This window comes from Parambassis ranga, chromosome 15, assembly GCF_900634625.1.
Source record: "Parambassis ranga chromosome 15, fParRan2.1, whole genome shotgun sequence".
Classification (NCBI taxonomy): Eukaryota; Metazoa; Chordata; class Actinopteri; family Ambassidae; genus Parambassis; species Parambassis ranga.
The window spans coordinates 22,182,673-22,254,761 of record NC_041035.1 but is presented as its reverse complement, the minus strand read 5'-3'; the positions used below and the strand labels follow the sequence as shown (position 1 = coordinate 22,254,761).

Genomic DNA, 72,089 nt, shown 5'->3' with positions numbered 1-72,089 from the left:
TGGCAAAATCGCCGCAGCTCGTAGGGGAGCGGGGCAGGGAAGGGACGGCGTGACGGGGAGGGGGCGGTTGCGCGGAGTGCGAGGGCCCGATCATCGCTGCTTGCAGCTTTAATTATTCTTATTATTTGCCTGCCTGTTTAACTGCATTTTTCACCCCTTTGCCATGCACGAAAACTCACGAAACTTTGCACACTCATCAGGGGTGGCGAAAAATTTGATATTTTGTGGTCGCTGCAAAGGGGCGGGGCAAAATGGCTCTACAGCGCCCCCTTGAAATTTTCAAAACACCCCTCGCATTTGGCTTAGTTTGGAGTAGGTGCACGAAAATCGGTACACATGTTTATCATACCAAGACGCACCAAAAAGTCTCTTGACACCATGACCTTAACCCAACAGGAAGTCCGCCATCTTGGATGGAAAATGGCGATTTTGGCGATTTACACCATTGGTATGTGAGCGAACTCCTCCTAGAGCTGTAGCCCGATTGACCTGAAATTTGCTGGAGGTCACCTAAAGGACCTGCTGATCAAAAGTTATCAAAAGCTTTTCTCTAACTTACAGGGCGTGGCCTCTGTGGCTCGCCAAAGTCTGGCGACGATTCATGATTTCGCCATGTAACTTTGAACGGCTCTCACGCCTGCATACTTTATCCAAACGTCTTCAAACTTTATGAGCATGACGAGGGCTCCGCCCTGAACACCTCCATATGTTGAAACCCTTACTTACTCGTGGCGCCCCCTGCTGGTAACAGGAAATGGCCTCTTTTTACTCTGACGTGTACTGCTCCTACATAGTTGACAGCATCAACTTCATTTCACCTCTAGAACCTTCCCAGCTAGTTGGTGAAGCTACACTATGAAGGCAGTGAAGCTGCGTGCAATGGTGTCCGTGTGGCGGGCGCCAACTGTCGATCCTTCGCCGTGAGATTACGTTTGAGTATTTAATGACCTTAACGACCTTCTATGATCATGAAAATTCATACACACATTCTCGGGGGCATGTACTAGCAACTGATGGGGGTCTCGAAAGTGGGCGGGGCAAAATGGCTCAATGGCGCCCCCTTGAATTTTTAAAATACTCCTCTCCATAGGGGTTTTTTTGGAGTAGGAAGACAAAAATCGACACACACACAGAACACGTCCAGGCGCACGTAAAAGTCTCTTGCACCATTGATCTAGACCACACAGGAAGTCAGCCATTTTGATTTAGGCGGTCAAATTTCAGCGATTTCCACCGTTTGGTATGCGGACGAACTCCTCCTAGGGATTTCGACCGATTGACTTCATATTCGGTCGCTGTCACCTAGAGACCATGCTGATCAAAAGTTATCAAAAGCTTTTCTCTAAGTTAAAGGGCGTGGCCGCTGTGGCGTCACTTCGCCATTCATACACGAACAGCTCTCTCTCCTACATACTTGCTCCAAACGGCTTCAAACTTTCTGCACGTGGTCAGAGCCCCTCCCTGAACGTCTCTATGTCATCATGATCTATGGCGCTCCCTTGTGGTGGAAACAGTAAGTGCCATGTTCTTCACTGACATGCACTCTGTTAAATCCTTCCCTGTCATTACACAGCCAAATGAGGATCACAGATTTGAAGTCCCACTGAGACAACTGTGTGGATTCCTGTATCATGCTGCCCATGGCGGTGGCGACTGTTGAACCTTCGCCATGAAACATCAACTGCTTATAACTTCGCCGTGCATCGTCCTAGCGTCCTCAAATTTTTTTCATGTCCTAACGGTCCGTCCCCCCACACGTCTGCATGCTCATGAGTCACCTGCACAGCGCCACCTACAGGAAACCGGAAGTAACTGCTTCTGGACATTTTTCATGTATGAATCAAATGTTTTTTGAGGTTTGATGCACAGACAGGTCTCCACTATTCTCACGGTGTCAGGCTCCACCCAGTGGACACATAAGGTACTGCAGCTGTTACAACTCCACCACGGATGCTCCTAAAATCCTCAAATCTTTTACATGTGATACAGACCCGACCCCGACCATGTGCGGACATCTGTGAACAGCGCCACCTACTGTAAACAGGAGGTTACTGCGTATTAAAATTTTTTTACATATATTGACAGATTTGTTCCTCTGACATGTCTCTGCCTCTGTCTGCCGCTTTTTTCCCACCGCTGGCAAAATCGCCGCAGCTCGTAGGGGAGCGGGGCAGGGAAGGGACGGCGTGACGGGGAGGGGGCGGTTGCGCGGAGTGCGAGGGCCCGATCATCGCTGCTTGCAGCTTTAATTATTCTTATTATTTGCCTGCCTGTTTAACTGCATTTTTCACCCCTTTGCCATGCACGAAAACTCACGAAACTTTGCACACTCATCAGGGGTGGCGAAAAATTTGATATTTTGTGGTCGCTGCAAAGGGGCGGGGCAAAATGGCTCTACAGCGCCCCCTTGAAATTTTCAAAACACCCCTCGCATTTGGCTTAGTTTGGAGTAGGTGCACGAAAATCGGTACACATGTTTATCATACCAAGACGCACCAAAAAGTCTCTTGACACCATGACCTTAACCCAACAGGAAGTCCGCCATCTTGGATGGAAAATGGCGATTTTGGCGATTTACACCATTGGTATGTGAGCGAACTCCTCCTAGAGCTGTAGCCCGATTGACCTGAAATTTGCTGGAGGTCACCTAAAGGACCTGCTGATCAAAAGTTATCAAAAGCTTTTCTCTAACTTACAGGGCGTGGCCTCTGTGGCTCGCCAAAGTCTGGCGACGATTCATGATTTCGCCATGTAACTTTGAACGGCTCTCACGCCTGCATACTTTATCCAAACGTCTTCAAACTTTATGAGCATGACGAGGGCTCCGCCCTGAACACCTCCATATGTTGAAACCCTTACTTACTCGTGGCGCCCCCTGCTGGTAACAGGAAATGGCCTCTTTTTACTCTGACGTGTACTGCTCCTACATAGTTGACAGCATCAACTTCATTTCACCTCTAGAACCTTCCCAGCTAGTTGGTGAAGCTACACTATGAAGGCAGTGAAGCTGCGTGCAATGGTGTCCGTGTGGCGGGCGCCAACTGTCGATCCTTCGCCGTGAGATTACGTTTGAGTATTTAATGACCTTAACGACCTTCTATGATCATGAAAATTCATACACACATTCTCGGGGGCATGTACTAGCAACTGATGGGGGTCTCGAAAGTGGGCGGGGCAAAATGGCTCAATGGCGCCCCCTTGAATTTTTAAAATACTCCTCTCCATAGGGGTTTTTTTGGAGTAGGAAGACAAAAATCGACACACACACAGAACACGTCCAGGCGCACGTAAAAGTCTCTTGCACCATTGATCTAGACCACACAGGAAGTCAGCCATTTTGATTTAGGCGGTCAAATTTCAGCGATTTCCACCTTTGGTATGCGGACGAACTCCTCCTAGGGATTTCGACCGATTGACTTCATATTCGGTCGCTGTCACCTAGAGACCATGCTGATCAAAAGTTATCAAAAGCTTTTCTCTAAGTTAAAGGGCGTGGCCGCTGTGGCGTCACTTCGCCATTCATACACGAACAGCTCTCTCTCCTACATACTTGCTCCAAACGGCTTCAAACTTTCTGCACGTGGTCAGAGCCCCTCCCTGAACGTCTCTATGTCATCATGATCTATGGCGCTCCCTTGTGGTGGAAACAGTAAGTGCCATGTTCTTCACTGACATGCACTCTGTTAAATCCTTCCCTGTCATTACACAGCCAAATGAGGATCACAGATTTGAAGTCCCACTGAGACAACTGTGTGGATTCCTGTATCATGCTGCCCATGGCGGTGGCGACTGTTGAACCTTCGCCATGAAACATCAACTGCTTATAACTTCGCCGTGCATCGTCCTAGCGTCCTCAAATTTTTTTCATGTCCTAACGGTCCGTCCCCCCACACGTCTGCATGCTCATGAGTCACCTGCACAGCGCCACCTACAGGAAACCGGAAGTAACTGCTTCTGGACATTTTTCATGTATGAATCAAATGTTTTTTGAGGTTTGATGCACAGACAGGTCTCCACTATTCTCACGGTGTCAGGCTCCACCCAGTGGACACATAAGGTACTGCAGCTGTTACAACTCCACCACGGATGCTCCTAAAATCCTCAAATCTTTTACATGTGATACAGACCCGACCCCGACCATGTGCGGACATCTGTGAACAGCGCCACCTACTGTAAACAGGAGGTTACTGCGTATTAAAATTTTTTTACATATATTGACAGATTTGTTCCTCTGACATGTCTCTGCCTCTGTCTGCCGCTTTTTTCCCACCGCTGGCAAAATCGCCGCAGCTCGTAGGGGAGCGGGGCAGGGAAGGGACGGCGTGACGGGGAGGGGGCGGTTGCGCGGAGTGCGAGGGCCCGATCATCGCTGCTTGCAGCTTTAATTATTCTTATTATTTGCCTGCCTGTTTAACTGCATTTTTCACCCCTTTGCCATGCACGAAAACTCACGAAACTTTGCACACTCATCAGGGGTGGCGAAAAATTTGATATTTTGTGGTCGCTGCAAAGGGGCGGGGCAAAATGGCTCTACAGCGCCCCCTTGAAATTTTCAAAACACCCCTCGCATTTGGCTTAGTTTGGAGTAGGTGCACGAAAATCGGTACACATGTTTATCATACCAAGACGCACCAAAAAGTCTCTTGACACCATGACCTTAACCCAACAGGAAGTCCGCCATCTTGGATGGAAAATGGCGATTTTGGCGATTTACACCATTGGTATGTGAGCGAACTCCTCCTAGAGCTGTAGCCCGATTGACCTGAAATTTGCTGGAGGTCACCTAAAGGACCTGCTGATCAAAAGTTATCAAAAGCTTTTCTCTAACTTACAGGGCGTGGCCTCTGTGGCTCGCCAAAGTCTGGCGACGATTCATGATTTCGCCATGTAACTTTGAACGGCTCTCACGCCTGCATACTTTATCCAAACGTCTTCAAACTTTATGAGCATGACGAGGGCTCCGCCCTGAACACCTCCATATGTTGAAACCCTTACTTACTCGTGGCGCCCCCTGCTGGTAACAGGAAATGGCCTCTTTTTACTCTGACGTGTACTGCTCCTACATAGTTGACAGCATCAACTTCATTTCACCTCTAGAACCTTCCCAACTAGTTGGTGAAGCTACACTATGAAGGCCGTGAAGCTGCGTGCAATGGTGTCCGTGTGGCGGGCGCCAACTGTCGATCCTTCGCCGTGAGATTACGTTTGAGTATTTAATGACCTTAACGACCTTCTATGATCATGTAAATTCATACACACATTCTCGGGGGCATGTACTAGCAACTGATGGGGGTCTCGAAAGTGGGCGGGGCAAAATGGCTCAATGGCGCCCCCTTGAATTTTTAAAATACTCCTCTCCATAGGGGTTTTTTTGGAGTAGGAAGACAAAAATCGACACACACACAGAACACGTCCAGGCGCACGTAAAAGTCTCTTGCACCATTGATCTAGACCACACAGGAAGTCAGCCATTTTGATTTAGGCGGTCAAATTTCAGCGATTTCCACCGTTTGGTATGCGGACGAACTCCTCCTAGGGATTTCGACCGATTGACTTCATATTCGGTCGCTGTCACCTAGAGACCATGCTGATCAAAAGTTATCAAAAGCTTTTCTCTAAGTTAAAGGGCGTGGCCGCTGTGGCGTCACTTCGCCATTCATACACGAACAGCTCTCTCTCCTACATACTTGCTCCAAACGGCTTCAAACTTTCTGCACGTGGTCAGAGCCCCTCCCTGAACGTCTCTATGTCATCATGATCTATGGCGCTCCCTTGTGGTGGAAACAGTAAGTGCCATGTTCTTCACTGACATGCACTCTGTTAAATCCTTCCCTGTCATTACACAGCCAAATGAGGATCACAGATTTGAAGTCCCACTGAGACAACTGTGTGGATTCCTGTATCATGCTGCCCATGGCGGTGGCGACTGTTGAACCTTCGCCATGAAACATCAACTGCTTATAACTTCGCCGTGCATCGTCCTAGCGTCCTCAAATTTTTTTCATGTCCTAACGGTCCGTCCCCCCACACGTCTGCATGCTCATGAGTCACCTGCACAGCGCCACCTACAGGAAACCGGAAGTAACTGCTTCTGGACATTTTTCATGTATGAATCAAATGTTTTTTGAGGTTTGATGCACAGACAGGTCTCCACTATTCTCACGGTGTCAGGCTCCACCCAGTGGACACATAAGGTACTGCAGCTGTTACAACTCCACCACGGATGCTCCTAAAATCCTCAAATCTTTTACATGTGATACAGACCCGACCCCGACCATGTGCGGACATCTGTGAACAGCGCCACCTACTGTAAACAGGAGGTTACTGCGTATTAAAATTTTTTTACATATATTGACAGATTTGTTCCTCTGACATGTCTCTGCCTCTGTCTGCCGCTTTTTTCCCACCGCTGGCAAAATCGCCGCAGCTCGTAGGGGAGCGGGGCAGGGAAGGGACGGCGTGACGGGGAGGGGGCGGTTGCGCGGAGTGCGAGGGCCCGATCATCGCTGCTTGCAGCTTTAATTATTCTTATTATTTGCCTGCCTGTTTAACTGCATTTTTCACCCCTTTGCCATGCACGAAAACTCACGAAACTTTGCACACTCATCAGGGGTGGCGAAAAATTTGATATTTTGTGGTCGCTGCAAAGGGGCGGGGCAAAATGGCTCTACAGCGCCCCCTTGAAATTTTCAAAACACCCCTCGCATTTGGCTTAGTTTGGAGTAGGTGCACGAAAATCGGTACACATGTTTATCATACCAAGACGCACCAAAAAGTCTCTTGACACCATGACCTTAACCCAACAGGAAGTCCGCCATCTTGGATGGAAAATGGCGATTTTGGCGATTTACACCATTGGTATGTGAGCGAACTCCTCCTAGAGCTGTAGCCCGATTGACCTGAAATTTGCTGGAGGTCACCTAAAGGACCTGCTGATCAAAAGTTATCAAAAGCTTTTCTCTAACTTACAGGGCGTGGCCTCTGTGGCTCGCCAAAGTCTGGCGACGATTCATGATTTCGCCATGTAACTTTGAACGGCTCTCACGCCTGCATACTTTATCCAAACGTCTTCAAACTTTATGAGCATGACGAGGGCTCCGCCCTGAACACCTCCATATGTTGAAACCCTTACTTACTCGTGGCGCCCCCTGCTGGTAACAGGAAATGGCCTCTTTTTACTCTGACGTGTACTGCTCCTACATAGTTGACAGCATCAACTTCATTTCACCTCTAGAACCTTCCCAAGCTAGTTGGTGAAGCTACACTATGAAGGCCGTGAAGCTGCGTGCAATGGTGTCCGTGTGGCGGGCGCCAACTGTCGATCCTTCGCCGTGAGATTACGTTTGAGTATTTAATGACCTTAACGACCTTCTATGATCATGTAAATTCATACACACATTCTCGGGGGCATGTACTAGCAACTGATGGGGGTCTCGAAAGTGGGCGGGGCAAAATGGCTCAATGGCGCCCCCTTGAATTTTTAAAATACTCCTCTCCATAGGGGTTTTTTTGGAGTAGGAAGACAAAAATCGACACACACACAGAACACGTCCAGGCGCACGTAAAAGTCTCTTGCACCATTGATCTAGACCACACAGGAAGTCAGCCATTTTGATTTAGGCGGTCAAATTTCAGCGATTTCCACCTTTGGTATGCGGACGAACTCCTCCTAGGGATTTCGACCGATTGACTTCATATTCGGTCGCTGTCACCTAGAGACCATGCTGATCAAAAGTTATCAAAAGCTTTTCTCTAAGTTAAAGGGCGTGGCCGCTGTGGCGTCACTTCGCCATTCATACACGAACAGCTCTCTCTCCTACATACTTGCTCCAAACGGCTTCAAACTTTCTGCACGTGGTCAGAGCCCCTCCCTGAACGTCTCTATGTCATCATGATCTATGGCGCTCCCTTGTGGTGGAAACAGTAAGTGCCATGTTCTTCACTGACATGCACTCTGTTAAATCCTTCCCTGTCATTACACAGCCAAATGAGGATCACAGATTTGAACTCCCACAGAGACAACTGTGTGGATTCCTGTATCATGCTGCCCGTGGCGGTGGCGACTGTTGAACCTTCGCCATGAAACATCAACTGCTTATAACTTCGCCGTGCATCGTCCTAGCGTCCTCAAATTTTTTTCATGTCCTAACGGTCCGTCCCCCCACACGTCTGCATGCTCATGAGTCACCTGCACAGCGCCACCTACAGGAAACCGGAAGTAACTGCTTCTGGACATTTTTCATGTATGAATCAAATGTTTTTTGAGGTTTGATGCACAGACGGGTCTCCACTATTCTCATGGTGTCTGGCTCCACCCAGTGGACACATACGGTACTTCAACTGATATAACTCCACCACGGATGCTCCTAAAATCCTCTAATTTTTTACATGTGATACAGACCCGACCCCGACTGGACATCTGTGGACAGCGCCACCTACTGTAAAGAGGAGGTTACTGCACACTAACAATTTTTACATATATTGAGAGATTTGTTGTACTGACACATCTCTGCTTCTGTCTGCTGGCTTTTTCCCACCAGCTCGTGGGGGGAGCAGAGGAGGGAAGGGACGGCGTGACGGGGAGGGGGCGGTCGCGCGGAGTGCAAGGGCCCGATCATCGCTGCTTGCAGCTTTAATTATTATTATACTTGACTCTGGTTCCGGCACCGGTATCGCGATTTTGACCCCTGAACGTGCTCAAAAACTCACCAAATTTGGCACAAAATTGTCCCCTGACGAAAATCGCAACTTGACACTGTTGTCATTGGGGGGCGTGGCCGCATGACTCTGCAGCGCCCCCTAAAGTGTGAAAATATTCACCGCAAGTGCTACAGACTTCAGACTCGGTACACTGATGTATCACCTCGTGACAAAAAAAAAAGCCTCTTGGACGAAAATTCCACGATGTACAGGAAGTCCGCCATTTTGAAAAAACCACGCCATTTTCCAATTTGCACACCCCGCAGTTTTGCGAACTCCTCCTACTGGAATTGCTTGATACAGCTGAAAATTGGTGCACTCGCCCTTAAGGGGTCAGGGACCAAAAGTTATCAAAAACGCAGCACTTCCTCACACGGTCTGGCCGTGGCGCCACCACGAAGTTGACCCTTCGCCAACGCACACGAAATGGATGTGTTTGTGGCTGTGTCTTCCACATGCTTCATCCTATGTGGATAAAAAAATCAGGCATGCAGAGCCTGTCATTCTAAACAGATTGATATGCTAATGACCAGAAACTCTCATAGCGCCACCTACTGGTGGTATGGATTGTGTTCAGGCTGATTATCCATTTTCCACACATCGTAGTTGAATGAACTCCTCCTAGGGAAATACTCTGACGGACCTGAGATTTTGTCACCTGGTTCTGAAGACATGGCTGAGCAAAAGTTATCAAAAATGCAGCTCGATGTTACACCGTGTGGGCGGGGCATCGCCACAAAGGTGACCCTTTGCCACCATAGAGAAAGCTTCTGTGTTTCTTGCTTTGTTCATCCTACCTGCCATTTACTCTATCATGACATCAGCCCCTGTGCACCTTTTCACATCACCTCATCGTCATATGTGGGTGTGGCCACATGGCTCAGCAGCACCCCCTGGAATGAGATCTGCTTCCCCGTTTCACCTACAGACATGAAAATTGGTATGCATATGTATCACCTCTAGACAAGAAAAAAAGTCTCTTGGAGGGATACTCTAACACGCACAGGAAGTCTGCCATTTTGAAAAAACTGCACCATTTTCCAGTTTTCACTCCCCGCACTTTGCTGCAAAACTTTTCACGCCTCGCATACTTCATCGGATTGAGCTGAAAGTCACCGTGTCCACTCAGGACACCATAGGGAATAGACGCATTCCAAAACTCTTACAAAAGTCTGACGGTGTGGCCGGGGCGTGGCCTCAAAGTTTGACCATTTCAGAGGAAACAGGAAGTCACTATAACTTTTCTGTCCGATCTGTACGAAATGTCACATGTATGATCAGAGTCTGACCCTAAACACATCTATACAACAATGTTGAGGCTTTGACAGAGTGCCACCTACTGGCTACACAAAATGTTGTGTGTTCATAGGTTTTTCTGCCTGCCCCTGTGGCCTGTTTTGGGGAGGCTCATGAAAATTGGCACACATGTCTATCACCCCAAGATGCACAAAAAAGTCTCTTGGACCCCCCCCTCCAAACCCAACAGGAAGTCTGCCATTTTGAAATTTCTGTTAATTTGTGGCAATTTGTGACCCTGCTACAAAACTTTTCATGCCTCGCATACTTCATCCAATCAAGCTGAAACTCACTGTGTCCACTCAGGACACCATAGGGAATAGACGCATTCCAAAACTCTTACAAAAGTCTGACGGTGTGGCCGGGGCGTGGCCTCAAAGTTGACCATTCGCCATTACAAAGGAACTCCCTGTATTTTTTGCCCTAACGCGTAGCCCCGCTGGCCAGTTTGACACAGGATCATGAAAATTAGCACACATGTGTATCACCCCAAGACGCACAAAAATGTCTCTTGGACCCCCCCCCTCCACACCCAACAGGAAGTCCACCATTTTGATTTTTTTTGTAATTTTTGGCGATTTCTGACCCTGCTATAAAACTTTTCACGCCTCGCATACTTAATGCAATTGAGCTGAAATTGACTGTGTCCACTCAGGACACTATAGGGAATAGACGCATTCCAACACTCTTTCAAAAGTATTACCATGTGGCAGGGGCGTGGCCTCAAAGTTGACCATTCGCCATTACAAAGGAACTCGCTGTGTTTAATGCAGTACTACCCATATACTTTATGCGATGTGGACAAAATCTTACAGCACTGCTATGGACCCGAGTCTGAACAGATATATATGCTAATAGGATGATACGGTCATAGCGCCACCTACTGGTAGCAGGAAAGTATGGTTGTAAACATGTGTTTGTTGTACATCTCTGCAAATGAGAGGAGAGGAGAGCATAGGACAGGAGAGTATAGGAAACAAGAGCATAGGAGAGAAGACAGCGATACCCCCGCGGATCGCAAGGTGCGCGAGGGCCCGCAATGCTGCTTGCAGCTTTAATTTTTATTTGGCTTCATCAGTGCCCTCTGGTGGCCGCGTGTTGGTATTGTCAAATAGCTGCAAGTATCAGAATCAGGATTCCTTTATTTATCCCCGAGGGGAAATTCTTTTTTTGTTACAGACAAAGACATCAAGTATGAGATAGAAATATATAATAAATATCTAAATACCTAGATAGCATTTAAATCCCTGAGTTGTATCTAAAGAAGAAGACACATATTTACTACTGTATAAAAACCTTTACATAGTGAAGAGCCTGACATGAATGTACCAGTATGAATGTACAGTGTCTGAGTGACTGTCACAGTTCAGAGTTCAGTAGTTTGATAGAGACGGGCAGGAATGACTTCCTGTGTCTCTCAGTGGTGCATCGTGGGAGTCGGAGTCTGTTGCTGAACGAGCTCCTGTAGCTGGTCAGCACAGTGTGGAGCGGGTGAGAGGGACAGTCCAGTATAGTCTTTATTTTGGACAACGTCCTCCTCTGGCACACCTGTCGGAGAGTCCAGGACCTCTCCTACAACATGGCCTTATGTGATGGACGTGTGTGCCGCGTCTCCTTGGAGACTCTGAGACCAGTTTAATGTTTACAGACAATGAGGAAGTGAACTCTGATCGCAGGTGTTTGCAGTGTCGGTCCTCTGAGGGTCAGACGGAGGGACCTGAACGGACCGTGGTCTGCTGCCTGTGGAGATGAAGGTGGAGGAGAAGCTGGAGGTGAAGGTGGAGCTGCTGAAGTTCTGCTTGGCAGTCTTTAACACCGTGTTTCTGGTGAGTCCATCTTCACATCCTTCAATAAGCTCAGAGGCCTTTTTCATCCAGGAAGTCTGAGAAAAGATTCCTCTGGATTAATCAGTCAGAGTCCTTCTGATCATCACTGATACATTTTCAATGTGTTCTTTTTCAGTTTCTTTTCATTTGTTTTGAATTGCTGATGTCAGCTGGTTTATTTAGTAGTTTCCTCTTTGAAGCCAACAGTAGGAATAGGTGTTCACTTTAACAGTAAAGCACAGTCTGAACAGTGATGATGCTCAGAGCCTTTTCTTGACCTTTGACCTTTGACTTCTGTAGGTTGTGGGTCTGAGTACGGCCGGCTGTGCGATCTGGATGCTGTTCGACAGAGGAAGCTTCCTTAACTCCCTCCCCTCCGGTAAAGACTGCAGCTTTAAAGGATCAGCCCAACATTTACAAAGAGGACGCTGCTTTAGCCTAGCTTAGCACAAAGACTGTAAACAAGGGGGAACTGTTAGCATAGCTCAATGACACTGTGTGTGTCTGTCTGTCTCTGTGTGTGTGTGTGTGTGTGTCTCTGTGTGTGTGTGTGTGTCTCTGTGTCTCTGTGTGTGTGTCTGTCTGTCTCTGTGTGTCTGTGTGTGTCTCTGTGTGTGTCTCTGTGTGTGCAGAGGAGCTGCAGGTGGTGTCCGTGGGCCTGCTGGTGATCGGTGGTGGTGGCGGTCAGCGTGGCTGGATGTGTGGCAGCGACCTGTGAGATCAGGTTCCTGCTGCTGACGGTGAGTCAGCGTAACGTCTGATGCTGCATTCAGGTCACGTGGGAAAATGCTGCGACCACATCCAGGGCTCAGTCAGCTGTTTTTTACCCGTGTCCCTCGGCTGATGTGTGGTGGGTTTCTTGAAAGAACACTGTGAGAAATAAAATCCAGTTTTGTTTCTTAGTGCTGCCCCCTGCTGGTACCCTGTGCTATTATTTATTGTAACATTTACACACTGACCTGACTCCTCCTCCTCCTCCTCCTCAGTACCTTGGCTTCCTGGCCGTCCTGGGTCACACTGCTGCTGCTCATAAACAGACAGAGGGTGAGCGTTCACCCTCAATTGGCTGCAGCTTTGATGGGTGAGGCGTTCATCAGTGTGACCTGCAGGTGTGTGTGTGTGCAGATCAAACAGAGCCTGAGTGCAGCCATGGATCAGGTCATCAGTCAGTATGAAGGCAGCCGCTACCGCAGACTGATGGACAACGAGCAGCAGGCTGTGAGTCCCAGCTACTCACCGAGGACACACACAAATAGACACACACAGACACACATAGACACACAGACACACACACACTAGCACACACACAGACACACACACACTTACACAAACTAGCACACACACAGACACACACACTCTGACAGACACACACTGACACACACCCACACAGACACACACACACACTGACACACATACTGACTCACACTAATACACACACACTAACACATACTGACACACACTGACACACACACACGCACAGTAGAGGCTGTCTCATACAGTGAGTCTGGATGGTAACCTTATGTTACTCTAGCTCCATCACACTGAGTGTTTCCGCCTCTCTGCAGGTGGCGCTGTTCGTCACGGCGGTGTATGTGTACCGTGCCTTTGGAGAAGCCCGCGCTCTGAAACGGACCAATATGCTGGCTGGCAGAGACCACGCTCCCACCGATGACCTCGGGGAGCTGAACTACGCCTACAATGACCAGGTTGGAGCTTACATAGATCCCCATCACCTGCTACAAACATTATAGGCTCAGGTTCTGGTTCTGGAAACATGAGCCAGCAACCAGCCTGCGGTCTTATACCCTCTGTTATCTAGCAGACACAGCTTCTCAGAATACACACACACATCTTAGAGCAGGCACAAGCATAATCATATTTCACAGTAACATATCATGGATGAGATCATAGGAGTGACATCACATATATGTCCATAGTACGACATATGGACAGACTGTCTCCACAAAGTCCAGCGGGCCATGCTGCTGACACAGGTTCTTTCCAGAATTCTTCCAACACAACCTGTGTTCAGAGACGGAAACCAGAGTAAGATTTCTGGTCACCATTATTTATTTAAACATTAAACAATATATCATAAGATTACATGAGGTTTATCCAAAAGAAACCCTTGTGATTCTAGACACAATGTTCATCAGCATCATAAGAGGGAAAGTGATAAACATACTGCAGGAAAAGTGAGTCAATGAAAGGAAATGATACAAGATATTAAAAATATCCTCCCCTCAGCAGATCTCCTGGACATGAGTTACTGGCACTGAAATCTATAAACACACAGCTAACACTACACGACCAACACAACACAACTGGGGAGATGACGCACACAGGCAGGCTAAGCCTAAAGCTGAAGCTTGAAATTTGTAGGAGGAGATAAATTTAGCAGATGACCCTGGTTGAAGGGCTCTCTCATAGACTCCCATGTTAAAAATGACACAGAAACTGCTTAATATGTGAAAAACTATACTCTTTTGAAAAAATAACATTAATTAAGCTTAATGAGGCAGGCAGAGCTGTTACCATATTTGGTAACCATATGGCATTTGGCTGTATTTGGCAGCCATATTTGTAGTCTTTATCAGACTTTAAGCATTATATTTGTCGTATTGATCATCCTTCAGCTGTATAGTATTCGGCTGCTTCTTTATCAATCGTTACGCATGATATCTGCCATATTCATTGCTATGGAGCTGTTTGCTACATGTCCACATCGCATATACTGTGTTGTAGAGCAACATCTTGTGATTCTGGCTGTGTCCATACTTTTTGTCTGAAGGCTTCGGTTTGGACAAAAGCAGCAGTTGTTTAGAGGGTGTTTTTACATTGGAAATGCATTAGGAGGGGGTCAGAGAGAGCTGCAGCTAGGGGCAGTTGAGAAACATTCAGGTTGCCATGGATACAGGCAGGCAGGGCTGTTACCATGGTGACAGGCACACATCCCGTGTGTGTGTGTAAGTGTGTCTGTGTCTGCGTGTATTGTTGCGAACTCCATTCCGCGTGATAGAGAGACCAGAGAAGTGTAAACCCAGGAACTGTAGAGACGGTAGAGCTCCTGGAGACGTTAAACCAAACTGTTTTGCCTGTAGAGCCAGCTGTTCGGGAAGAGTGCCGGTCTTTTCCTCATTCATGGTGAAGTGACTGGACCAGAGCAAACATATTTTCTAACTCGCTGCCATTTCCACATCTTTTACAGGATCAACATGAAATTGCAGACATTTGTAGAGCAAACACTTGTGATGGTCACGGTTTTTAAATTGTTTGTCTGAGTGTTTTGGTTTGGACACACCAAGCAGCTGTTCAGACGGTGCAACCCCTATTAAAATACATGGGATCTGCCCTAAGTAACAGGAGGCTGAAGCTGGATCCATACTCCGCGAGACAAAGACATTTTTCCCCCCTGCAGACGTTACGCCCACAAAATGACGTCATTTTTTGTCTCTGACCGCCCGCTGATCCGCACTCCTGTGCACAGGGTCCGGGCCGAACTTTGTCTTTCAAGGCTGTGCGGCAACCATGCTGTGATTGGTCGGAATTTATTGTGGGCGTGATGAAAGTGGAGAAGCGCAAGAGCCTCTCCAGGTATATAGGTAGGTGTATAAACAGCACTGATTCAACAGATTTAGATAAGACCATACCGGTTTTGCATGATGAGCAATAAAAGAAAGAAAGAAAGGCAAGTCAGGGTGATTTGTCACCAATAACTCCAGACAGCCATTCACACATACCAGATGGTGACTGTTATTACCATTCTATATACTCCTACATACCCGGGCATAATAGGCTCGTTAACAATGTCTGTATATCTTTGCTATTGTTACTTTTAATGTCGCATCTTCACAGCTCATCACCGGACAGTTTGAAGTATCGCAGGCGCATTGGAACACAGTAGATGTGCAAATGTGGTCATAAAGGCACAAACACTGAATCTTTGCTATTGTTACTTTTAATGTCGCATTTTCACAACTCATCGCCAGACATCTCACGCTGTTGCAGGCACCCTCTCTGTATAATGCCCTCTTGCCATGGCACACGTCCTTGTGGTGTGTTAAAAAACTCAGTAAAGTCTTTCCTTATAGTTTAGTGGGCGGGCCGTATGAGGAGTTCTGCACACACGCGTCTCGCGGAGTATGGTACCTCAGTGCGGAAAAGACCTTTTTTTTGTATCTCTTACCACCCGTGGAGCGCGTTCTCCGCTCTTTGTCTCGCGGAGTATGGATCCAGCTTGACACACCTCAACATTAATTAATTCAGCTGCTTTTATGACTGATTCAGCTTGTGTTCAGAGTAATTCAGCCCTTGTTCTGCCATTCAGCTTCTATTCATATGCATTTAGATGTGTTTTTTCATACTTTTAGAGTTGTTCAGATAAGCTTTCAAAGCAATGCTTCAGGTTCTGCAATCAAACTTGCATTTCCTTCAGGAGCCTTTTACAGCAGCGTATCTTCAGCATACATTGACCGATTTTAGCCATTCAGCTATGAAAATGTTCATCTCACAGAGGACATTCCGGGTCAACTTTGTGCTCAACGTTTTTTTCAAAAAACTAGAAAAGTGCATTTCCTGAAGAAAATGCACGTTTGATTGCTGCAGCTGAAGCATGCTTGCTTTGCTTTGCTGGAGAATCATAGCAATTCAGAGCTTTGTATGCCTCTGTGTGTCAGCCTGTCACCATGGTAACCGCTCTGCCTGCCTAATTAAGCCTAATTAATGTTGGAGAGAGAGGTGTGTCAGCCTCCTGTTACTCCTCTCAGGGCAGATCCCATGTATTTTAATAGGGGTTGCACCCTCTGAACAACTGCTTGGTGTGTAGTTTTTTGGCGCAGCGTATCTTCAGCATACATTGACCGATTTCAGCCATTCAACTGTCTCTGTCCCCTTCCTAATGCATTTCCAATGTTTCCCATCCAGGGTGTGTTGTGTGGTGACAGGGTATACCCCGCCTCTCACCCAAAGCTAGCTAGGCTGACGGTGAAGCAGTTTATTGTGAAATCAGACGGCTTGATCACTGGACTGGAAAAGGCCAACGGGACCGTCCTCACAAACGAAAATGAAAGTCTCAGAAAGGCTGCCGAAGAACATGCCCAGTGTTCTTCCAAGTGTGAGGAGCTGGCCAACCAGGTCTGCACTCTGAGGAGTGACCTACAGAAGGCCAACAAGACAGTCCAGGAGAAGGACAGTAAGATCAGCCAACTGTCAGAGGACAGGTCCTCCTTAGAAGATCAGCTGAAATGTGAGCAGGAAGCAAAAGAACCAGAGGAGCTCAAGCAACATGACAGCGACCTGATTGCTGAGAGCAAGGATCCCTGCAACCAACTGTCCAAGAGCAGGGACAAGTACAGACCGTTGGACCCCGAACAAAACCTCCAAAAAGAGAACGTGTTGCAGAGACACCAGATAAGAGATTGGACAGGCTGTTCCGCATACACGAGCAGGGCAACCTAGACCCGGACAACCTAAGCGACCTGGAATACGCAGACTACCAGCACGGCTGGGACTACAACAAGAGCGTAGACCACCAGGACCGATACAGCCTGGGCAACCCAAAGATTGGAGATAATTGTGGAAAGGAGACAGGCGAAAGACAGACAGGACGAAAGAAGAAAAAGAAGACACACAGAAGATGCTGAAGTAGACCTAAGTCTCTGAATTTAACCTGTTTTTTTTCTGACAACCACCACTCATGTTCTGTTCTGGTCATTGTGTGTCTGTCATGTCAGTTTATAGCCTCACATTTAGTTTACATTGTTCACCTTGGCTTTTACCACTTTTATGCATGTTTTATCTTGTTTACTGTACTTGTATTATTTTACTTTGATACATTTTAATACATGACTGACTCCTGTCTACAGCACTTTGGTCAATGAAAGTTGTTTTTTTAAATGTGCTTTATAAATAAAATAAAGCACATGGGGTGAGTGGTGACAGCTTTGCCAGCATCCTCTGATCTCCCACCTCCTCCACAGGATCAAGGAGGTGGAGTCTGCTCTGGCCCTTCTTGTAAAGTGCAGCTGTGTTGTTTCTTGTTCAGATTAACACCCAGGTACTGACAAGAATCCACTATCTTCTATTCAATTCAATTCAGTTTTATTTATATAGCGCATATTACAATCAGACATTGTCTCAAAGCGCTTCACAGGAACCCCCCTAAGAGCACTGTGGCAAGGAAAAACTCCCTTTAAGAGGGTAGAGAAGATTGAAGCAAGGCGTCTGGACTTGTAGAGTTTTCTAGAAGACGTTTCGCTGCTCATCCAAGCAGCTTCATCAGTTCTAACTGTTTGGTGGGGAAACATGGTTTATATGTGGTTACAGACCTCAGTGGGTGGGTCTGGGTAAAACTTTAAAAAACTTACAAACAATAGCACTAAATGTTTCCATACTTACCTGTGATGTTCTGGCTGACTGGGCCAGGTGTGTCTAACGACTGGGTAACGACTATGAAACTGCCGGAGGGGGACTGATTGACAGCCCTTTGTTCTTACTGTGAGTATGTGCAAACTTCCTGGGAATGGATGGAATCACTGCATTGTATGTGGTAGAAAGATGATGTCTGAGGCCACCACCTCTGTTAAGGGAAGGTTTTTCCAGCTTAACATAGATGGCTTCCTTAACTCCTCTTTCATACCACCTTTCCTCCCTGTCTAAAATGTGAACGTTGTTGTCCTCAAAGGAGTGTCCTTTGTCTTTGAGGTGGAGGTGAACAGCTGAGTCTTGTCCTGAAGAGGTGGCTCTCCTGTGCTGAGCCATTCTTCTGTGGAGTGGTTGTTTAGTTTCTCCAATGTACAGATCAGAGCATTCCTCACTGCACTGGACTGCATATATCACATTGCTGTGTTTCTCCCTGGGAATCTTATCCTTCGGGTGAACCAGTCTCTGTCTCAGTGTTGTCATAGGTTTGAAATGGACCGGGATGTCATGGTCGTTGAAGATCCTGCGGAGTTTCTCTGATACTCCTGACACATATGGAATGGAGATGTTCTTTCTCCGCCTGGTGTTGTCCTTCTTCTTGTTGTTGGGGGGTCTTGTTTTTGTGGCTTTGATGAGTGCCCACTTCGGGTAGCCACATGTTTGCAGGGCCTTCCTGATGTGGTGTTGCTCCTTCTTCTTCCCCTCTGAGCTGGTGGGTACAGTTTGTGCTCTGTGTTGCAGGGTCCTGATGACTCCCAGTTTGTGTTCCAGTGGGTGGTGTGAATCAAACAACAGGTACTGGTCCGTGTGTGGGTTTCCTGTACACTTCCACATTGAGGCTCCTGTCCTCCTCAATATGTACTGTGCAGTCCAAGAAGGCCAGATTGTTGTCCTTGGTGTCCTCGCGAGTGAACTTGATGTTATTATCCACTGCGTTGATGTGTTCTGTGAACCGTTGCTGACTAGTTTCTTCTTGTAGTTTCCGGTGGGGTCCCTCTTCAGTGTCTCATATGTGGCTGTGTCACTGAGGAGTTCTGTCACTTTGGCGTGGTAGTCCTGTGTGTTAAGCACCACTGTGCATCTTCCTTTGTCTGCTGATAAGATGGTGATGTCCCGGTCCTTTTGTAGTGCAATCAGGGCCTTCCTTTCATCACTGGAGAGGTTGGATGGCGGTGCTTTAGCAGTGGAGAGTGTGGCTGTGACCTTCAAGCGGAGTTGCTCAGCTTCTGTGTCTGTCAGGTTGTTGTTCTTGATGGCTGACTCTGTGGCTGCGATGAGGTCCACCACTGGAATCTGCTCTGGCGAGATGGCAAAGTTGAGTCCTTTGGCCAACACGTCTTTTTCCGGCTGGCTCAGTTGTCTGTCTGAAAGGTTCTTTACCCATTTGTCCTGGGTGTCCTGCTGTGGCAGTGAGTGGTCTTCCCTCCTCCATGTGTGAAGGTTAGCTGTATTTTTAACAGAGAGAACAGTTTTCAATTTATGGAATTTGCGTTTTTGTCGTTCCTTACCCCTGGTGTGCTGTGCCGTCTGGACTTTTTCAGTCAGTTTGATGACTTCATCCACGACTTCGCTGGGTAGGAGGGTGGCAAGCTGTGATCTTGTCTGCTCCGTGGTGACCATGAGAGTGTCTATGGTGAAGTTGATCTGTCTGATCCTTTCGTTGAGGAGTTGGTTCTGGGCTTTCTGCAGGATGGTGTCTGCTCTGTGGCCCTTGACAGTGGATCCGAGTCGTAGGCTGTTCGGGGTTAACTTTTCCTGTCTGCATCTGAGGCTGAAGCGTAGGTGGTTCCTGTAGTCTGCCAGTTTCCTAGAGGTCTTTTCATGTTCCCTCACCAATCGTAGGGTGTCCTTCCCAAAGTGATTGGCAACATGTTGATGAAGATTCTCAGTCATCCAGGTCATCATACGTAGAGAAGATTGAAGCAAGGCGTCTGGACTTTAAGAAGAAGAAACCTTGAGCAGGACCCGTCAACTTAAGGGGGAACCAGTCCTGCTGCTAGTCAGAGAGGATGAGGGAGAGAGAGGAGAGAGAGAGGAGAGAGAGGATGAAGGAGAAAGAGAGAGAGAGAGAGAGAGGAACAATCATGATACAGTACAGAGCAAACATGACAGCAAGATGAAACAGTGATTATATTGCAATGGATATCTATATATCGTCAGTCCATAAGTAGGAATAGTAATTTGATAGCAAGGATGAGCAGCAGGGGCTAGTGAAGTCGATGAGCACAGGAGAGATCAGGGACCAGACTGCAGGTCAGCATGCAGGTCTTGAGACCTGCAAAGAGAGAGAGCGAGAGCGAGGCACAGAACTACAAGGAAGACGGTAAACACAGATTATGAGACGATATTACCCAGTATGATCCAGACTAAGGAGAGTGGAGGAGAGGTCAGAGGGTGCTCAGAGGATCGTGTTTGTGCCACCCGACAACGTAGAGCAAGAGAGACTTCACGGGCCGGACTGCAGGTCATCATCCAGGTCTTGAGACCAGTGTGAGCCAGACTAAGGAGAGAAAAGGAGAGGTTAGAGGGTGAGAGGGAAACTGCTCAGTGGATCATGTTTGTGCCCCCCGACAGCGTAGGCCTAGAGCAGCATAGCTGTGCTACACACTAGGTCTAAGGCTAACTGTACGCCTTACTAAACAGAAAAGTTTTAAGTCTAGTCTTAAAGGTGGAGGCAGTGTCTGCCTCTCGGACCCAGATTGGTAACCGGTTCCATAATAGCGGTGCCTGATAGCTGAAAGCTCGTCCTCCCATTCTACTTCTATGAATCCTAGGAACTACTAGTAAACCTGCACTCAGAGATCTGAGTGTCCTATTAGGAACATATGGTACAATCAGGTCCTGCAGATACAATGGAGCAAGTCCATGAAGAGCCTTGTAGGTTAGAAGAAGGATCTTGAAGTGTATTCTTGAGTCCACTGGGAGCCAGTGAAGAGACGCTAGAACAGGAGAGATGTGATCCCTTTGGCTGCTTCCTGTCAGAACTCTAGCTGCTGCGTTCTGGATCAGCTGCAGACTGTTGATGGAGTAATGTGGACATCCTGACAATAAAGAGTTGCAGTAGTCCAGTCTTGAAGTGACAAAAGCATGGATGAGCTTTTCAGCATCACTCTGAGAGAGGATGCTCCTGATCTTAGTAATATTACGCAGGTGAAAGAAAGCGGTCTTGGAGAGTATCATCAGCATAACAAAGAAAGTTTATGCCGTGCTTCTGGATGATGTTTCCTAGAGGGAGCATGTAGAGGGTGAACAGGATCGGTCCGAGCACAGAACCCTGTGGAACACCGTGGTTAACCCTTGTACCTGTGGAAGACACATCGTTAGTGTGAACAAAATGAAATCTGTCAGATAAATATGATTTAAACCAGCGCAGTGCTGTTCCTGTAATCCTGATCTCGTGTTCCAATCTGCGTAGCAGGATGCGATGATCTACGGTGTCGAAGGCAGCACTGAGATCCAGTAGAACGAGTACAGAGACGAGACCCCGGTCCGATGCCATGAGGAGGTCATTGGTGACTTTAAGCAGTGCTGTTTCTGTGCTGTGATGGGCTCTGAATCCAGACTGGAAAGCATCGAACAGACTGTTCCTACGCAGGTGGTCGTTTAGCTGACTTACAACAGCTCTTTCGAGTAGTAGAGATAAAGGTGAGGTTGGAGATCGATCTGTAGTTTCCTAGGACGTCCGGGTCCAGTGAAGGTTTTTTAAGTATCGGAATGATCACAGCAGTTTTAAAAGCCTGCGGTACATATCCTGTTTCCAGAGACAAGTTGATCTGTCCTAATATAGACTCTCCGATCAGAGGAATAGCATCTTTGAGGAGCCGTGAAGGGATCGGATCCAGAAGACAGGTAGTAGGTTTAGACTTGCTGATGCTGGTGGTCAGCTCAGGGAGGCCGATGGGCACGAAGCAGTCCAGGGTTAGATCAGGATCCGTTTCCAGAAGTGGCGGTGTATCCTCAGCCGTCATAGAGAGATTGTGGTTGATTTGTCCTCTAATAGTGGTGATTTTATCAGTGAAGAAGCTCATGAAGTCTTCACTACTAAGAGCTGCAGGAATGCGAGGCTCCACAGAGCTGTGGCTCTTTGTCAGCCTGGCCACGGCGTTAAAGAGAAAGCGCGGGTTGTTCTTGTTTTCTTCTATTAGTGACGAATAGTAGGCTGTCCTAGCTTTGCGAAGGGCCTTCTTATACGTCAGCAGACTGTCTCTCCAGATCCTCCGGGAGTCATCTGATTTAGAGGACTAATCCGTTTCAGTGATCGGATGTTTGAGTTGTACCACGGAGCTAGCCTCTTCTGGTTTGTAGTTTTCTTCTTCTTCAGTGGAGCAATCCTGTTTAAGACTGAGTGTAGTGTGTCTGCAGTGTTGTTGACAAAGCGGTCCAGCTCTGCAGGAGTAACATTTAAGTTGGTACCCCCGTCAGTACTTGGGACTGTGGGGATTACTGGTAGGATTGCTGTCCTAAACTGCTTTACAGCGTCTTCAGACAGACATCTGCTGTAGTAGACCTTTTCCTTGGTGCTGGTAGGTCTGAAAGAGAGAAGTCAAAGGTTATTAATGAGTGATCTGAAAGAACAGGATTTTGAGACCACACTAGCAGGTTCTCCGCTTCCAGGCCGTAGGTGAGAACCAGGTCGAGGGTGTGACTGTGGCAGTGTGTGGGTTCATTTACTAACTGAGAGAACCCAACTGAATCCAAGAGTGAGTTGAAGGCAATCTTCAGACTGTCGGAGTCGACGTCCATATGAATGTTAAAGTCACCCACTATGATGACTTTATCTGTGCTAAGCACTAAACTTGATAAGAAGTCTGAAAACTCCAGCAGGAACTCTGAATAAGCAGCAGCAGGTGGACGATACACTACGACGAGTAAAACAAATTCTGACTTCTTCCAGCTTCCGTGAGACAGGCTGAGAGTGAGACTCTCAAAAGAAGTATGAGTAGACTTAAGTTTAGGATTCATCTGAAGACTGGAGCGGTAGATTGCTGCCACTCCTCCTCCGCGGCCTGTAACTCTAGGAACATGACAGTTAATATAACAAGACGGAGTTGATTCATTTAAAGCAACATATTCTTCACCCTGTAACCAAGTCTCAGTGAGACAAAGTATATCAGTGTGATGATCAATAATTAGATCATTAACTAAGAGCGACTTAGAGTGTAGGGATCGTATGTTAAACAATCCACACCTGAGTGTTCTGTTACCTTGTTCTATGTGTTTGTGTGTGTTAGTGTGTATTTTATGAGGTTATTATGATTAATATATCTTAACTTGTGTGCTTGATGAACTGTGGGAGGACGTGTGACCGTCACCACTTCTATAACATTATTAAGCTTAGTGTTTCTATGTGTAGTTGTATTTAATGTGTTTCTAACTGAGGGCGGCAGTCCTCCAGAAGCAGCAGAGAGGTGTGTAGGACAGCGACTCTGCCTCCTGGCCTCGACCCTGGGTTGACAGGTTGGTCTAATAAACTTGGCTATGTTTCTAGAAATCAGAGCTGCACCACCCTGGGTGGGATGGATGCCGTCTCTCCTAATAAGGCCAGGTTTCCCCCAGAAAGTTTCCCAGTTATCTATAAAGGCCACGTTGGTTTGATAAAAACAACAACACAAAAAAACTATTCAGCAGTGCAGAAACATGATGTTCAGTCCTGACACCGAACACACATAAGCAGAACACGTCCAGAACATTCAGTCCTGACACACAGTAAATATGGTCAAATGTATGTGGACAGCCAGTCAGGACATGCTTCTGCTGTATCCTCCATGTTTCTGCATCCCGTCCCGCCTATTTGTAAAGTCTGATGAAGGGCGATGAGGTCATCACAGACACACAGAGTGATCATCTACATCCTCATCATCTGCTCTAAAGCTGCAACAACGATCAATGAACGGAAGTTTGAAGCTTTTCAGGACGTTGTCCACTGTTTGTCCATCAAATGTCAGAATACACTGATTGATTAATCACAGGCAATCAATCAATAATGAAACAATCATCAGCTGCAGCTCTAGAAAACTCTCTGAACACAGACTGCACATGGCGTCTATTGACAGTGTTTAAAATCATGCCAAATGTCCTCTGTCATACTGGGCCTCGGCCACCAGGGGGCTGCTCGTGTGACCTGCAGGGAGCCTGTGAGGTCTGTCAGTGAAAGCAGGCGGTCCTTTCAAATCCTGTTTTCGGTGTCACTCTTCCTCCAGAGCGGAAGACTGAGAGTCAGCAGGGCTGCTGTGTGTATAGAAGCCTCCATCAGCAGCCTGCACGGTGATCTGCTGGATGAACTTCCTCCAGTGTGAACGGGGCCTCATCAGTTTCTCCCTGCTTGCAGTCATTGTGCTACTTCCTGTATTTGTGCTTCCAGCCAGGCTGAGCAAACAGTATCTCTCCTTCCAGCGTTAGTGCTAAGCTAGGCTGTTTGTTGTGTTGGATAAACTCTAAATTATTCTATTACAAGTCCAAAGTAAATGAGCATGTGTCTCATTCAGCAGGTGTGAGCAAAGAGAAAGAGCTCGATGAAAAGCTTCAAGGCTGATCTGTGGGGGATTTAGAAAGAACTTCTAATCAGAACTCTCAGACCTCTGCGGCACACTGCTGAAACGAGCCCAAAATCAAAGACAAAGTGGAACACGTCACATGGCTGACAGCAAAGTCGTTCTGTTTTAGTGCTGTGATCTGTGTGGACTTGAAGTCAAACTGCAGATTCATTAAGTTGATTTTAGAACCAGAAGCCTTCCATGTCCGCCGCTGCAGATGGATGAGAAGCAGAACCGAGCGGCAGCTGGGAGGACAACGAAGACATAACGGAGTTTTCCAGGAAAAAAGGAAGATATTTGCGTTGTTGGGCTTTGGTGAATTCTACACAACAACCTGTTTGAAAAATCATACCACGGATCAAATATTCAAAATCAAACCTATATCTAACCCTGAGCCAGAGCCACCTGTGTGTTCTGAGGAGGCTCCGGTCCTTTAACATCTGTGACCATCAAACTGAACTCCTCCCTCTGAGGTCAGATCTAACACACTGTCTTGTAATTATTTGCATATTGGATTTATTGTAGACAAGATTTCACTGCACACAGTGTTAGTTGTATTATACATGACTTCAGTCTTCACTTCCTGGAGTTTACTTGAATGTTTATTAATGTCTAGAATTTATTAGGTTTTATTTTACTCTTACTACTTTACCTTATTTTATATTTCCAACCTGTTTTTTTTGAGTATACACGGAGCACCTGGAATGAAAGCACTTTCCCCCTGGGATCAATAAAGCATTTCTGGTTCTGATTCTGATTCTTTACAACAACGTTCAATCGGACCATTCATGTTTTTGCACTGTATTCATCCTGAACTGTAACTCTTCTGTTATAGATAAAGGTCAAACAGCAGCGTTGACTGGAGGACAGAGAAGTTACAGTGAAGACGCTGAGAAACACAGAGTATAAACAATGTAGGCTAACGAATCCAGCAGGGGGCAGTAACGCAACGTTGCGGCGCCAGCTGCAGTAAAATAAGACGAGGAAGAAGTAGGACCACCGTAGGTCGCCATTGTTGTTGTGGTCGGAGTGAGCGCATGCGTGTTAGGGGAGAGGTGGAGCTATGTCGTCATCGTTTCAGAAGAATCTCGTGTAAACACAGAAACGTGTGGTCGTGGTTTGTCCGTGATATCAAGGGAGCCGGGTTCAGATGTTCTGGTTCCGACCGGCCGCGTCGTGTGGACGAGGCCTCAGTGAGCGGATGTTCCGAAGCCAGATGATACAGGTCTGCGCTCGGAGGCCGGTTTGGTCCGAATGACTACCCGTAGACCACGTGACTGTTGTTGTCACACGCCGCGCCGCTGCTGCACGCGCATGCTGGACGCTCCGAAGCTAACGGACAATAACACGCGCTGTGGACGGACCTGGAGCCTCGCGGGACACAGTCCACTGTGGGAGACATGTGCTTCTCCACGGGGGACTCGGCGCTGACGCTGGCGGTGCCGCCTGTAGAAGCAGAAGCTACCGGGAGCTAGCATTAGCGGCTATGCGGCTAACTGGATCCGCCGGGTCCACAAACACCCGCCCGCTAAGGAACGGGTCCACGGCGTGATACGGAGCAGAGCGTGTTGTGTTCGTGCTGGACTCCACAGAACCAGGTTGTGGGAGTGTGGAGAAAACGGCAGGAGACGCGTCGGGGGTCGGTCCAGAGGACCAGCTTTCCAGCCGGGCTCGGTGAGTAGTGGATCCACAAAGGTGCTGTTTGGGTCGGACAGTGCGTGTTGTGCTTGTGGGGGTGCAGTGATGAGACGTGTGTTCTGCGAGCTGTCAGTCAGAACCACGTGGCCACAGTAGTCTGTACAGTAGGATGTAAACATTGTGGTGGAAACACGTGGAGTGGGTCGGGTCGGTACCGCTTCTCCTGAGGTGTGATGGATTTGAATCGGCTCGTGCTTTCATACAGATGTTACAGATGCAGCAGTTGTCATAGCGCTGTAAACTTAAACATGTTGACGCTGCGCCTGCGCAGAGTGTCTGACTGACGGATGCTCTCCTGTGTGAGGATGAAGTGATTTATGGAGCAGGTGGCCTGAGCCCGTGGCTGTGTCGTCACTGTGTCGTCACTGTAATCACTCTGATCTAGATGAACTGCATCGTGTCTCCAGCATGAAGCCACTGTTCCAGGCTGCAGGCCTTTATTGAGCATGTGCAGAAGTGCCCACTGTCTGTAGTGTGCGTGACGTCATGCATGACAGCAGTAACGGTGACAGGACATGAGGAAGGAGGTTTTTTAAATGTGTTATTAACAGAACAACAGAACAGAACAGACTCATTTTACTTTTATGTTCTTTTTTTAAAAACGTTTTATTTTGGTCATTTTTGTCGGTGGGAACATAGAGAGACAACAATACAAGTGGAACTAACTAAGAGTTTGGGAAGTGAGACATGTAATACAGTATGAGAAGAAATATCAGTTGCGAGAGCTGAACACACTTTCTGCATCGTTTCTCTCCAGTTTCCTTCTGTGAGTGTATTTGGTTCACAATATGAACACAGTGGTCAGCAGCAGGACAGGCTTTTTTTTTACTGGCAGCCATGAAAACCTTCAATAGGTATGTGTCTGCTGCGCTCATCCCAACAGGTAGAGACACACGTGTTGTAGTGGAAAAACCGAGCGACTTTGAAATGATGGTGGAAACCTCCTTCCAAAAGACCTGTATACGTGGACATCAGCAGTCTCATGTCTTCCAAACCATGTGTGGTGTGAATGTGAGCATACCGCGTTGTTCGGGACATTTTTGTCCTCTGAGAGAAATTTTTCTGTTTATTTTGGCCATAACTTTGTCAATATGTGGACAAATTGAATCATTTTTCCTCAATAAGCTTAATTTTACATAAATTTTGTTAATATGATTTTAAAATTTTTCATAGGTCAACGGTACACTGTGGGCAAATTTTACCCCCTAATGTGTTGTTCGGGGACAAAAACGTCCCCTAACTTTAACGGTTTTAAAAATATATTAGATAAATATATTTTTGAAATTTTTTTGCATAGACCTTTTAATTAACTTCAGTTCTAATCAACAGTAGTGAAAAAATCATTTTCCCCCAGGATTTTAACCCTTTAATCACCAATTTTATAAGGGGTGGTGCTGAAAATTGAAAAAAAAAAACACACAAAATGGCTCATTTTTAATAGAAAAGGTGAATGTGGACTGGATTCTTTTTAACCTTTATTATAGTCTTGGTCATGTCAAACATCAGTAAAAAAATTGACTTTATTGCATTATTAGTTTTTGCACAGCACTGGATTTTCTTTTTTTCTCCCATTTTGTCCCATAGACTTACATTATAAACACACTTTTTTTGACTGCACAGCCATGGCACTACATAATCATGCATTCTTGATTGTTGGTGGTTTACCCTGTTGGTAGGAGGTAACATTTGTGATTTTTACAGTTAACAACTTAATTACCATATTAACCCTTTACCTGCAGGCCTGTGCTCATGTACTGTAGTTTCTGGCTTAAGTATATGGAGTTATAGGGAGTATTTTAGCACATAATTGTGTGTCTACACACTGTGTGTGTATGTTAGAGAGGAAGAGAGCCATTTGCACACTGTCAGGGAAGGAAAGTCAGGAAAATAAAGTTACTAAGTAAGTGAAGTGTACCTAATTCAGACGTACAACGGCAATGCATAAGCATGTAAAATGAAAACATCCAGGAGTTCTGGCGTCTGAAGTTGTGGATGGGTAAAATAGCTGTTTTTTTTTTTTTTTTTTAGCTTTCGGAAAACACGTCCTCCAGTAGAGTGACTTTACTTTTAGGTTAGTGTCTCAGTTGAGATCACTGAATTAGTCTAAGTGAGGTCTAAGTGCCCCTTTTCCATGGTGTGTTGCGCTCCACACGACCATACGTACATGTGCATGTTACTAAATAGACACCATAGATAGATAACTTGATAACATAATAAATAATCATTGACTAACCAAATCTAATCTACAGTTTAGTCCCCTACTAAAATTAGTATTAAAAGTAGTTTAGTAAAGTAAAGTAAAGTAAATTTGTTGCAGCCCTAAAAGTAAGTGCCGGGCCCTTTGATGCTGAGAGGTTCAGACTAAACAAAACAAAAACACTAGTGGACTTGCATGCATCCTCCTGGTCATTTAATGGTGACAAGAGCAGCAAGCAGCATGAAGAGAGGATTCACCTGTGCATGAGTGAAGGATTCACTTGTGAACGAATGAAGGATTCGCTTGTGAACAAGTGACGGATCTACTTGTGCAGCCTTCACAGCTTCACAGCCTGGCCCTTCATAGAGCCAGGCTGCACAATCATTTCCAGAGATTGTGCACAAGTGAATCCTCTCTTCATGTTGCTTTCTGCTCTTCTCACCATCAAATGACCACAAGGTCACATGTAAGACCACTTGCCTTTTTGTTTTGTTTAGTCTGCACCTGTAGACATCAAAGGGCCACACGTGCATAGCAACACTTTCTTTGTTTTTGTTTACTATGAAGACTCTGTGGTTGTGTGTACTCACAGACAACAAGATCAGTGTGCAAATGGCTCTCTTCCTCTCTAACATACACACACAGTGTGTAGACACACAATTATGTGCTAAAATACTCCCTATAACTCCATATACAAGCCAGAAACTACACTACATGAGCACAGGCCTGCAGGTAAAGGGTTAATATGGTAATTAAGTTGTTAACTGTAAAAATCACAAATTTTACCTCCTACCAACAGGGTAAACCACCAACAATCAAGAATGCATGATTATGTAGTGCCATGGCTGTGCAGTCAAAAAAAGTGTGTTTATAATGTAAGTCTATGGGACAAAATGGGAGAAAAAAAGAAAATCCAGTGCTGTGCAAAAACTAATAATGCAATAAAGTCAATTTTTTTACTGATGTTTGACATGACCAAGACTGTAATAAAGGTTCAAAAGAATCCAGTCCACATTCACCTTTTCTATTAAAAATGAGCCATTTTGTGTGTTTTTTTTTCAATTTTCAGCACCACCCCTTATAAAATTGGTGATTAAAGGGTTAAAATCCTGGGGGAAAATGATTTTTTCACTACTGTTGATTAGAACTGAAGTTAATTAAAAGGTCTATGCAAAAAAATTTCAAAAAAATATTTATCTAATATATATTTAAAACCGTTAAAGTTAGGGGACGTTTTTGTCCCCGAACAACACATTAGGGTAGTGTTTGCGAACAATGCATGAGGGTTAAAGGAATGAGCGCTGTGTTTGAGGTGAAGGTGAACTGCTGAGTAAGTCTGATCTGTCGTGTGTGTCGTTTAATAGGCGGCATGTGTTCACCATGTGTAGCTGCTGATGTGGTTGTTGGTGAATGAGGACGGTTGCTTTGAGCGTCATAGATGTCGGTGTCATAGTATTTGTTGTGTTACTAGTGGTGGCTCGTGCAGGTGCCGGTAACATAAGAAGTGCATTTAGTTGGTGTGTGATTTCTGCATTTGGTGTTTTAGAGCATGCTCATAAGGGCATTAGGTATTAGGGCAGCAGTGGCTCAGTGGTAGAGCAGGGTTGTCCAATAACCGGAAGGTCAGCGGTTCGACCCCAGCTCCTCCCTAGTCATCGTTGCGTGTCCTCGGGCAAGGCACTTTACCCGCATTGCCTCCAGTGCACTCACCGGTGCGTGAATGCGTACGAATGAATCGGCGGTGGTCGGAGAGGCCGTAGGCGCACCTTGGCAGCCACGTCTCCGTCAGTCTCCCCCTGGAATAATATTATTATTATTATTAGGTGGTGCTGGGTAATGATGTTGTGTTGTTGATGTGTGTTTGGTAGTTGTAGCTGCAGTGTGAGTTGTGGCTGTTGTGCATTTATTGAGTTGTCGAGTATGCGCTTGTATGTGAACATTGTGTTTTGGGAACAGTCAAAGGGGATCGATTGTGGGTTTCAGGTAGGGGTGTGCGATTTGACGATAAATGATCGTGAAGGATTTGAAGGAATCGGCAATCTACTAGAACGGGCGTGTGTGTGTGTGTGCGTGCAGTGGGAGGGCCGTGTGTGTACATCAGATGCAGACAGAGGCAGCAGCTGATGACGTCACCAAAACAATAACGCAGGCATTTGATGAAGAGGCTCCACATGAGGACTCTAGTAAACGGTGGACAGAGGTGACAGCAGCAGCTCCGTTTGTCCTTAGATATGATTCCCATTAAAGTTTGATCATTTGTTCTAAATCACATTGAACTTTAGGAGTTACTTAAGTCTGAACACAGAAACATGCAAATTAGCGTCAATGTAAAAACAAATTGTGATTAAAATCGAGATTGTGATTTTACGATTAAAGAATCGTGACATAACATTTTGACCCCTAGTGTCAGGTGAGAGTCCTGCAAGATAGCAGACAGAGGCGTCCATATGGAGCATAGGAGTAGTAGCAGGTGTGCAGAGTGCGTGTCGATTGTGGTGTGTCTTATGTTGTGTGGGAGGTTTGTACGTGTCAGTACTCGTCCTTTGAGTGTGTGTCGAGGTGTCGGCTCATAGCGGAGTGTTTTTGCCAGGCCCTATGCCTTTGACTGTGTTTGCAGAGGTAGTTGTGGTGAACTTTGGTGCCTGTTGGTTGTGTTAAAGGTAGGGTAGGCGAATTTGAAAACTCAGCGAGAGTCAGCCAGATTTGGAAAGTAAACACACGCCCCTTTGTGTCGGAGCTCACCCCGAAGCCACGCCTCCCAACCAGTCTCTGGTGCACGCAGGGCAGGAAGAGAGCGACAACCAGCCAATACTCTGCACAGGGGCGCCTCGGAGGATCGGCCGATGTTTTTTTATAGCTTCCACAGACGATTCATATTGTTTGTTTTTTATAATAATAATCGGTTGCTGATTGTAAAGAGAAGTTACACTAATGTAACAAAAAGAGCATCAGAAATCCATCAGAATGGAGCAGTATCAGATACAGGTCACATTCGTGCCAAAAAATCGGATTTGGGTCACTTTAGCCTGCAGCTTGTAGCCTGTGTTTGTCAGCGTGTCTATAAGAGAGAACAATGTGTGAGCATTGTCGCTCCTGTCTGAGAAATAGGATGGTTTTAGGATCGGAGCATAGTTTTTGCCCTTTTTGGTTTGGTTTGAGTTTTAACCAGTGCAGCATGTCTCCAAGTGAAAGTGCTTACGAGGTCGTCAACAGGAGCCGTGGGCAGGGTTGGCGACGGTACAAAAGTGTGGGTGAACAGCGCACAGGTTAGGGTTAGGGTTACAACCAAGCGTCACCTAAAATGCCTTTGTATAAAGCGACGAATTCCAAACCATTTGGCTGCCAAAGACGTAACATTCGGGAGCGCTAAATGTAATCTACTACAACCTTTGTCCTGTGTGTGGTCTGAGACAGGTTGTGGGTGTCTGTGGCTTTCTTTTCCTTCCTCATGACACATAATTTGGGTGGAGGAGCAGGTGGCTGAATGTGTGTTTGTGCTTCCAGTTGAAAGATTAGAGAAATGTGTTTTTTAAATTGTTGGAACAGCTCTGATTGGCCCCTCTTGGTATTAACTGCACCCGCATGTAGAACGATACGTTTGACTCCTGGGTGGTCTGACATGACCCGGGGGAGCAGTCCACTTGCGCCGCACGTTGTATTCTGTGCTTCTTGTTTTTATCGACTGCAGTGTGTTTACAGTCAGCTCAGACAGCGGTTCATATTGGTTTCTGATCACACGTCTTTGTGCGTTTGTCACAGCAGCGGAACAGCAGGAGACACGAGGAGGCGAGAAGAGGACACGATGAGCCCGGCGGGGCTCAGGAGGACCTCTGACATCAGGAGGCAGCAGCGGTGGCTGAAGAAAAGCAGAAGGCAGTGCACAGATGTGAGTACATGTATAGTGGATCTGTTGGGTGAAGGGGAACCCTGCAGGGTGTGTGTTGTCTTTGAGTGTCCTAAAAAGCATCACACAAGTTTGATGTAGTGTTACGATTAGTATTGTTGTATGTTACATATGTTCAAGATTCAAGACGGTCGCCTGCAAACTTCAGGATGATGTTGTCTGTGTGGGAGGCCACGCACTCATGGGTGAACAGGGTGTAGAGGATGGGACCGAGGACACAGCCTTGCGGTGTGCCAACGTTTGTTAGGATACTGGCTGAAGTCCTGTTTCCCATCCTGACAGACTGAGGCCTGTCAGTCACAGAGGACCGGGTGTAGTCTGAGAGGTCTTGAATGCGGAGCATCCTGATGTAGGAGTCTTTATTCTCCAGGTGCGAGAGGGAGATGCGCAGGACTAGTCGGTGGGTCGTTGTTAGGGTTTGAATGGGAGCGAAGCCTGCTAGGAAGTAGGGGTGGAACGGTTCACTAATACCCCGGGAGCGGGATTTGGGCCTATCCAGATGTTTTTTTTCTGAGCGTAAACACCTCGAATCCGGCAGCATCCAGTTTGATTTCAATCCGGCTAGACCCACCCACGAGAGGCGGATCTAGCCGGATCGGCTCAAATGTGGCTCAGGTGCGAACACAAATGTGGCTAGCGAATCCGGCTAGCGACACGCTACTTCCGGTTCACGGGCCGCGACACGGAGCTGGAACGACTTTCTCCAGTGCGAACGTCCTCCATCGGAGATGGTGGCGTGACCCTTTGACCCAGGTTGTCCTAGATGTTGTTTGATGACAGCCCAGTTTGATAGATGAGTGTCGTTTAAGTCCTGATATGTGTCATGGAGTCCAATTGAAGAAGGATGGTAAACATTTTGATAATTGTGAAGCACGCACCGTGTATATGTGTGCGTCTGTCACACGAGGAGGACGGAGGATGAGAGGATGACAGAAGAGGGAACGTCAGAGCGCGGGAGAGCGTTGTTTAGCAGGGCGCACGTCTTGAACATCCTGTAGGCGGTGAGGTCGACGGTGAACGAGGAGGGTCACTTTGGGTGTCGTCAGCGTCGGCGGCATAGCGTGCGTCCATGCGGAGCGTAGACGACGTGCTCCGTGTGATGTTCTGTGGGAGGTTTGTGTGTTGTTAGTGTGTGTGCTGCGGGCAGGCCTCCTTTGAGCGCGTGCCTTTTGCGATGAGCTGCTGCGTGAAGGAGGCGTGTTGTCGGGAAGGCGAGCTCGTACGCCCGCGTGGCCGACCAAACAGCGTAAGGCCTGTAACGGTTTGTAGGTTTGTCATCGTCCTGACTTGTGCGAAGGAGTCTCTGCTCTCCACAGCTTTTAGCAGGAAAGGGGGAGGGGGCCGGCCGTGACGCGAGCGAGACAGTCTAACGGTTACTGCCGTTCCATACCGTTCCGGCACGGAGGTACCGTAGCGCGTGAGAGGTGTGTGTGCAGAACTCCTCATACGGCTCCTACACAGGGCACGTCACAGATAAAAGGCTGACAATGCAGTTGTGTTGTGAACTGCGAGCACAGTCGTGGTTACCTGGCGTTCAGGGAAGAGGGCGCACAGCTGACAACAGATAGAAGATCAGTGCAGCAGACCTCTGGTCTGTGTGAACGTGCGGATGAGCGTCTGCAATAATACATCCCGTCTGGCGGTGTTTAATGTGCGTCCAGCCACTGTAACACCGTGATCATTACCGGGATTAGTTTTTATCGCCACCTTGCGGACAGACTCTCTGTGCGCCGTGTTTCTCCTTCCAGAAGCCGTTTGGCAGCCGCTCATCTAAACTGTCCACGGTCGCTGCGCTTCCTCCCTCTGTCTGTGCGTCGTGCACCCGAAGAAGCTCTCGGCTTCTCCACATTCATCACGGCCACAATAAATTCTGACCAATCACAGCACGGTCGCTGCACAGCACCGAGAAAAAGTTCTGCCCGGGCCACGTGTCCGAGAGAGAAACGAGGTCATTTTGTGGGAGTGACGCTGGCAGTGAGGAGCGAGTTGCGTGTTCTGGCGGAGTACGGATCCAGCTTTAGTGTTGACGTGGATGTGTTGTCTGTGTTGCTTATGTATAACTCTTGGTGTCCACTGTCTCAGCGTCTTACCTGTGAGAGGGTACGAGATGAGCGAGCGGCGGCCTGCCTCTGTGCCAGGATTATCGATGGCTGCTGTCACCGTGAGTTTCAGCTGGTCAGTGTGTTTGTGAGCGTGGCAGAGATGTGGTGAAACACGTGCGTCCTGTCGATGTGTCTTTGTCTTTATCGATGCGTGTCTGTGGTCCTTTCAGGTGACAGAAGGGGCGTCACAGTGGGGACGTCCAGAGAGCACAGCGGATGGATCCGAGGTCACGCCCGTCGAGGAGGAGAGGAGGGGCCAGGAGGAGCACGGCAGAGGTCAGGAGGAGGTGCTGCCATGGGGAGGTGAAAGCATAGAGCAGATGAAGCCAGGCTACTTGTGTGTGTTGTAGAGTCTGGGTCAGAGTGTGTGTTCAGTGTGGAGGTTGTGTGTGTGTGTGTGTGTGTGTGTGTGTGCATGTGTCACTTGAGTGTGTGCTGGTTAGGAAGTGTGTTTGTTAGAGCTGTGTAGGCAGTAGCTGTAATGTGTGTGTGTGTGTGATTGTGTAGGCAACATGTTAGTAGTCAGCACCACCACAGGTTTGTTGTTGTTGTTGTTGAAACATGTGTACAGTGTAGTGCCTTTACATGTGGTGTCTGTGTGTATTAGAAAATGTATGTGTGTAGGTTGTTATGCATACATATGTATATGTGTATACATGCTCATTGACTTCATCAGCCCCTGCTGCTCATCTTTCCTATTTATGGACTGATGATATATAGATATCATTACAATCTAATCACTGTTTCATCTGCTGCATGTTTGCTCTGTACTGTATCATGTTTGCTCCTCTCTCTCTCTCTCTGTCTCTCTCCCTCCCTCCCTCCCTCCTTCATCCTCCATCCTCTCTCTGTCTCCTCTCTCTCCTTCATCCTCTCTGACTAGCAGCAGGACTGCTTCCCCCTTTAAGTTAAGTAATATGTGCTGTATAATAATAAAACAATAATAAAAGTGAATTGAATGTTTGTGTTTTATTGCAGTCTAAGCCATGTAAAGTGTAAATTTTCTGTAATGTTTGTGTGACTTAGTGTAATAAAGCTTGTTTTACTTTGAGGAAAACAGTGAAGTGCGTGATTGTTGGACTTAGTCTTTTTTGGCCGGCGCCTCCCGGGCCAGCCCGCCCGCCTCCGCCTCCAATTCCAATTCAAAGTCAAAGTCTAAGTCGTTGGCGTTGGTGAGTCTCCAGGAGTCTCGAGCGTCTCGAGTCTCGTGATTCGTCTCGTCTCTGCTCTGCGAGGCGAGGCGGTTTACAAGTACTAATGACAAGTACTCGATCCGAGACAACACCAGGGGGACGCAGCATTCCGGCCAACTTTGACTTGACTCACGCAGCATTCCGGCCAACATTCGGGTACGCAGCATTGTCGCACACAGCCTCCCAACCAACATGAGCCGCACTCTGCGGGTAGTCCCAACCGGGAATCGAACTGACGCTCGACTACTACCACACAAGCAGCTTCGCCTCCGCAGCTTTACCTCCGCAACCACTGTGCCGACAACAGAACCGGTACACAGGCTCCACTTGTCCTTCACCTGCGGGACAACACGTTGTGACATCACCAACAGCTGGACAAACGCACACTGACAACTGCTTCAAAGACCGACCGCAACCTTTATTAGCGCATCAGCCAGGGCACACAACACAATTACAACACAATTACAACACTGTCCGTGCACGGCTCACAGGAACAGGCAAGAATACAATAGAGTCAAAACAACACCTAGGTGACACTAACATTACACAGCACATTATCACAATAACAACACACAACTAAGTCTCACTGACATTACACAGTACAGCATCTACACAACACTACACAAACACTATGGCTGCACAGCCAACATACAACAACAGGAGGAGGGTTCCTTTATTCATTACAATCCAATTCAATTCACTTTATTTATACAGCAAATATTACAATCACACGTTGTCTCACCCCCCTAACAGCACTGTGGCAAGGAAACACTCCCTTTAAGAGGAAGACCCGTCAGCTGAAGGGGGACCAGTCCTGCTGCCAGTCAGAGAGGATGAAGGGGAGAGGGAGGGAGGGAGGGAGGGAGGGAGAGAAAGAAAGAGGGGATGAAGGAGGGGGAGAGAGAGAGAGAGAGAGAGAGACAGACAGAAGGAGAAAGAGGGGATGAAGGAGGGGGAGAGAGAGAGAGAGAGAGACAGACAGAAGGAGAAAGAGGGGATGAAGGAGGGGGAGAGAGAGAGAGAGAGAGACAGACAGAAGGAGAAAGAGGGGATGAAGGAGGGGGGGAGGGAGAGAGAGAGAGAGAGAGAGAGAGAGAGAGAGGATGAAGGAGAGAGACAGAGAGGAGCAAACATGCAGCAAGATGAAACAGTGATTATATTGTAATGACATCTATATATATCATCAGTCCATAAATAGCAAAGATGAGCAGCAGGGGCTGATGAAGTCCATGAGCACAGGAAAGATCAGGGGCCGGACTGCAGGTCAGCATGCAGGTCTTGAGACCTGCAAAGAGAGCGAGCGAGCGAGCGAGCGAGCGAGCGAGAGAGAGAGAGAGAGAGAGAGAGAGAGAGAGAGAGAGAGAGCGAGGCACAGAACTACAGGAAGACAGTGAACACACATTATGAGATGATATTACCCAGTGTGAGCCAGACTACAGAGAGTAGAGGAGAGGTCAGAGGTCAGAGTGTGAGGGGGAAACTGCTCAGTGGATCATGTTTGTGCCCCTGACAGCGTAGGCCTAGAGCGGCATAGCTGTGCTACACACTACGTCTAAGGCTAACTGTACGCCTTACTAAACAGAAAAGTTGTAAGTCTAGTCTTAAAGGTGGAGGCAGTGTCTGCCTCTCGGACCCACATTGGTAACTGCTTCCATAATAGCGGTGCCTGATAGCTGAAAGCTCGTCCTCCCATTCTACTTCTATGAATCCTAGGAACTACAAGTAAACCTGACCTCAGAGATCTGAGTGTCCTATTAGGAACATATGGTACAATCAGCTCCTGCACATACAATGGACCAAGTCCATGAAGAGCCTTGTACGTTACAACAAGGATCTTCAGGTGTATTCTTCAGTCCACTGGGAGCCAGTGAAGAACCCGGGCCTACCACACAAAGACATAAACTTTAACACTTCAGGACTACACATCTATCTGCTTACACAAACTCATCTCTGACAACACACTCATGCTCACAGACACAACACACACCTGCATTATGACATCACTCAGAAGCTTCATCACACTCTTCTCCTTGACCTACACAACACACATTCCACTCAATTACATGTGCTTGGGCAACAGCTACTTCAAAGCAACAAACACCACTGCATGCATATACATATATATATGCATGCATGCATATATACATACATATATATATATATATATATATACATACATATACACATATCTATTTATACATGCATATCTACATCCTGCATGTCCATGTTAATTGCAACTGAACTCTCTGAACTTATTTGTCCCGTTTCATTTGAATGTTACTATGCTCTGCTCTGTGACCTTAACATAACAACATCTGAAGGACAAACTTACTTGAAATGTTTGCTTCATTATTACTTTGAAGCACTTTGTGCATCTCTTATCAATACATATTTCAAACATGGCTGCTTGCTGCCTAATCACTACTTTCACCTGTTACAATGAAGGCACTTGACTGATGATTTGTCAGGATCATTTTACAACCATGTGGAGATTTAGAGTCAAAAACACGTCAGGGCCACCGTCATCAATTCATCATTATCGGCTAAATGCCATAAATAATCCGGATTCATTTTTTTGCCAATATCAATCGACCCCGATTACAACACAGGAGTGATGGCTGCTGGAAAAGTGCCTCTGTACACCTGTTTAGATATTCCACTCAATAATAATACAATATATTATATATATATATATATATACATACAAACACATACCTACTGACACCGGTACACTACAGCTGCTCACTCACAGCTCACCCTGCTGCAGCTCAGCACACGCCTGCAGAAAACACACACCACACAATCAACACATGCCACCGTCTCAACCTTCTCACCTACATGACACACACATTTACATTTACCACACCGACAGGAAACACCTCGCAGGACCTTCAGGAACAAAACACAACGTCACAAAAAACACACAACACCGTCTGGTTAATAACATAAACTACACACACACGACACTTACACAGCACCTGCATCCGCACATGCCTGTCGCTCTGCTTAACAGGCTTCAGCCTCAGCTCCTGTCAAACCAACCAAACACACTCAGTTTATAATAGGGATGTCCCGATCCGATCACGTGATCGCAAATCGGGCCCGATTACGTGATTTCAGACTCGATCGGAATCGGATATTACCTTTTTTGTTACCGTTTTTCGGCCGCGATAAATGACATTTGCATGCTGGTTTGTTTTCCTCTCTCTCTCTCTCTCTCTCTCTCTCTCTCCGGTGCGTTGTAGCGTATAAAGGCCGTCGGACTTTATATGGCCCGCGGCTTCTGTCTTAAAATGTGTCAAATCAACAGGTAGATCTTATTTTTTAACTCATTGTGCAGACCTCTGTCTCGTTACAGCGACACAGAGAGCTGTGAAGCTGCACAACACCGTTTCAACACTTTGCCACAATTCACCGCGACTTGGCAAGTTCTCTGCCTTCTCACTGGCAGCAGTCGCTGCAGCGCCCCCCAGTCTAGTCCTCTTGCCCAGTCCTCTTGTGCCAGCTCTGCTGTCAGTTTCTATGTGTTTCTGTCTACATGGTGGCGTTTGTTTCACTGCAGCTGTCTGCAGCGGCCTGATGCGCATACACACATGCAAACGCAAACGCGTGCGCACACAAGCACATGTGCTTACAGGTCAGCCCACTCCCAGAGAGTGCGTGTTGTTTGGCTCTGTTGCTCATGACGTGCTAGTTGGTTTGACTTAACTCCATCGACTATGCTCAGATAAGCCATGGTAATACGCCTACCACTACTCATAATAATAATATTAATATTATTAAAATAATAATAATGTTGATGATTGGGGCCTTTCCAGTGTTAAATGTTCTTTAGAAATTAAAGTTTCTTGATCTTTAAAGGGTGTACTTGCATTATACGTCGTTACCATTGTATTAGTTGAACATAGTCTCAAAACGACAATATTATCGATTATCGCAATAATTTCTCTTGGCAATTAATCGCCCAGCAAAATCTGTTATCGTGACAGGCCTAGGTATGACAGTTGCTTTTGGTGCGAGGTCTCGATGAGCTGCTGCGTGTCTGAAATCCTATTTACCGCCTTTATAGAGAATCTTGAAAGTATCGGATCGGGACTCGGTATCGGCACGTACTCAAAATCAAACGACTCGGACTCGGACTCAAAGGCAAAAAAAACCCGATCGGGACATCCCTCGTTTATAACGCATCACAACGTGTCATCGCCAACAAACGGGATCACTGGTCCCACTCCGACAGGGGCCGTCACAACGACAACACTACACAACTCTACATCACAATGTTTCTCTTTTCTCCTCTGGTTCTACTTGAAACATCAACACTATCATTCGCTGACATGGACCCGTTTGGCCCGTCGCTTGTCTGAACTGACCCGGTGCGTCCAGGTGCACATGTTCTCTCTGTGACGCAGGTGCAGCGACGTGCTGACGGGCCTCCCTCACCAGAACCTCTCTGAGCTCCTCTGGTACCTCTTACTGGAACGCTTCCTAGCTCGTACACAGCTGCTTCTGATGGGTCACAAAAGCAGCTGCTCACCATAAATCCAGCCTGCAGACACATGCAGACACACAAAGGACTACAAGTACACAGCTACGCTACGCTCACTCACCAATCGCCGACTTTGTTTTACATATGAAATCTCCGCCTTCGTTCACACTGCAGACCTCTGCGCTTTAACCCCTGACCCCTGACCACAGGCACGTCACCAACTCACCTGTTTGTTCATCAGGATATAGATGAGGGGGTTGATGGTCTTGGCAACAATTGATGGGATGACGCTGGCAACGGGACCGATGAGCCCGGGCTGGCCAAAGGTGGCCATCGTCACAATGATGCCTCACGGCGTCCGGCAGAGCAGGTACCGCACCACGGTGGTGACGACCGTGAACGGGATGTGAAACTCCCGGGGTACATTCTGCAAGAATTCACCAAACCAGAATAGTAAGACAAATCTAGTTCTCTCCAGATTCAGACAGCATATGTGACAAATCTTTGATTTTTTTTGAGAAGTTCATTAACTCGGAGCTGGCTCTCCCCGAGGCCGGACTCGGGATACAGCGCTGTCACAGATCCCTCGGACCGCGGCCACCACAGGGATCCAGCCCAAGGTCTGTGATAATCTACTTTCAGGAATATAAAATGAAAGAAACGGTTCTCCGATCTGCCTGGAAGAAGAGGGAGTTGCGTTTTGAGGGGAAAAGAGTATTCTTTGAACAAGACTACCCAACCGAGATATTAAAAAAGAGGAGAGCCTATGCCGACATCAGAAAGGTGTTAAAAGACAACGGGCTGCGTTTTCAAACGCTGTATCCTGCAAAGCTCAAAGTGCTGTTTGACACCGGCTCCATCTTCTACAACAGTGCAATGGAGGCAATGGATGACCTTAAGAAGAGGGGATTTACATTGGACAGCTCTAGACCTAGACCGCCAGAGACAAATCCAAGAGAAGTTAAAGACGTTTCAGCGGGACATGAATGCTACAGGGCTGTCAGGTAGTAAATAGAGAGGCTGTGTTACATGTAAGAGATTGGTGAAAGAAACATCTTAATAACATCGTGGGCTGAAAGGCGCCAATAAACAGATCTGTAAACATGGACATTCAGAGACAATGCGATTTATCCTATCATAATCTTGAAACATTTTAACTGACCGTGGAGCGGGGGAACTATGTGTAACTCTGATGTGCACTGCTCTGAAATTAGACAACACTATTCAGAGATATCAGCGTGCACGGGATGGGGCCCCTTCATCGTTAAGGGTTTCCCCACCAAATCTTGAAGTTGAGTTCATACTTCATGAGTGGAAGTCAATTGAGTGTAAAGTGTGTAGTTACATGTTCAGTTTTGTCTTGGTTCATAAGACAGAAGTTTGTTCAGGTCATCTAGTCAGTTTGAATACTCAGATGTTTTCTCTCTTTGTTAGTTGAAATGAGTTATCAAACCTACAAAGTTATCACTTTGAACCCTATAAAGAGAAGTAAAATGATTGCTAAAATGAAAAAAGAGAGACAGGATATAATTTTTTTGCAAGAAACGCATCTTTCAAAAACGTTGAGGAAAATGGGTTTTAAAAACACATATTATTCATCATTTGAAAGAGGGAATAAAAGAGGAGTTGCAATCTTGGTTTCAAACAGAATAAATTTTATGTTCTCTTCTCAAATTAATGATAAGGAGGGACGCTATGTACTAGTTAAGGGCTTTATTGACCAAAAAGAAGTCACCCTACTGAATGTTTATAGGCCTCCGGGAACTAATAAACAGTTGATTGAGAAAGTCTTTAATTTAATATCGGCAGAAACCTCGGGGGTGTTAATATGTGGAGGAGACTGGAACATTCAACTGTGCCCAACCATGGATTCTTCAAATAAGATAAAACAGATGAGATCTGAGGCAATATATGTTAAAAGACTGCTTAAAGAATTTGGCATGATCGACATATGGAGAGATCTCCACCCTCATGATAAGTATTTTACTTTCTTTTCTCATCCCCATTCAGTGTACTCAAGAATTGATTATTTTTTTATGTTCAACTTAGATAGACACAGAATAATAAACTGTGATATAGGAGTGAGGGACATTTCTGATCACGCAGGGGTTTACTTGGTATTACACTTAGACAACAAACCTAAAGAAACTTTGTGGAGACTTAATACAAATCTTTTGAATGACCCGCATTTTCAGAAATATATAGAGAAAGAAATAAAAGATTATATTATCTCTCCAAGTACACTTTGGGATGCTGCTAAAGCAGTTCTTAGGGGTAAACTTATAGGATGGTCTGCTCAGAAGAAAAAGGAAAAAGATAAACAAATTAAACAACTGGCTGAAAAACATATGGAAAGCAATGACTCTGTGGTCCTACAACAGATTCTACATACAAAACAAGCCCTAAATAATATTTATGAAAGTCAGATAGCAGGAAGGGCTAAGTTAATTAAACAGAACTTTTATGAAAATGGTCCCAAATCTAAAAGACTTCTAGCATGGAGGACACAAAGTGAAAGATCCCCTGACAAATGAAACATGTCATAAATTAGAGGATATTCAAAAATCATTTGAGACATATTATACTAATTTATATGCACAGCCTGAAGCAGCTGGTATAAGTGATGTGTCCAAATTCCTGACTAGCTTAGACCTACCATCTATAGGAACGGAACAGAACAAAATAATAACTCGAGAGATAACAGATGCAGAAATAAATAAAGCTATATCAAGACTGAAATCAAATAAAATGCCAGGTGCTGATGGCTACCCATCTGAATGGTATGAAAAGTTTAGGGAAACTAAAGGGGGGAGTTCCCCCTATGTCATGGAGACAAGCGGTAATCTCAATAATCCCCAAGCAGGGTAGAGATAAGACAAACTGTAGTTCCTATAGACCTATATCTGTTTTAAATATTGATTATAGATTATTTGCATCGATACTAGCTAAACGATTGGAAGATATAATCCCAGACCTTATAGACACAGACCAAGGCAGATCCAGGACAATGTGAAACGGGCTCTCTACCTAGTTGATCATATAAACAGTAACAATATTGAATCAGTGATTATCAGCCTTGATGCGGAAAAAGCTTTTGACTCAGTCCGATGGGACTATCTGTACTTGACCCTTAAACGTTTTGGTTTTAAACCAATGAGATATCCGGTGTACAGGTTGGAGATGTGCAGCATAAGATTTGTTTATATGCGGATGATATCCTGTTGGCTCTTACAGAACCGAATATAAGCCTGCCTAAATTAATATCCCTTCTCCAAGATTTTGGATCATACTCTGGATATAAGTTGAATTTAAATAAAACCCAGACACTTGCCTTTAAATATAAACCACAGGGTAACAGAACTGGGATATGTAATTTTAAATGGAACGGTAAGGCAATCAAATACTTAGGGGTCCATATTCCCAAAGATCTTTCATCCATTTACAATATTAACTACAATCCTATAACCGGCAATATCAAAATGGACCTAAATCGTTGGTCATTACTACCTATGAGTATGTGCAATCGAATAGAGATAGTGAAAATGAACATATTACCAAAGCTGCTTTTCCTCTTTCAATCACTTCCAGTTGAAATACCCCCTAAACAATTCAATAATTGGAATAAAATGATATCCACCTTTATTTGGGGAAAACAAAAACCCAGGATTAGATTCCAGACATTACAGCTTCCTAAAGATAAAGGGGGAAGGGCTTTACCCTGCCTGGTAGACTATTACAGGGCAGCACAATTACGCTCTTTGGTGTATTGGTGTATGAAGCTAAATGGAAGGACCTAGAACAGAATCAGACTACGATACCTCTCCAAGCTTTCTTGGGAGATAATAAGCTACAGAGAAAACAATCGGAAAAGTTTAATACATGGATCAATGTTCCATTAAACATCTGGTATAAACAATTTAAAAATGACAACTTTGAAAGAAACGTACGAATATTACGGTGGATTGCTTATGATACAGAATTTACCCCAGCAAATTTGGACAACAGGTTTAAACATTGGATTACTAAGGGTATCACCTCCTACTGTACTATCTCATCTAAAGAATGCCTGGACTGTTTTCAACGGTTTCAAGATATCTTTCATTTGGAGAAACAAGATATTTGTTGATGCATATAAGGGTAATAACAATAAGAAAATAATTTCCAGGATTTACTCATCACTGCAACTAAATAGAGGTCTCTCCACAACCTACATTAAATCTAGATGGGAAAGGGAATCTAATATAACACTTACCGAGGAGGACTGGTTAAATATTTGTAAAACACAATCTATAACTACTAATTCGGATCTTTGGAGAGAGGTTTTTCATAACACCCAAATTGAAAGGACAAAGAACCAAATGTCCTGAACACGGTCAATGTTGGAGAAAATGTGGTAATATGTCAGCTGGTCATTTTCACATTTTTTGGGAGTGCCCTGCTATAGCCTTGTTCTGGACAGAGGTGATGACAGAAATTAGATCAATAATTGGACTGACGCTCACTTTCAATTTTAGCACCACCTACCTAGGTAATCTGCCGACAGGACTAAAAAAAACGGGATACATATTTATTGCGGATATTATTAGTGAGCGGTAAAAAATCTATAACCAGGAGATGGTTGAGCGAGGAACCTCCAACGGTGGTGGAATGGAGGGCGGTAGTGCAGGAAATCTATGTTATGGAAAGGATGACCCTTTCCCTGAGGGGTGCTGCCGAAAGATGTGAAAAATACTGGAGGAAATACACACAGTATTATTAACAATTAATCATTTATTTTCTGCCTGTATTGTATGTAGCCCGTGAATGATCTTCTGTGGGAATGTGCTGTAGGCGAATCCTGAATGTTAGTTTCTTACCGGACTGATGACTGACCTATTTGTTGTTCTATGTCTGTTCTGGGCACGCTCTGTATACACTGTGTTTAACGTATTAAAAGAAAATAAAAATTAAATTTAAAAAAGAGTGTACGTAATCTTTTTTTTTCCAGCTTAAAGCAATAACCTTTTTTTGCTTGTAACAAACATATATCAATAAACATTTGCTCTCTAGGTTTTACCTTATATCTCTTGGGAGGAATGCCTAAGATAAAAAATTTAGGTTCTAGTTCAATATTGATTTGTAGGATTTGCAACAATGTGCCTTTCTCTGCCCTGCATTTGACACACAAGTCTAAAACATTTGGATTAAATTTACTTAATCTTGCAGGAGTCAAATAAACTCTCATCAGCCATTTATATTGCAATAATTTTAAGCGTGTGTTTAATGTTTGCCTCTGAGCTTTTATACAAGCTAAATTCCACTGTTGCCATTAACAAACCATAAAAAAAGGGGGTCCTCAATTAATACTTCCTCCAGTGCAGATAACTGGGACAGGACTGATGTATTCTTCAGATATTTTTGTATCTCCGACCAAACTGAAACCATACTTTTCAGTATTGGGTTTGATGTAGCTTTTCTAAGATTTTTTGGATTGTTAGAGTACAAAAATGCAGGCATTCCAAGGGTCCTAGCTTGCGCTGCCCAGTAGTACCATTTTAAGTTTGGGCACTGTAGCCCTCCTCTATCATTCCTCCAAATGAAGTCATTGAGCAGTCTATTCATTTTAGAGAAAAAATCAGGAGGAGGAGGCAAGGGGACATTCTGAAAGAGATAGAGAAACTTAGGGAGGGTATTCATTTTGATTATATTCACTCTACCCATTGGAGAGATAGGGAGCGATACCCAATTATTAAGAGCTTGGCTTACAGATTCTACAAGAGGTGTGTAATTACCCTGCACAATATCTCCCAACAGGGAAGTGATCTGTATTCCCAAATAAGTGAAACAATTAACAGTTTTGAATTGACGAGTTTGAGTTGGGGGGTTAGCTCTATCGTTTGAATTCATTAGCAGTATTATTAGTATAAGATTTTTGATTATTCACTTTGTAACCAGAAACCCTTCCAAAATTTTTAATAAGCTCCATAAGAGCTGGGATAGATTTGTCCAGATTTTTAAGGAAAAGAATGACATCATCTGCATAAAGAGCTATCCTTTGGCCCAACTGTCCTAATTGTATACCAGAAATTCTTTTATGACTCCTCACTGCAATTGCCAAGGGTTGGTGAAAGTGGACATCCCTGTCTACACCCTCGATTTACCTTAATTGGTTTAGAAAGGTTGTTATTGGTAATTACCTCTGCGTATGGATCATTATATAAGATCTTCACCCAATTGCAAAATTTTTCTCCAAACCCAAAACAACTAAGAGCATCAAACAGAAAACCCCATTCCACACGATCAAATGCCTTTTCAGCATCGAGGGAAAGCAAAGCTGTGTCCATTTCTTCTTTCTGAGACTGCAAGACATTTAATACTCGCCTAACATTGTGGAATCCTTGTCGACTAGGGGTGGGCGAATCGATCTAAATATCCCAAATAGCCCAAAGCGGAGCTGCAGAGTAAACAGAGGGAGGAGGAAGAGGCAGATCCCCAAACATGAACCAGAGAGTTGACTGACAGAGGCTTTACTGCAAAACACAGGTAGATGGTTTTAAAAAGTGAAGGTTTAGATCGAGTAATCTGCAGCATGAATTAATGGTGTCTTTCTGAGTGCTGTGATAAGACATGCAATTTTAGCAGAATGACTGAACAGTCATCATATCACCAGCTGAAATAAATCTTGTTTTTCTCAAATTCCAAAATATATCTAATAATGTAATTATATAAGTTTATATAATGATATGTATTTCAGTATGATTAATATAATTATGCTTTGGTGATAACTGTTGAAGGATCTTTATTCTTCATATTTAGACTACATGCAGGTAGGTGTTAAACTTTTATAAAAGTATCTTAGTCGTGCTGTTACACCTGCATGATTCACCAAGAGCCATGGCTGTCACAAGGAGCATTGCTGACATGATTGTGAAGTTAAAATTTCAAACTTATACAGTTCTGCACTTTTGTTTGCAGCTTGATTTACTTAACAAATGTTTCTTGTGTATTATTATTCTGCTAATCACGATAATCTATTTAAAGGCAAAAAAAGGAGGCAAACAAATAATTATTTATGATCATGAAATTTCAAAGTAAAAGTATCGGTATCGGTATTGGTATCGGCGATACTGGCCCTGGATTTACTTGGTATCGGATCGATACTGAAATCTTCAGTATCGCCCACCCCTATTGTCGACCTACAATAAAGCCGTTCTGATCCTCATGAATAATTTTTGGAAGGATAACCTCCAGCCTTTTTGCCAATATTTTACATAGAATTTTTAAATCTGAATTTAAAAGGCACCTCTTAAGGAGGGCGGGAGAATCTGCTTCTGATAGGACTCAAGAAACATTTCAAGGAGAGGGACCTGTAACTTCGAGCAAAATTTCTTGTAAAAATCAATCGGCAGACCATCAGGTCCTGCTGCCTTTCCAGTTTTCATACTTTTTATAGCTTCTGCTATATCTGCTAAAGTTATCTCCTTATCCAAACTATTTCTGTCCTTCTCTGAAATTCGTGGAAAAATATAATTACTTAGGAATGTATTTGGTTCCATAGACTCAAATAAATAAAAAATCACTCTCAGAATTATACAGATTTTCATAATAGTTTCTAAAAGCTGAGTTAATTAGAATAGGATCTGTTATACTTTCACCATTATCAGAGTTGAGACTCGTTATAGATCTTTCTGTTTGAAGCTTTTTTATGCGCCATGCCAAAATTTTACCACATTTTTCCCCTTGGTCAAAGAAGCTTTGTTTAAGTTTTAGAAGATCCCCAGTTGCTTTTATGGCTGACATTTCATTATACTGCGCTCTCAAAATCAGTAAACCATACTGTGGTTCCAGAATTCTAAGTCTAGACTCTAATAAAAGTCATTTTTGTTTCCATCTTTTAGTTTTTGAACTTGTAAAAGAGATTATCTGACCCCTAATCTTGTACTTGCACAAGTTTCAAACTGGTTAACCGAGAAAAACAAGTCGATCTGATCTTCAAGAAAGGAAATAAAATCTGGATCTAAAAGCCATTTCTGCTGCAATCTCCATTTTGGTGGATCTTTTCTCAGTCCTGGGTCCAAATAGCAAATATTAACGGGGGCATGATCAGAGACTAAAAAAAAGTCAATTCGGGAGTATGATTTGTATGAATTAGAAAAACATGAATAAGATAAAGTATTAGGGTTTCTCTCTCTCCAAATATCTCTCCTCTACTCTTACTATGAGATCTGTCTAATTTTGTGGATCTATCTTTAGATGGGTCCAAAGTACAATTAAAATCACCTGCAATTATATACTGACCATAGAGAGACGAAAGGTTAAAAAACAGACTACTGAAAAAATCTGGGTCGTCATTATTTGGGGCGTAAATATTTACCGACACAAGAGGTTCCGTCGGAAGTTTGGCTTGAACTATTAAATATCTACCTGCCCTATCTGCTATTATCTTATCAATATTCAATGGGACTGATTTATGAATAAGAATCATAACGCCTCTTGCTTGAGAGTTAAAAGGGGCTGATAGAACATTGCCTTGCCACCTCCTCCTAACCCTTATTTCCTGACCTGATGCCAGGTGAGTTTCCTGAAGATTTATAGACTTCAACCTCTGCATCACCTGCTTTACCTTTTTAAGCTTTTGCAACCCTCTGCAATTCCAAGAGGTAATCACAAGATCTAATTCGAGGCGTTCTATATACTGACTCGTTCTGTTCTAACATTACTCACTGATACAGTGGTCAGCAGCACTGGGGCCCCACAAGGGACAGTCCTGTCTCCCTTCCTCTTCACGCTCTACACCTCTGACTTCAGCTACCACACAGTAGTGGGATGTATCAGCAAAGGTGGAGAGTCTGAGTACAGGACTGTGGTTGACAGCTTTGTTACATGGTGCGAGCAGAACCATCTGCTGCTCCATGTGGCAAAGACAAGGGAGCTGGTTGTGGACCTGAGGAGGACCAAGACACTCGCGGCTCCAGTTTCCATCGGTGGACAGAGTGTGGACATTGTGGAGGATTACAAATACCTGGGAGTGCCGCCTCTGTGCCGCCTCTCAATAAACTGATCAGAAGGGTGCAGTGTCAGACAGAAGGATGCTGTCTGAGCTGCAGGGATCCTGGAGAACAGCTTCCATCCTCTCCAACACATGCTGCTGAAGTGCAGGAGTACGTTCAGTGCCAGACTGATCCCTCCCAAATGCACCACTGAGCGCCACAGGAGGTCCTTCCTTCCTGTGGCCATCAAACTGTACAACTCCTCCCTCTGAGATCAGATCTAACACTGTCTTGTAATCTTATCCATATTGGATTTATTTAGACAAGATTTTACTGCACACAGTACAAGTACTATATATGACTTCAGTCTTCACTTGCCAGGATTTTACTTGAATGTTTATTAATGTTTAGAATTTATTAGGTTTTATTTTTATCTTACGCTTATTACTTTACCTTATTTATATTTCTAACCTGTCTTTTTGAGTATACATGGAGCACCTGGAATAAAAGCAATTTCCCCCTGGGATCAATGAAGTATTTCTGATTCTGATTCTGAAGTTGACCTGGAAAAATATGGACTATGTCTGCACACGAGGAAGTAGTACTGACCCGCTCAGAGGACACAGTGGTTCAAAGTAACGACACTGATGTACAATCAAAATCTCTAACTACTGAGCGCTAACTGGAAACACAACACTCACACCAGGACAAACCATCACCTGATCGACAGCTGCTGTGGCTCCTCACACCGGGGCCAGGGCTAGGGCCGGGCCAGGACCAGGGCTAGGGCCGGGCCAGGACCAGGGACTACGGCATAAACACAACAAGACATAAACTTTAGAACTTCCAAATCTGTCCGACTACACAACATACAGAAAAAACACATACCTGCAGTCTTGCTTACATTTCCACCATTTCTGTTCATCTCCGTCATCTCCTTCTCCTTAGCCTACATAAAAAACACATTCAGTTCAATTCTGTTTCAATTCAACAGCACGTCTCACAATCTCAACCGTCTCAAAGCACTTCACACACCCAGAGCCTCAACCCCTCAGCTACAGCGACAAGAAACACTCCCTTACATATGTGTCAAAAACAGTCCATTCCATTCCACATATTATACACTCAGGGACACATTTTACACAATAACTTACTTTTAGTATATACTTGTAGATTACTCCCAGCTCACAGAGCCCACGAAAAGAGGAATTGAACAAAATTAGACTACAGTGATCCCTCATAGACCATTATCAACCAATCAGGATGCAAGAACGAAACAGGACACAGACTACGTGCTGCTAAAAAACATGCAACACTGCACAAAACAAAATCCACATGACGACCGCAGGCTGTGAAACGCACTAATCATCCACTCAACTCGAAACACCGGCACAGATGTTCATTACATTGATTCAATATGAGCAACGCTGCAGACATGAGAGGACCGTCACTGACTCCCTCCATATGCAACAGTTCATAGCTAAGGAGCGCTGTGTCCAAGCATATCGTTTAATGTCACTTAATAATATTCAGGCAGAGATCCACATTTGATCCACTTAAATGAGCTGTTCAGATCCTCGGGTTTCACCAACAAATGGAAAATAGCCCTTTGTCTAACTCTGGCATATTTATACATTTGTTATTTAATATGCACTGTCCCTGAAATAAATTAATACATAAATAAATCGATAAATAAACAAATCGACAAACAAAGGCCGCTCATAAGCCTGAGCCAACATACAAAGTCAAGCGTGCCTTTCATTCAGGACTCAAGGTCCAAAGGTTTGGAGGAAAAAGGGCCAGATTAAAGCAAGAGATTGAAGATTAAAGCAAAGCATCTGCAGAATTTCCTTCAAGAGAGCCAGATTGTGACCTTCATGTTGACGTCCACTGAGTTGATGTGTTCTGTGAACCGTTCCGATTCATGGGTCTTTAACCCAGGTATCAACAGGAACTCTTCTCTCCACTTCTTCTATGTACAGATTAGCCACAAATGGAGACAGGTGATCCCATTGTACTGGAAGCAAGTGCTGTTCGGGCAGAGGTCCGGCAGGTCGCAACATGAGGTTGGTTCTTTCCTTCGGTGTGCCATCTCTTTGGCTTCTGAGGTAGGGATGCAGGTCACTGTGTGATTCTTTATTTTGCATCCTTGTTAGTTACAGGTGTCAAATGAAACCCGTGGTGTTTTCCCCTGAAGTCCGAGCTGACGATACTGCAAGCCCAATATGACACAGCCAGACTCACCGGGCATACATTTACACATTCCAATGGCAGCTTCGACAGAAACCCACAAATCTGAAATATGAGCAGGTTCTGTACTGGCCCAGCTCGATGCAGCTGTTCGCCACGTCTGTCCAGATAAGAAGGACCTCTGTGAGCACCTGCTGGGGTAACCCCACTGGAAAAGAGAGGGGGCTATACCCCGGATGAAGGAGTAGCATCGCCTCCTGAGAGAACTCCTGGAACATGTTGAGGCAAATGCCAATGACCTGCTACTTGAGCAACAATGTGAGGTGGCTGAGTAAAGGAAATGCACTGGTCCCGAGTCAGAGAGCAACACAGCTTTCGCTTTATCTGCACGATGAGCACAAGACCAAAATGGCTGCCTTTTTGACGGACGTTACGTCACATCACGTCATAATGAGCTTCATTTAAAGCTGCAGTCGGTGTTCGCTCTTTCAAGAGGAGGCTGGACCTCCTAAAGTCTTCAGGGAGAATGTGAGCACATCACAAAACTACAAGCTGATTGGAAACTTCACCAAAAAGTTCAACACTTTCTGCCACTGGCAGCAGCTCCTCCTCCTAATCCAGAATCCTTTCCTCATCGGACAAGTCCACGAATTTTCACAAGAGCTGACTCGTGCAGGACACCTACAGCTTCGATCATTCATCTGCAAGGAAATGCTGCATTAAGAGAGCATTTTGAGGCAACTGACCCTGCTTCTGGCCGTAGTCTGTTCCCTGGTTCCACCAGTACACCAAAGTAGCCCCAATACTACTCAAACTCAAGTTAACTTTAGGATCTTTGGATTGCAACTTTTTTGGTCAGGCTCTTTTTGGCACAATGTTCATCTTCAGTCCAACGCAATTTAAACATCAGGTCAAATCGGCCTGTAATTGCTACATGCCTCTGTGCAGACAAGCATACAAAAAACAAACAACATTCGTACAATTATCGATGCTACTTTCATGCACAAAACTTGCAGTGTCCAACTTATCTGACATACTTCTACCACATGACGGCATTCCTGCGAGGCTACAGTGGCTATCTGAGTACATACAAACTAGCCTACAACACCCTTACACAACTAATTAATCTGGCAAAGTAAAGCACAACAACATGTCTTGCACAAGATACAAATCTGAAAACTTTCCTTTCACATCACCCAAAAACACTCCATCTTCTACACTGCAGAGCACGCTAGCATGCCGGTTCGGCCTACAGTGCTCGACGACCAAGAGTGTGAGGGTTTCTTCACATTAAAAGGGACTTTCTATCTGGGGGTGAGGCTCTGGGTTTCTTTAAAACAACTTTTCATGCACAACATGCTACACAAATAACATTTTACATGATTACGTCGATGCCACTAATGCCATTACCTCAATAAAACCAATAATAATGTCAACGACCTTTACCAGAACCCCTCCTGCTGACGGGAAGACAGGACAACTCTAGCCGTCTCACAGGTCCAGACTGCGGTTCTGCATCGACATCTGACAACACGCGGGCCTGTGGACACAGTGAAACAAAATCAGCTTCGCCGTCGTACCTCTTTGGAATAACATCTGTCAAAGGATTCATCAAGTGTTTGGCTTTCCATGGCAGGCAATACATCATGTATTTAACTGATGAACACACAATGCATTTCAAACATTTAGCATTTTGGAGACGTCAGCGTGGCTGGACTGCACCCGCTGGCATGACTGTTACGACGAGCAATGGCACAGATTTTTTTTCAAATGCAGATTGTATGTAATGACTGTAACTTCATGGCATGATTCACACACTCAAAACGTGCGTTCAACCTCTAATGACACATCTTGCTTGTACGTTTTAAAGCCACCGCCAACAAACACACAACATTGTGTGGGACAATTTATCGACTACAATACCAAGGCTTTGACATTAAGGGGAAACCAGGGCACTGTTTGGCAGGACACAACCGCCCACTCCAGATCCTCCAGTCCCTGTGTAAAACACACAAAAATATAACACCTGCAATTGTGTAAACTTCAAATCTGTCTTTATCAAAACACATTCCAATGTTCCAAACTCACAAATATGAGCAAACCACAAAAACTTCCATCAACAACTTTTATTCAGTCATTTCACAACATGGCATTGACAAAAATAAACAAAAGGTCGCAGGCCGGAACGCAGCGATGCCGGGGAGTGACGTCACCGGACCATCTGGAAGACAAGAGACAAACATGTCAGTGAATCGCCAACTCAAACGCACACTGCATTTCAAAATACACTTCGCTTGCAAGCTCCACTTACCATTCCTCGTCAACGGCGCGCCCCGATTGTCGAACGTGTCGTGCTCATTTCTGCAAAGGCAAATTCTGGACACGGCTGTATTGACTGAAATGGATCCATTACAAAAAGCATGTTTGGGTTTGTGGTGACGCAAGTCTGGCCAAAACTGTCCAGGTCAAGACCACCCCTCCGGTACAGAAGACCATTATTAAACAAGGTTAACATGACAATGACAAACAGGATTAAAGGGTTAGGGTTAGGGGTTAGGACACTTCCAGTACACGCTGTGGAAATGTGGAATACATATTTATTGACAAAAAAAACAAGCAGGTCAACTTTTGTCCCCCAGCTCAGATTCTGGCCTTTGCTCCACCCCCCACCACCACAGTGTTAGGTGGAGTTGGGGTGGCAGTGGGTACCTGACAGATAAGCAACAGAAACGGAGAGAAAAAGCACAGGTTTCTGGAATGACGTGACCATGCGATGCAATGCCACCACAAAACGCAAGGGGTGGGACCAGAAAAGGATCTTCTGACCCCACCTCTCACCTGTCCAGGTGAAAGGCAGCACAAAACCTTTGTTGACAACCCAGCAGCAATTTGCCACACCATGACACACATTATTCATTATTCATTCATTTCCCACATTTCCCCCATCATTGGTATAAAGGGACCATTCTGAAAGTGCTGAAATTCCAAAAAAACCAGCACCCCAGCACATTTGAATATCATGTTGGTCACAGAACCCATACTTGCATTTCCACAATTCCCTTGTGCAAGTACTTGATTAAAACATTGCAGTGACATTGTTGGTTTGAAATGCCACTGATTGATTTCCCAGTTGTCCACAGCTTTGATCCGGGTTTGAATGTGTTTGCTGATAGCATTGCTCATTTGTTGTTGCAACTGTGCGTTTTTCCATCCTTGCTCTTTACTTTAGCAGTCATGTGCTGCTCTGTTCCAACACCGAGTATGTTTGTATTTCATTTGTTCACAATGTCTCCTTGCTGTAACCGTTTCCATGCATATGTTACATTGAGAAATCCTTGGTGCCTGTTGTGCGACACATTTGGCGTTCCTTGCTCCTTTTTTGGTTGTTGTGTGTGCTCTTAGTCCCGGTCAAGTCACCCAAACCACACCTCAACCCCCACAAAACTAATCGACTAATCCACAAGCTCAACTCCAACTAACAACATGCCGGCATTCTAGGATCTAAGCTACAACATCCACAACCTTGACCCTACATTGCACAACACAATACCACCCAGACCCTCAGTCAGTCAAACAGTCAGGGCACGTTGGTGCACGCCGAATCCATCCGGAGCCAAAGTCTTGGTGAGATTTCCAACTCGGAGAGTCGTTTGAAATCCTGTCCATTGGGGTTCCGGAGACAGGGCAAAACGCTCTACTTGAGTGTTCGGCCAAACCTAAAACAAGTCTTCTGACATTTCAAAACAATTTCTGCATTTAAAAAAAACCACCAGAAAAACACAAGTTAAATACCTACAGTTTCACAAGGTTTTACATTACCTCCACATCTGCAATAGACTGTTGGTGCGGTCTGAGAGAGAACACTAAAGCAATTACTGTACACCACGCTGACAGGCAGAGGCGACGACGCGCAGATGCTTCAAGGTGCTCTTCATCTGCGGAGGAGAGGACAGACCATATTAGGACAGTAACCTTCCTTTGGTTAATTGCCATTGGTGACAATCATCGCACCTGGTTGAACTGCAGAGGCCACCGAGTCCTTCAGCATTTCTTCGAGGCCTACGGGGACAAAGCGGTCACAAAGCAAATACTGTAAGTAAGCTGCTGGGGTAGGATGCGTTACCATGACTTGCAGACTGAATACCTACACATCCAGGCTTCTAAAGTCAAACAGCAGTATCGCACCCATCTTCACACTGATGTACTACGATGAGTTGCAGACACATCACCTCACCGGCAGAAATCCACCCTTCGGTGTGATGAATCGGTGGTCCTGTGAAGAAAAAAAGTGCTAAGGAATAATGTTCACTGAAAGGACGTGTTAAGATGACTAGCAAACACGCTACCTTACTGCAGAAATCCAGCCTTCGAGGCGACAAATCAGTGGTCCTGTGAAGCAAAAAATAAAAACATCACAGCAGCATGGTGAGTGTCTTCACTGGCAGGATGTGTTAACAAGTTGCGGACATATTACCTCACTTGCAGACATCCGGGTGTCCGCTCGGCGGTTCTGCCGAACAACAAAAATCAGACTGGTAAGCAAGCGTCTTCGCTGGAAAGATGTGTTAACATGAGTTGCAAATATACTACCGTACTCGCAGGAATTCCACCTCTCAGGTGACGAATCAGTGGTCCTGTGCAGCTAAAAACATAATAAAACACAGTGGTAAGCAAGCATCTTCACTGGAAGGATGTGTTATGATGACTTGCAAACACACTACCTTAATCCCAGAAATCCGGCCTTCCGGGTGACGAATCTCTGCTCCTGCAAAGAAAAAGAGTCACAGCAGCATGGTAAGTGTCTTCACTGGCAGGATGTGTTAACAAGTTGCGGACATATTACCTCACTTGCAGACATCCAGGTGTCCACTCAGCGGTTCTGTGGAACAATAAAGTCAGAGTGGTAAGCAAGCATCTTCACAGGCATGCTCACTAGCATGTGTAGAGAACAGTTGCAGACACGTTACCTTCCCTGCAGAAATCCGGCCTTCCAGGTGACGAATCTCTGCTCCTGCAAAGCAAAAGAGCCACAACAGTATGGTAAGTGTCTTCACTGGCAGGATGTATTCAGTTGCAGACATATTACCTCACTTGCAGACATCCAGGTGTCCACTCAGCGGGTCTGCGGAACAATAAAGTCAGAGTGGTAAGCGAGCATCTTCACAGGCATGCTCACTAGCATGTGTAGAGAACAGTTGCAGACACGTTACCTTCCCTGCAGAAATCTGGCCTTCCAGGTGACATCAGCGGTTCTGTGAAGAACAAAACAGCCATGAACGCACTCATATTTCCTCCAACAACCAAAAAGCCCATGATAAAAAGCACCCATAGTGGCTATGCTACCTAGCTGCCTACATCAAAGTGAAAAGTGACCCTACACTTTCGGCTACCGGCTCGTCCTAAGTTTGAATTAGACTTTCTTTACGCGCTCCAAGGCCACACCTTTTTTTAGGAAGCATAGTTTGTTCTAAGAATTTACTTTTGTACGCTACAACTACTTGACATATTTACAGTTAAAGGGAACACTGACACTTCATATTCTATTTCATTTGCTGCCTAGTTTAGACACCGACACTTTAATCTGTCTCACTTCTATTAACTACTCTTGCTGTTGATGAAGATTCTCCAAATTAACCTAAAGGACTATTTTTCTTACGCTCTGTTAAAACACTAATGACGCACGTGCTACTTAACGAACTCGTTTTGCCACCATATAAGGTGATATACGCAACATCTAAACTTCACTTTCAAGACGCCAGGTTTGGGCCATTAATTCTAGCCTCTACACTACCGCTTTGACTAGTTTGCCTGGAATCCTGTCCTATTTATTACACTAAACAACTACTCTGGGCATTTTACACCAAACAACTCCACAAGACCAACAACTAGCCCATCGTCAACAACCCACCTACAACCATCACAACAAACCAAATGCCCAGCACCAAGAGCTCCTACAATACTAGCTACCAGCTAACATAACGTCTGCATCCCTAATGTTACTTATAATAACTACTAACTCTCTCCTACCCTACTTAGCCATTAAAGTTATATATATTATAAATTTGATCTACTATTAAATAAGGTCTAGGCCATGTTTTCCTGACGTCCTTTTCTTACTATGCTGCTAGCACGTGGTAACGAAGCGCAGACTTTAAACGCCTACTTAATCACATCATTACACAACATTATTGGATTTTTGGCTAGATAACGACGAATGTTTGTCCTATTTTATATGCTTCCTGTCACAGCGCCTAATGGTTAAATTTAACTCCTACCTCTCCTACATTGTCCTATTTTATATGCTTCCTGTCACAACCGCCTAATGGTTTAATTTAACTCCTACCTCTCCTACATTGTCCTATTTTATATGCTTCCTGTCACAACGCCTAATGGTTTAATTTAACTCCTACCTCTCCTACATTGTCCTATTTTATATGCTTCCTGTCACAACGCCTAATGGTTTAATTTAGTCTCTCCTACACTGTCATTCGTTTGCTTATTCTGCCCTACATTGTCCTATTTCCAAGCTAACGCCTCCCAAAGCTCCTACATCAGTTCAGGAGCACCCGTCCTGCAGACGTATTAAACGCCTGTCTCCCCATCTCCTCAGAAATGGACTTCAAGTTTCCACAACAATTGCTGATTGATTGGAACATTGCTGTGACGCTGCTCGTCGTCATGTTGACATGGCACACGCTGAGTGTTTGATCCAGAAGGTTTGTCCAGGTTCTGATGCAGTTGCTGAAAGCGTGGATCATTTTTTCTTCTCGTCTTCAACTCTTCAGAGATCCCCACAATGCTTCTTCCTTTAAGGAGTCATGAGCTGTTCCGTTCAATGCAAAGTTGATCCATTTCTTTTGATTTTCTGTCCACGTGGATTCATTTGTCACGTGTGCTTTGCTGTCACCATTTTCATTTCAGCATTTCAAAACTGGTCAAGGCTGCTAGTGTTGTAGCATCACACTATTCATTCCCCCTTTGGGTGTTGACCATTCACAGTCAACAAAAAAAACCACCAATCAAATCCAATCCATCAAACCAATCCAATCCACCAAAAACCACAGTAACACATGGTAAAACACAACAAACCCACAACACAGAACCACCACAACAACAACAACACTAACCAGATGCCGGCATCCACACACCCCCTAAACAACAACCTCCTACACACCTGTCATCCCTAAACACTAATTTAATCTTACTTAATCCTACCTTAACGCTCTAATACTAATTTTATATTATATATAAATCTATATATTATAGTTATTATAGTTAAGGACCCTGACTCTATTTAAACATCTATTTTATATTTTTATTGAGCCTATTTTAGTCGTCTACTGACATAATAATTTAGGTTAACCTAATTTCTTTGTCGCACCTTTCCACTACGAACACTACTTTTGATTTATTTATCTATGTAGTCTTACTTATCTATGTATCTTAGTTTATGTATCTATGTTAATTTATTTAATTAGACTATGAATAATATAATTTTTATCACTACACTACTGCCTGCGTGAGGGGAGAAAATATGAGGTGAAAAAAACCATGCCATACAGAAATAACAAGAAAACCGATGACCTGACACAGCGGGACATGAAGACGTCTCCTCAGACCACAGGCGGGGCCTGGCTGGTGGATGACCAGGTGCAGGCAGAGGCACTGGAGACGCTGGTGCTGTGATGTGGTCGTCAGCTGAGGAGGACAAGATGGACCATGTTTAACACCAAATATAACACATGATCTGCAATGCAGAGTTAAAACACTGCAGACATGAGGGCAACACGAGTAAAACCAAACGCTGATGGAAGTACTCGCAGTTGAGGACCAGGCCGAGTCCGAGCAGAGTCTTCAGGTTGGTGTGTCCTACCATCGGCAGTGAAGCAGCCAGGAAACATCCACTCACCTTGTTGAGTTCAATCCACTCCTCAGTCCTCAGAGCCTGGATCCTCTGCAGTCTGTGCATTGTTCCTGAGCGCCATGTGCTCTGATTATCACTGCTTTCAGCTGTGTGTCTTCAACTGTCTCCTGTTCACCACTACATGGAGACAAGCATTAACTTCACAATGATATTTATGAAGCGTTTGAATGTAACACTTATTGTTGAACACAGACAATAATGCTTCCCTTTTATCTCAGCGACTCTGTAATGAAGTCCAGATGATCTGCAGCCATTCACAGGGTGGAAGCACCTGCTCTGGCTTCTAAAGACAAAACAACATTCATCAACTTGTGTCTTCATCTTCACTGTAAACTCAAACAAGCCAACAGCACCTGCTGCAGCTCCTCGCTGTGCGCCATGTGCCCGCCAGCAGCAGGCCGCTGCCTCTGCTTCCAGGCCTTTCTGTGGAACCAGGCCTTCTCTCTTCTCCTTCGGTCGAACCAGGGCCCTTTCTCTAATCTTTCGGTGGATGTTACACCACCAGTACATCAGACCAAGCAGCTGAACTTCCACACCTGCTTCAGGTTGTCTCCAAAATGGCGCCAATGTGCTGCCAACTTATCACTTCCTGAGAACTTCTTCTTCTTCTGTTTAATGGAGAGTGACAACCAATGTTTGAGGTGCATTACCGCCACCTACTGTCCCTCTCACCGATCCTTTAAACATGAAAACCCAAAAAACCTCCTAAACACTAACTGTGTTTTTATATATTTATTTATTTAGTCAAATGTCCACAGGATGTTGTTTTTGTTTGGCTTCATCAATCACACAATTAATTTACATATAAACAATATATAAATGACCAGTAGAAGCCCACAGTTTCTGGCTAATGACTGAGAACAAGAGCAGACATGAACATTATTTTTGTAGTCTTTAACCCTTTAACACCACCCTCAATAGTTGATGAAACGCCTGTCAAAGGCATACCCAAATTAAACTACAAGCTGTTTGTGAGCCCTTAGGAGTATGTGCAAAAGCTTGGTCTCATTGTGAAGGTAACACTTTTTTGTAAAAAAAGGCTGCTTGACAACTGGAGCATGGTGATGTTGATTAGATGACAATATAGTGACACAGGCTGAAGTCTTACCTATTCCCAGTTAAAAGTAGATAGTAATTGGACAAGAAATGACCATTTGGGACAGGTTTTTCTGTAGGTATTCCCAGGCGCTCTCCAAAAAGTGCCATTTGGAGTCTCCAAATGGACACTTTGGCACCAAAGTGCATAACTCTGGAATGCTTCAACATACAGACATCAATGAGAGCTCTAATGAAAGGTGCCACTTAGAGGAACCTCATTCCATATTCAGATTCACTATTAGTATGATTGAAATAATGTTAGTGAAGCAAAAACACATTGAATGCTCATTATTCTACTGAAACTGAAATTGTGCATCACAAGAAAAGACTCAGAACAAGAGATATGGTCAAAAACAACACCTTTATCTAAACAAATACCCAAACTACTTACAGCAAACTGTTTACATGTTTACAATTCCACAGGTTTCACAGCCACATGTTGTTCTCAGTATGCCACTGTTACAGTCACGGGCTGCTACAAAGCACAGCTAGAAAGCTTGATGGGTGTCTTACTGTCACCAGAGATGTAGACTGGCTTGTGATGTTGTACACTGGGAGTAGGAGGCTGCTCTGGCTCTGGTGCTTGGCTCCCACTCTGTATCTGAATCAGTTTGCCTAAAATGCAAAAAATAAGGTTTTCATTCACAGAACAACTGTATCTGCATTCATTGTTCACCTCACAAATCAATAGTAAAAGTGCACACCACACAGGTAAACAAAATAGAACAGTGTTTGCCTAAAATGCAAAAAATATATATAAAACAAAATAACTATAGATGTATGTATGGTTGTATGTATATATCAGATATTCATTCACAGAACAACTGTAGCTGTATTCATTGTTCACCTCACAAATCAGTCCTCCACAACTACTTTTGGAGGAATAGTAAAAGCACACACCTCCCCCACACAGGTAAACAGAACAAAGGACCCACACAGGTAAATGAAATAGAACACAGTGTTTGCCTAAAAATGCACAAAATATATATAAAACAAAATAACTATAGATGTATGTATGGTTGTATGTATATATCAGATATTCATTCACAGAACAACTGTAGCTGTATTCATTGTTCACCTCACAAATCAGTCCTCCACAACTACTTTTGGAGGAATAGTAAAAGCGCACACCTCCCCCACACAGGTAAACAAAACAAAGGACACAACACTGTATTCACTAATTCTTTGAAACGTCTACATTCTATTTATAAAACTGCAACATGTATAAAAGTTACACTTACTTGTCATGGACAATATCTTCTCCTTCAATGAACATGTCCTCCTCCACCGAGTCAACAGACGACACATAACTTTGCGCATCCGACACATCCTCGTCAGAAAAGTCGCTTTCCCGTCTCGTACACTCTTCAATAACTTCTTCAACAGTGTAATTCTTCTTTTCCATGCGTTTCGCCATCTCTCTGGTCACTGGAAATACCACTGGAATGGAGATATACGCTCACTCTCACTATTACGCATTTACGCATGGACAGCCGGCATCCATTGTTCATGTTTACGCTTAGGCCTGTAGCCCACCCTCCTTCCACAACCCCTTCATGTGGGACATCCCCGTGACGGAAATCTTATTGGCTATACGTCCATTGCATCAGATTCAGCGTCAAATATAATGGGCTGAAAATACAAGCGTAAGAGTGGGGGGAGGTGCTTCGCTCGATATAGTCGCTCATTGGATTCTTTTGGCTAGGGACAGGCCCTCGATCCTTTTGTATGGTCAAACGAGCTGTCAATCAATAGAGTAGGGAAGTGGCTTTCCAACGAGGTGTAGGTTGTCAACAAAGAGCACAAAATGGCTGCGCCCAGACGGAGATATTGCAGTGAAAACATGAACCGTCCCGTCCTCGGGCCGCGTGTATACAAAAGGTTAAGTTTGACCTCTTTGCTTTACATTAGCAGATCAGCTAGTGCTGCAAATAGTAGCAGTGTCAGTGTACGACGTAGCTCCATTCACACACAGCAGCTGTTTGTGGACTCGTATTCCAGCTAGCCGGCTAGTCACTAGGTTCTACAGTACAGTCTTATGATTTTTCTGTGGTTGCGTTACAGTGCCACTACAGCAATTTCATAGGAATCAAACCTGGCTCTTAAAGCACTCCCTTAACCACCTGAGCCACTCAGGCATTTGGACCTCCCCTCAGTGAACCTTTCACTCTTTACTTGGAGTGTTTCACTAGAAAAAAGGAACTGGAACTGAACCCAGTCCCACAGAACAACACACCACTCACTTAACCCTCTGAGCCATTCTTTCAGATGTATGCACATTTTCTCCACTCACTTTTCACTCTTCACTTTGACTGTTCACAAAATAAAAAATGCAAGAATTAAACCCAGGTCCTTCAGGTCCTTCCTTGGCCCAGCCAACTCTCTGAGCCACTCTCTCAGACACAAAACTGCCTAAACCTGAGGCCTTCAAAAATTAAAATGCCTACTTAAGCAGTTCTCTCTGACTCTTGGGCGCTTTCTTGGCTTGGCTTTCAGTCTTCTCTTACAATGTTGAACTAAGACACTGGTTTGACAAATGTGCAGAGCTGGTAAACGAAATTTGCAATGCAAAGCAACCCGGACCAGGCCAACTACACTGTCCTGCAAAAAGACAAAATGGCAGAGGAGAAGTCTTTCCTAGAAGAGGAAAGACACGGGGACTCCCCATCTCTGGGCAGTTTAATTAGGACTGAAGTCAAACAAAGACTTCACATAGACTTGGTCGACATTTCACAAAACAATAATCCACACGAACAAAACACGGTGGCTTTTCATAAAGTTCATGTAGACAGCAGCGTCACCACAACAGCTGCACTGGACACGGAGCATATGTTGATGTGCAAAGATTTGTGCACACACACACACACACACATCAACATAGTTCAGATAAATGTGACTTACCCTGTGTATTTCCTGCTTCTTTTCTGGAAGTGACACCTACAACAGAGCAAGGCAAACGTTCTCCACATGACATTGTCCAAATGGTCTAAACTCCCCAAGCCTACTCACTGTTAGTCTTATTAACAGCCTTTTTAAATTCAAAGTGACGTTTCACCTGCACATGAGGCTCCATGCCACAAACAGCAGTCCATGAAAAAGTTGTTTTCAGGGCAGCAAACTGTTGCCGAGCGGTTCAGTGTGTTTCTACAAAGCAGTCGATTCTATAGTATGAACTCTGGAGTGGTATGTATCAGGGCAGGGGTGCAGGGGAGGGAAGAGAGAAAGTGGTGGAGGCTCAAGGGGGATGAATGCTCCGTATTTGACCAAAACCAGAAGCCAGCCAAAAGTTAGAAGCCACTAACAATGGCAGCTCATACCTTGTACAGATCCTTAACATGGAGGCGGGGAAGCTTTCATTGAGTGGGTACATGACAAGATGGTGGCTTTAGGAGTTTACCGAGACACACTTAGCTACACATTTACGCTCTCATGGGAACAAACTATTGTCTATTGTCTGTCACTAGGGGTTTCCAGGCTCTGGTGTCTGGTGTCAGAACCTGCTCACCGGACCAGTAGTTTACTCCCTCGGTGTCGCCACCAGCAGTGGCCGACCATCTCTAGCAGCTTAGCAGTGCTCAGCTACAGGGCACGACGTCAGGGCAGAGAGGGAACGTCATGGATCATGTGACCGACCAACGTAGATCTAAGTTATTATTATATCGGTCCATTTACTATTATTTTGGGCCACACAGACTGACTGTGACTACAAAGTAACTTCTCATTAGTCTGACCCTGCAGGCCGTGCTCGGCCTCCATGTCTGATCTTCTGAAAAAGGCACTGTAGCATCCCATATGCTCCTAGAGCATTAACCGCTGCAATCAACCAAATTCCCTACACTGGACCTGCAACGCCGACAGTAAACTGGAAAAAGGACGCATGACAAAAATTGTCTTAAGACAGCAAAATACACCTTACCACAACCGATTGGACGGCCCCTCCAATTTGGCAGGTGGTGAATGCAGGAGAAGAGAAGAGGCTGCAGTGCAGGATCAATCAACACAGCGCCACCCTGATGGAAACCTGCAACCATAGTGGAACAAACACACAACAAGCATTAGGCCCTGTGGCCGTCACACTCTCCCTCCTGGAGCTCCAGCACAGTACCAGGGGCACGAAAAAAAAATTACATAAAAAAATTATTAAATCCCAGTGCGCTACAGGTACCCCAGAAAAACCCTCCGGGCGCAACAGCTCGGCAGCCAGCTTACCGTCCCTCACCAACGACAACTTCTGCCTCTCTAAATGCAGCTGCGTCCTTGACGGACAGTCGCACTCTAATTCACCCTCCGCCCTGGATGCTGGACAGCCCCGGCAGTGTGAGCAGCCTTCAGAAGGCCAAGATGCTGGACAGCTCCAACACTGTGACTGGGCTGGAAGACATGGGCGCGCGAGCGCCCGTCTTACCGCCGGTGTAAAAAAACCAAGCGAAGCTGATGAATTCAGTGCTTGCCGTAGTCCCGGGAGTGTTAACAAAGAACTCCAACCGCTGGACATCGGCGTAAACAGGGCGTTCAAAGTTAAGTTGCGAGCGGCGTGGGAGCGATGGATGGCAGACAGCGAGCACAGCTTTACTGGGAGGGAGCGCCGCGCGCGATACGCCAGCATATGTGAATGGATTGTGGATGATGCGTGGACTCATGTTTCTGCAGTGACTGTTGTCCGAGCTTTTGTGAAAGCCGGCATAATTTCTGAACAACAATAATAATGATTGCCGATCAGCCAGCCGGCCACGTGTGTGGCTGTGACTCTGACAGCGATGAGAGGGAAGCTGGCAGGTTTGAACTCGCGCAGTTGTTTCCTGTTTATTTTTGTAATAAATATTCTGTAGAAATATTCTGTTTGCCAGACGCGAGAATGCGCTGTGCGCTCTGTGGTTTTCTCTGGGCGCTCTGGACAATCCTCCGCTGGGAGTGGATTTCTTTGCGCACCGGCCGTGGCCCCGGATGCTTCTATATGCGTTTCCTCCTGTCACTAGTGACCAGAAGGGCGCCAATAAGAAATGCTCCTCAGTGGGATTTGGCGTTAGTTTTACGCGCACTAACCAGGGCGCCCTTTGAGCCTCTGGATACAGTTTCACTGAAGTTTGTGTCTTAAAACTGATTAGTTCTCTGGCTTTAACGTCTGCAAAGAGAGTCAGTGATTTATCTGACCTCTCTGCGGCCCCCAGCACAATAAACCCTGCGTGTCTCCTAGAGCATTAACCGCTGCAATCAACCAAATTCGCTACACTGGACCTGCAACGCCGACAGTAAACTGGAAAAAGGACGCATGACAAAAATTGTCTTAAGACAGCAAAATTCACCTTACCACAACCGATTGGACGCCCCCCCCAATTTGGCAGGTGGTGAATGCAGGAGAAGAGAAGAGACTGCAGTGCAGGATCAATCAACACAGCGCCACCCTGATGGAAACCTGCAACCATAGTGGAACAATCACACAACAAGTATTAGGCCCTTCGGCCGTCACACTCTCCCTCCTGGAGCTCCAGCACAGTACCAGGGGCACGAAAAAAAAATAAAATAAAAAAATTATTAAATCCCAGTGCGCTACAGGTACCCCAGAAAAACCCTCCGGGCGCAACAGCTCGGCAGCCAGCTTACCGTCCCTCACCAAAGACAACTTCTGCCTCTCTAAATGCAGCTGCGTCCTTGACGGACAGCCGCACTCTAATTCACCCTCCGCCCTGGATGCTGGACAGCCCCGGCAGTGTGAGCAGCCTTCAGAAGGCCAAGATGCTGGACAGCTCCGACACTGTGACTGGGCTGGAAGACATGGGCGCGCGAGCGCCCGTCTTACCGCCGGTGTAAAAAAACCAAGCGAAGCTGATGAATTCAGTGCTTGCCGTAGTCCCGGGAGTGTTAACAAAGAACTCCAACCGCTGGACATCGGCGTAAACAGGGCGTTCAAAGTTAAGTTGCGAGCGGCGTGGGAGCGATGGATGGCAGACAGCGAGCACAGCTTTACTGGGAGGGAGCGCCGCGCGCGATACGCCAGCATATGTGAATGGATTGTGGATGATGCGTGGACTCATGTTTCTGCAGTGACTGTTGTCCGAGCTTTTGTGAAAGCCGGCATAATTTCTGAACAACAATAATAATGATTGCCGATCAGCCAGCCGGCCACGTGTGTGGCTGTGACTCTGACAGCGATGAGAGGGAAGCTGGCAGGTTTGAACTCGCGCAGTTGTTTCCTGTTTATTTTTTATTTTGTAATAAATATTCTGTAGAAATATTCTGTTTGCCAGACGCGAGAATGCGCTGTGCGCTCTGTGGTTTTCTCTGGGCGCTCTGGACAATCCTCCGCTGGGAGTGGATTTCTTTGCGCACCGGCCGTGGCCCCGGATGCTTCTATATGCGTTTCCTCCTGTCACTAGTGACCAGAAGGGCGCCAATAAGAAATGCTCCTCAGTGGGATTTGGCGTTAGTTTTACGCGCACTAACCAGGGCGCCCTTTGAGCCTCTGGATACAGTTTCACTGAAGTTTGTGTCTTAAAACTGATCAGTTCTCTGGCTTTAACGTCTGCAAAGAGAGTCAGTGATTTATCTGACCTCTCTGCGGCCCCCAGCACAATAAACCCTGCGTGTCTCCTAGAGCATTAACCGCTGCAATCAACCAAATTCGCTACACTGGACCTGCAACGCCGACAGTAAACTGGAAAAAGGACGCATGACAAAAATTGTCTTAAGACAGCAAAATTCACCTTACCACAACCGATTGGACGGCCCCCCCCAATTTGGCAGGTGGTGAATGCAGGAGAAGAGAAGAGACTGCAGTGCAGGATCAATCAACACAGCGCCACCCTGATGGAAACCTGCAACCATAGTGGAACAATCACACAACAAGTATTAGGCCCTTCGGCCGTCACACTCTCCCTCCTGGAGCTCCAGCACAGTACCAGGGGCACGAAAAAAAAATAAAATAAAAAAATTATTAAATCCCAGTGCGCTACAGGTACCCCAGAAAAACCCTCCGGGCGCAACAGCTCGGCAGCCAGCTTACCGTCCCTCACCAAAGACAACTTCTGCCTCTCTAAATGCAGCTGCGTCCTTGACGGACAGCCGCACTCTAATTCACCCTCCGCCCTGGATGCTGGACAGCCCCGGCAGTGTGAGCAGCCTTCAGAAGGCCAAGATGCTGGACAGCTCCGACACTGTGACTGGGCTGGAAGACATGGGCGCGCGAGCGCCCGTCTTACCGCCGGTGTAAAAAAACCAAGCGAAGCTGATGAATTCAGTGCTTGCCGTAGTCCCGGGAGTGTTAACAAAGAACTCCAACCGCTGGACATCGGCGTAAACAGGGCGTTCAAAGTTAAGTTGCGAGCGGCGTGGGAGCGATGGATGGCAGACAGCGAGCACAGCTTTACTGGGAGGGAGCGCCGCGCGTGATACGCCAGCATATGTGAATGGATTGTGGATGATGCGTGGACTCATGTTTCTGCAGTGACTGTTGTCCGAGCTTTTGTGAAAGCCGGCATAATTTCTGAACAACAATAATAATGATTGCCGATCAGCCAGCCGGCCACGTGTGTGGCTGTGACTCTGACAGCGATGAGAGGGAAGCTGGCAGGTTTGAACTCGCGCAGTTGTTTCCTGTTTATTTTTTTATTTTTGTAATAAATATTCTGTAGAAATATTCTGTTTGCCAGACGCGAGAATGCGCTGTGCGCTCTGTGGTTTTCTCTGGGCGCTCTGGACAATCCTCCGCTGGGAGTGGATTTCTTTGCGCACCGGCCGTGGCCCCGGATGCTTCTATATGCGTTTCCTCCTGTCACTAGTGACCAGAAGGGCGCCAATAAGAAATGCTCCTCAGTGGGATTTGGCGTTAGTTTTACGCGCACTAACCAGGGCGCCCTTTGAGCCTCTGGATACAGTTTCACTGAAGTTTGTGTCTTAAAACTGATCAGTTCTCTGGCTTTAACGTCTGCAAAGAGAGTCAGTGATTTATCTGACCTCTCTGCGGCCCCCAGCACAATAAACCCTGCGTGTCTCCTAGAGCATTAACCGCTGCAATCAACCAAATTCGCTGCACTGGACCTGCAACGCCGACAGTAAACTGGAAAAAGGACGCATGACAAAAATTGTCTTAAGACAGCAAAATTCACCTTACCACAACCGATTGGACGGCCCCCCCAATTTGGCAGGTGGTGAATGCAGGAGAAGAGAAGAGACTGCAGTGCAGGATCAATCAACACAGCGCCACCCTGATGGAAACCTGCAACCATAGTGGGACAATCACACAACAAGTATTAGGCCCTTCGGCCGTCACACTCTCCCTACTGGAGCTCCAGCACAGTACCAGGGGCACGAAAAAAAAAAAAATAAAAAAATTATTAAATCCCAGTGCGCTACAGGTACCCCAGAAAAACCCTCCGGGCGCAACAGCTCGGCAGCCAGCTTACCGTCCCTCACCAAAGACAACTTCTGCCTCTCTAAATGCAGCTGCGTCCTTGACGGACAGCCGCACTCTAATTCACCCTCCGCCCTGGATGCTGGACAGCCCCGGCAGTGTGAGCAGCCTTCAGAAGGCCAAGATGCTGGACAGCTCCGACACTGTGACTGGGCTGGAAGACATGGGCGCGCGAGCGCCCGTCTTACCGCCGGTGTAAAAAAACCAAGCGAAGCTGATGAATTCAGTGCTTGCCGTAGTCCCGGGAGTGTTAACAAAGAACTCCAACCGCTGGACATCGGCGTAAACAGGGCGTTCAAAGTTAAGTTGCGAGCGGCGTGGGAGCGATGGATGGCAGACAGCGAGCACAGCTTTACTGGGAGGGAGCGCCGCGCGTGATACGCCAGCATATGTGAATGGATTGTGGATGATGCGTGGACTCATGTTTCTGCAGTGACTGTTGTCCGAGCTTTTGTGAAAGCCGGCATAATTTCTGAACAACAATAATAATGATTGCCGATCAGCCAGCCGGCCACGTGTGTGGCTGTGACTCTGACAGCGATGAGAGGGAAGCTGGCAGGTTTGAACTCGCGCAGTTGTTTCCTGTTTATTTTTGTAATAAATATTCTGTAGAAATATTCTGTTTGCCAGACGCGAGAATGCGCTGTGCGCTCTGTGGTTTTCTCTGGGCGCTCTGGACAATCCTCCGCTGGGAGTGGATTTCTTTGCGCACCGGCCGTGGCCCCGGATGCTTCTATATGCGTTTCCTCCTGTCACTAGTGACCAGAAGGGCGCCAATAAGAAATGCTCCTCAGTGGGATTTGGCGTTAGTTTTACGCGCACTAACCAGGGCGCCCTTTGAGCCTCTGGATACAGTTTCACTGAAGTTTGTGTCTTAAAACTGATTCAGTTCTCTGGCTTTAACGTCTGCAAAGAGAGTCAGTGATTTATCTGACCTCTCTGCGGCCCCCAGCACAATAAACCCTGCGTGTCTCCTAGAGCATTAACCGCTGCAATCAACCAAATTCGCTACACTGGACCTGCAACGCCGACAGTAAACTGGAAAAAGGACGCATGACAAAAATTGTCTTAAGACAGCAAAATTCACCTTACCACAACCGATTGGACGGCCCCCCCAATTTGGCAGGTGGTGAATGCAGGAGAAGAGAAGAGACTGCAGTGCAGGATCAATCAACACAGCGCCACCCTGATGGAAACCTGCAACCATAGTGGAACAATCACACAACAAGTATTAGGCCCTTCGGCCGTCACACTCTCCCTACTGGAGCTCCAGCACAGTACCAGGGGCACGAAAAAAAAAAAAATAAAAAAATTATTAAATCCCAGTGCGCTACAGGTACCCCAGAAAAACCCTCCGGGCGCAACAGCTCGGCAGCCAGCTTACCGTCCCTCACCAAAGACAACTTCTGCCTCTCTAAATGCAGCTGCGTCCTTGACGGACAGCCGCACTCTAATTCACCCTCCGCCCTGGGTGCTGGACAGCCCCGGCAGTGTGAGCAGCCTTCAGAAGGCCAAGATGCTGGACAGCTCCGACACTGTGACTGGGCTGGAAGACATGGGCGCGCGAGCGCCCGTCTTACCGCCGGTGTAAAAAAACCAAGCGAAGCTGATGAATTCAGTGCTTGCCGTAGTCCCGGGAGTGTTAACAAAGAACTCCAACCGCTGGACATCGGCGTAAACAGGGCGTTCAAAGTTAAGTTGCGAGCGGCGTGGGAGCGATGGATGGCAGACAGCGAGCACAGCTTTACTGGGAGGGAGCGCCGCGCGATGATACGCCAGCATATGTGAATGGATTGTGGATGATGCGTGGACTCATGTTTCTGCAGTGACTGTTGTCCGAGCTTTTGTGAAAGCCGGCATAATTTCTGAACAACAATAATAATGATTGCCGATCAGCCAGCCGGCCACGTGTGTGGCTGTGACTCTGACAGCGATGAGAGGGAAGCTGGCAGGTTTGAACTCGCGCAGTTGTTTCCTGTTTATTTTTGTAATAAATATTCTGTAGAAATATTCTGTTTGCCAGACGCGAGAATGCGCTGTGCGCTCTGTGGTTTTCTCTGGGCGCTCTGGACAATCCTCCGCTGGGAGTGGATTTCTTTGCGCACCGGCCGTGGCCCCGGATGCTTCTATATGCGTTTCCTCCTGTCACTAGTGACCAGAAGGGCGCCAATAAGAAATGCTCCTCAGTGGGATTTGGCGTTAGTTTTACGCGCACTAACCAGGGCGCCCTTTGAGCCTCTGGATACAGTTTCACTGAAGTTTGTGTCTTAAAACTGATCAGTTCTCTGGCTTTAACGTCTGCAAAAAGTCAGTGATTTATCTGACCTCTCTGCGGCCCCTAGCACAATAAACCCTGCGTGTCTCCTAGAGCATTAACCGCTGCAATCAACCAAATTCGCTACACTGGACCTGCAACGCCGACAGTAAACTGGAAAAAGGACGCATGACAAAAATTGTCTTAAGACAGCAAAATTCACCTTACCACAACCGATTGGACGGCCCCCCCAATTTGGCAGGTGGTGAATGCAGGAGAAGAGAAGAGACTGCAGTGCAGGATCAATCAACACAGCGCCACCCTGATGGAAACCTGCAACCATAGTGGAACAATCACACAACAAGTATTAGGCCCTTCGGCCGTCACACTCTCCCTACTGGAGCTCCAGCACATTACCAGGGGCACGAAAAAAAAAAAAAATAAAAAAATTATTAAATCCCAGTGCGCTACAGGTACCCCAGAAAAACCCTCCGGGCGCAACAGCTCGGCAGCCAGCTTACCGTCCCTCACCAAAGACAACTTCTGCCTCTCTAAATGCAGCTGCGTCCTTGACGGACAGCCGCACTCTAATTCACCCTCCGCCCTGGATGCTGGACAGCCCCGGCAGTGTGAGCAGCCTTCAGAAGGCCAAGATGCTGGACAGCTCCGACACTGTGACTGGGCTGGAAGACATGGGCGCGCGAGCGCCCGTCTTACCGCCGGTGTAAAAAAACCAAGCGAAGCTGATGAATTCAGTGCTTGCCGTAGTCCCGGGAGTGTTAACAAAGAACTCCAACCGCTGGACATCGGCGTAAACAGGGCGTTCAAAGTTAAGTTGCGAGCGGCGTGGGAGCGATGGATGGCAGACAGCGAGCACAGCTTTACTGGGAGG

The 72,089-nt window shown here is 45.8% G+C and overlaps 4 long non-coding RNA genes across 4 annotated transcripts; all 4 read right to left on the bottom strand.

Annotated features, from left to right (window-relative positions):
* Nucleotides 1-40,613: 40,613 nt before the first annotated feature.
* On the bottom strand, nucleotides 40,614-53,041 carry LOC114447397 (uncharacterized). Its single transcript, XR_003671840.1, has 4 exons — nucleotides 52,955-53,041; nucleotides 50,213-50,273; nucleotides 50,044-50,131; nucleotides 40,614-40,782 (listed from the first exon to the last, which is right to left on the bottom strand). It is a non-coding gene; the product is annotated as an uncharacterized LOC114447397 (long non-coding RNA).
* Nucleotides 53,042-55,332: 2,291 nt separating this feature from the next.
* LOC114447375 (uncharacterized) lies at nucleotides 55,333-55,774 on the bottom strand. Its single transcript, XR_003671835.1, has 3 exons — nucleotides 55,663-55,774; nucleotides 55,526-55,573; nucleotides 55,333-55,449 (listed from the first exon to the last, which is right to left on the bottom strand). It is a non-coding gene; the product is annotated as an uncharacterized LOC114447375 (long non-coding RNA).
* Nucleotides 55,775-55,987: 213 nt separating this feature from the next.
* On the bottom strand, nucleotides 55,988-56,634 carry LOC114447378 (uncharacterized). Its single transcript, XR_003671838.1, has 4 exons — nucleotides 56,601-56,634; nucleotides 56,236-56,279; nucleotides 56,105-56,156; nucleotides 55,988-56,024 (listed from the first exon to the last, which is right to left on the bottom strand). It is a non-coding gene; the product is annotated as an uncharacterized LOC114447378 (long non-coding RNA).
* A 1,223-nt stretch (nucleotides 56,635-57,857) lies between these two features.
* On the bottom strand, nucleotides 57,858-64,507 carry LOC114447377 (uncharacterized). The gene is made up of 5 exons (XR_003671837.1): nucleotides 64,453-64,507; nucleotides 63,438-63,473; nucleotides 59,792-60,046; nucleotides 59,424-59,721; nucleotides 57,858-59,212 (listed from the first exon to the last, which is right to left on the bottom strand). It is a non-coding gene; the product is annotated as an uncharacterized LOC114447377 (long non-coding RNA).
* Nucleotides 64,508-72,089: the final 7,582 nt, after the last annotated feature.